Raw genomic sequence first — 72,089 nt, forward strand, 5'->3', positions numbered from 1 at the left:
AATCTTTACTCACTGAAACAGTTTCACCACATTGTTGTTCTTGCTGTACATTCTTGTCATCTAAACGTTTGATAAGAATAGTATACTTGTATGATTTATCAGTTTTCTTTGTGAAATACTTTGCGAATTCCATCTCGGCCAATTTGTGTAACAGTCTTGATAATTGTAGGGGAGAGTGGGGTGATTTGTGCCAGGGGGGAAGTTGTGCCACCCCCTGTTTCTAGGGAACCATAGAAGAAATTAGTCATGTGACAACACATTTTTGAAGGGTCAGCCATTTTACTCATCCTGCAAAGAAGAGAGCGTAATTGCATGAGAGGTAAACACATTTAAGTTCAAAAAACTGTTTTTTGCCTTTCAAAGTAAAATTTCTATGATCAAGGTTTTTTGATTGTTGCGTCTGAACAGTTATACACAAGTTTTAAAACATTTCACACATGTTTTAGTGCTTTGGTAAGCTACACTATGAGTCTATACAGCTAGCATGATGTTAGCTGAAAGCTGCTGGATGATGCATTTTTTCCAAAAGAATGGTGTTGGGGTGATTTGTGCCAAAGGGCCTGGGTTAAGTTGTGCCAACTTATGAATATTTTAAACATATTATTTTATTGTAATTGTACATTGTATTCTTACATTTTATCACTAAAACTATGTGGCATTCTTAATTTTATACCAAAAATAGAAATAGACCATCATGCCACGGAGTTATAAAAGGAAGACAGGCAGGGCTCCCACTCCTCTAGATGAGATGGACAGAGCAGTGAAAGAGGTGGAGAAGGGGAAGTAATGAGGTCTGTGGATGGAAAGCCCATCTTCACTTTCAAAGAAAACGATGAAGGACTCATCCCTATAGAAGATGTGCATAAGAAACTACCCACACCACAAAAACTTGGTGGTAAAACCAGCCAGAAGGGAGCAGAAATTTATTTTCCCCTAGTGTATAGCTTCAACAAGTGGGATATCATGTAGTAGGCCAGACCTGTGAAGAGAACTGCAGTCAATTTGGTCTTCATTTGAATTTCATTTTATTCTGAACATGTGCTCATGTGGCGCAATAGGCTTGTAGAAAATTGACCTTTGATGTTGTAAAATAACTTTAAATAAACCTTAAATGAGCAATTTTGTTTTGAATTTGTCTAGCTTTTATATAGAATTACAGTTTCTGAGATCAAAATATACTGTTTTACTTAAATAATCAATGGCACAATTTACCCCAATGTATTCTCTCCAAAGGCACAACTTACCCCACACCGGGGGCAAGTTGTGCCACGAGACCACTTTTTTTCAGAAACCTATATTTCTTAAATACTGTATTTCAGATCCAAAGTGATTGTTCCCAGGGATGCACCACACCCTGAAATATATGTACATATTTTAGTTGGAAGTATTACTGTCATGGCCTCGCTTTAAAGTCACTTTAAGTAAAAACTGGCACAACTCACCCCACTCTCCCCTACAGATGAATTCTGGGTAGATTTGGGCACGCCTCAGAATTGTAGTGTGAGCGGTATCGGAGCGAAATTGGAGCGAGACAAAGCGACCGCTCCAGCCTTAATTAGAAAACCCGCTCCGCGCTCTGACCAAATTCCGCCCGCTCCGCTCCTCGCTCACGCTCCGCTCCGCTCCGCTCACATGCTCTGGTTCAAACAATCTTATGGGCCAGATGTTTTTGCTTGCGGGCCACATGTGGCCCGGGGGCCGCTAATTGCCGACCTGTGCTTTACAGGGTAAACTTCGATATAACGTATGATTTTCAGAGGAAAATAGGCAAACTGACCTTCGTTACGACGTACAGCCTCATCTTCCGAGCGCGCGCACAATTCAGAATCGGCTGTTGCCGGCCATCTACATCGCTTAGCAACGTGTTTTGTAAAAGGAGTGTTTTGTAAAAGGGCTTCTTGTGGGCTTCTCTTCTCCCGGGCTGATGGTCTTTTCTGCGCTTGATGATCTGTTTGCCCCGGCTGATGTTCTCCTTCGGGCTGATGGTTATTCTCTGCGCACCTTTGTTCTGTGATGCCAAGTTTTTATGGTCTAAAGTTCATGAATAGGGATGACCAGGAATTCGACTCCTGGCCCAATGGCTGGCCATCCATTTGGCGGGCTTTCGGAAGGGGGTCTGTATCAGTCCTTTTGGGATTTATGGCCCGACTGATTCTCCCTTTACTGATGATTTTCATTAAGCTGTTATAACTTTTGATACATCCACTTTTATGGTAATCACTGACCAGATTTGGAATCAGGGGTGATTAACAATCAGTTTGACACCAAACATGCCATACCAGCTTCACAGGTACATACCTCATACCATCTGTATTAATTGATTAAACAACTAATTATTTTATCTATGTGACTGATTCACATCAGTATAGGATACAGGTGTTTTTGGGTTGCACCTCAACAGATGTTACACTTTGTGCAGATATTACATCAAATATTCATATTACAAATAGCACATCTTATCCATAGATAGGCGTGGTCGTTAGTTTGTGGTAATATCAATATAAGTTGCACATCTGGAAACAACATATTTTCGTTGGTGTGGCTTATTCTAATTGATCATCTCCAAAATGGATAATGTACACCTTAATTCAGTTCTTTTTAATATAGCATGCTAGAACAAAGAAACTTGGTAACGGTCCACCAAGATCAGATAAGGACCACAAAGGAATGTTGGAAGGGTTGTTAACAAAGAAGACTCTCTAAAAGTTAGGACACATTAGTTACACTCACTTTCCAGATTCTTCTGGTATACCATGAGAACATATATATAATGATAGCTATACCTATCTATTTATTTAAATTTATATGTGTTCAAGTGCAAAGGGGTAAAATAGGTGATACTCCGTGAACATGGTTATAAGGGTGGCACACAAAACACTAAGATTGTCTAAGGACACATACAAACATAACCTATCTGTATATTGAGACTAGTAGTCGTGAGTAGATCAATATACAGGGTATACAAAAGCCAAACTTAAATGAAACTTCCTTTAGGGTGTTCGTCTGTTGGGTGAATGATATGTAAGGCAGAATGTATGGGGAGGGGGTTGTGTGCCAAGTCGAGGGACCCCTGTCCATTAGGTCCACTCTGCTTGTCTGTAGGTCCCTAAATCTTTGGGCAATAAAAGTTGGAGTGCTGGCCTCCCTTGTTATCTGTGTGTGTGTGTTTATGTGTGTAACCCCCCTTTGGTGCCTCTCGTACCAGGCTCGGCCTTGTCTCAGGCCACCTGGAATTTAGGCCCTGTGATATCTGCATGTGTGCTCCTACAACTGCTTCCTTAAATCCAGTTTGAAATGTTCTCCCGCTAATTTCCACCTATGGCCATGAGTTCTTGTATTTGAACTAATGCTGAAGTAACTATTCAGTTGAACAGCATTCAAACCTATTAGAATCTTATAGACCTGGATCATGTCCCCCCTCAGTCTCCTTTGCTTGAGGCTGAACAGATTTAGCTCAACTAACCTTTCCTCGTATTACATTCCTCTAAGACCAGGAATCATCCTCGTGGCCCTACGCTGCACCTTTTCTAAGGCCGCAATGTCCTTTTTAATATATGGTGATCAAACCTGCACACAATATTCTAGGTGAGGTCTCACTAAGGAATTGTATAATCTTAGCATTACCTCCCTTGACTTAAACTCCACACACCTGGAGATATACCCCAACATCTTATTGGCCTTTTTTATTGATTCCCCGCACTGGCGAGAATGAGACATGGAAGCATCAACATACACCAAGGTCTTTCTCATAATCAGCTACTTTTATTTCAGTAGGTCCCATAAAATACCTGTACGTTATATTTCTGCTCCCTACATGGAGTACCTTACATTTATCTATGTTAAATTTCATCTGCCATGTATCGGCCCAGTCACTAATTAAATCAAGATCCCGCTGTAGCTGCTGAGCCGCTAGTTCAGTATCTGCTACACCACCCACCTTGGTGTCATCTGCAAATTTCACCAGTTTACTGTATATATTGGTGTCTATATCATTTATGTAAATTAGGACCAATAGTGGTCCTAAAATTGAACCCTGCAGTACCCTCACTATGAACGCAGGCCCACTGTGACATTGTGCCTCTTATAACTACTCGCTGCTTCCTATCTGTTAACCAGTTATCAATCCAGGTCGCTACAGTTCCTAAAATACCTGTCGCTTTGAGTTTAAGTAAGAGCCTCTTGTGGGGGACAACATCAAAAGCCTTTTGGAAATCTAAGTAGATGACATCATAGGCCTTCTTATCATCAACTTCCTGAGTAGCTTCCTCAAAAAACTCCAACAGATTTGTTAAACAGGATCGACCTCTCCTAAATCCATGCTGGCTATCCCTCAAAATGTTATTTGAGTCCAGGTAATCTACCTTTTCTCTTTGATTATAGCCTCCATAACTTTACCAGTTATACAAGTTAGACTGATTGGCCTATAGTTTGACAAATTACTTCTATCCCCATTTTTGAAAATGGGTGTTATGTTGGCATGCTTCCAATCAGAAGGTTCCACACCTTCAATTAAGGATTTTTGAAACAGTAAAGTTAAGGGCCGGCAAATAATATCCCTCATCTCTTTTAACACTATAGGTAAGATGCCATCAGGGCCCTGTGATTTATTTATTTTGAGTTTAGCTAGGCTTTGCAAAACATCAGCTTCAGTTATATATATTTTAGTTATAGACGATGCTGGACTAGTAATAAGAACTGGTAAAGCTAGTGTCCTGAACAGTGAATACCCGTGCAAAACTATCATTGAACTCATTTACTATATCAATGTCGTTTTCAATTATAAGACCCTTACTATCCTGCAGATTAGTAATTTCATCTTTTAGAGCTCTTTTCGAGTTAAAATACTGGAAGAAACTTTTAACTTTTAGCTCGTCTAATGTCATTTTTTAACTCAGCCTGTAGATTTAGATACTCTTGCTTTATTCTGTCATCCTCAGTTATTTTCCATTTCTGGAACAAAGCCCTTTTCCTCCTTACTTTATACTTTATTTCCCTAGTAAACCACCTAGGTTGCAATTTCCTAGATTTATTCTTGCTGGAAACAGGTATGAAGTCCTCTTGCACTTGCAATAATGTGCTTTTAAAAAATTCCCATGCCTCTTCAACAGTTTTGTTATTTAACTCCATCCAGTTCACAGTTTCTAGTTTTAATCTCATACAATTGAAGTTAGCCTTCCTAACATTATACAGTATATTTTTCATTTGGACTTTGCTCTTCGGGCACTAAACTTAACCTCAAATTTAACCATGTTATGATCACTACTGTCAAGTGGTTCTAAAACGTCTAATTTACCAATCCTGTCCTGGTTATCAGAGAAAACAAGATCAAGAATGGCATCTCCCCTGGTAGGGGTGTTAACAAACTGAGTAAAAAAACAATCCTGTACTAATTCCACCATCTCCAGTTCATTTTCAGAAGAGCCAGCGACAATGTCCCACTGCATCCCTGGTAGATTAAAATCACCCATAACTACCACATCATTTTTATTGCTCATAATCCTAATATCACTGTATAACAATCTGCTTTCCTCGGCAGCTACATTAGGTGCTCTGTAACAAACACCGACAATTAGGCTATTTGAGTTTTTAGCATCTAATTTTACCCATATAGCTTCCATAGTTTTACTTATATAAGTAAGCTCCCTTGCCTGCAAGTTTTCCTTTACATATACTGCAACACCACCTCCCATCTTACCTAAACGGTCCTTACGGAACAACGTGTAACCATCCATATATATATTCTTGTCCATCCTTTTCTCTCAACCACGTTTCCATTATTCCTATATCATAAGAGTCCGATGAGATAAAAGCCTCTAAATCATGAATTTTATTCCTAATACTCCTGCCGTTTAAATACAGACAACAAAGGGTAGGCCTATTACGGTGCCCACTTATAATATGATTTTTTGGGGCTTTCCATTTCCCCCCACTTACATACTTAACTAACCTCCCTGCCCTCCCAGTCCCTAGTTTAAACATTCCTCAACCACTCTACAAATACGCCTTCCCAGTACACTGGTTCCCCTCCGGTTCAGATGCAACCCATCCGGCTTGAACAGGTCCCATCTGTTCCAGAAGGTCCTCCAGTGCCCCATAAACCTAAACCCCTCTTTCCTACACCATCCTTTTAGCCACGCATTTAATCTCCTTATCTCAGTTAACTTAGCCTGACTTGCGCGTAGCACAGGGAGTATTTCAGAGAATACCACCATGGACATTCTGCTTCTAAGCTTATTGGCGACTTCTATAAATTTATCCTGCAGAACAGCCCTCCTACCCTTGCCTATGTCGTTGGTGCCAACATGCACCATGACAACTGGAACCACCCCAGCTGGGGCCAAAAGCTTGTCCACACGATCTGGAAGGTCTCCTACCTGGGCACCAGGCAGGCAAGACACTGTACGGGAGCCTCTATCACGCGTGCACACATAACTGTCTACTCCCCTAATAATTGAACCTCCCTCTTCCTGGGGGGAGGGGGCTTCTCAGTGCCCAAGGGCCCACCTGCCTCCCCAGTCCCTTCCGGCTCTAAAGCTGGAAGCACCTGAAACCTGTTAGACACAAGTATATACGTTTGCTTAACTACATTACTGGCAAAAGCCCGAGCACACAGCACTCTCGCTTTGCCAGCACTCTCAACCCAGAGAGGGTCATTTTGCCCTGCTTGGCTCCAGACATCCTAGTTCTGCCTTGCCCACCTCTGGATGTGCCAGTTCCACCCAGCCCATCTCCAGATGTCCTGGTTCCGCCCCACCCCCCTGAGAATGGGGAACAGGCCGGGGCTAGAGGAGCTTGGTAACTACAAGGTGCAGGCAGAACCAAAGGGCCCATGAGTGCATGTGGAGCCAGAGGGTTCAGACATGCTGTCCAGACCAGTGGGCCCTAAAGCTGCCGCAGGGGTCTCTGGGATATTTGGGACAAAAAAGCTACGGAAGTTGCCAACTCTCACTATTGTAGTGGAGGTATACATTTTACTGATGTTCATATTATTCTACTTAATGTCACGGTGGAATGGTGCAAGCTTGTCAATAATATAATAAATGATACATTTTATTTATAGGCGCCTTTCTAGACACTCAAGGACACCGTACAGTGAATGCAAAAGAACAATATACATAATAATACCATAATAGTACAAAAAAATACAGGAATATAAAACATAGGTTAAATTAGACTGAATTCACAGAGAGAAAGCCAGCTTGAACAGATGGGTTTTAAGTTTCAATTTGAAGAGTGGAAGTGAGTCAATGTTTCTAAGCTCAAATGATAATGAGTTCCAGAGCCGAGGAGCTGAGCGACTGAAAGCTCTGCTCCCCATGGTGGCAAGACGGGCACCATCGGGCATTATCAATTGCCATAATCATTCTCACGACAGGCGTGGAAAATGTATCGTGACTGGAGTGCGATTTTTCAGCTTTCCAGCTTGGAAGCAACATAATGGAACGGAGTTAACAAAGAGACATCACATGGCATGAGTGCCAGCTGTAAGATGAACAAACATCACTTTTGGCACCATTTCCTGATACAGGTTTGTGTGTTCACAGCATATGTAAGTTATAATCATACAGGTAAGTTATAATCAAAACACATTTAAATGTTATATGATTACCACAAGTTGTACATACATAGCCTAGGGCTAATGAGTTGTTGCCACACTACACTATAACTTAGCAGTCAAGCACCAGTCCTAATTGAGAAGAGGAAATGCATTGGATAGGTTTGTGAGGGAAGATTGTCATGATAACGATGAACAACACATGAGCAGTTGGGAGGGGAGAACCATGCTTTTATTCTGTTTATGGTAATTTGAGCTAGTAATATGAAGTATTTACTGTCATTATAGGATATCATAGCTATACTTATATAACCACTGTCTGTACAAGCAATATGTGATATGAAAGTATATAATGAAGCACTTTTTTTCTGAGGGGTGTGCAAGCACCTGGGCTATGTGGAGCACTTTGTCACACTAATTTGGATCATCTTACTAATAAAGAAGACTTTACCTTACCAATCCTGAGTTATTTTTCTGTCTAGAGGTAAGATATAGGAGGGTCGTTCAGAGATAATTTTTTCACTTCCACATTAGGACCTGCTGCTTTCCTCATGTTGATGTTGTTCAGTGTGTGCCACACCTCATGTATGTGTAGCATTAAAGGCAGTAAGTCGCCTGTCAGTTTGAAGCTGATCAGAGGCTGGTTATTGTCTTTGTCAAACTCTGCACATATACAGTATTTCTTACGTTCTTATGATTTGACAAAGCACTTCTTTACACAGTGTGTAGTTATAGAGTATGGAATAGTCTTACTGTTAGTGTAGTGCAAGCTAAAACCCTGGGTTCCTTTAAATCAGAGCTAGATAAGATTTTAACAACTCTGAGCTATTGGTTGAGTTCTCCCCAAACAAACTTGAGCTTGTATGGGCGTTGCAGTCATTGTTTGGGAGTCTATTTGTGTGTTTGTCTCCCAGTACAGTGTATGTGGGTGGCTTTTTTTTGGTCTGCGTGAGTGCTTGTCTGTCCTTGTTAATAAACAACACAAGTGTTACTAAAAGCAAGTTGCAGCTGCAAGTGTCACGTGAGCAGTGTTTTCTATCCAAGTAAGAAACACCTGTGGGGGAAAATGTTTTTTTCTATCTGATAATTAAAAAGTTCCATTTTAACTCAAGTGTTAAATTAATGTTTTATTATATTCAGCACTTTATTGTTTTAACTACAAGTTAAATACTGGGTATTATACTGTAAATATACTGGGCTGGAAGTAAGAGACAGGGTCATAGTGAGTTAATTATGTATTAGAAACAAAATTCATGATTTAGAGGCTTCATCAGACCTTTGCAATGTTATAGGAATAAAAGAAACATGGTTGAGTGACAATGATGGAGAAGAATATAATATGGATGGTTACACGTTGTTCCATAGGGGCCAAACAGGCAAGAAGGGAGGTGGTGTTGCAGTATATGTAAAAGAAAACTTGCAGGCAAGGGAGCTCACTGATAAAAATAAAGCTACAGAAGCTATATGGGTAAAACTAGTCAAATAACAAAACTGTTGAAGTGACATGGGAATTTTAAAAGCACATTATTGCAAGAGAACGTCATATCTGTTTCCAAGCAAAACTAAATCTAGGAAACTGCAACCAAGCTGGTTTAGTACTGAAATTAAGAATAAAGTCAGGAGGAAAGGGGGTCTGTTCCACAAATGAGTTAAAAAATAATATCAGACTCGCTAAGAGGAATGTCGAAATGAAGATTGCATTAGAGACTAAGGATAACATTAAAAGCTTTTTCCAATATTTTAACTTCAAAAGCTCTAAAAGCTGAAATCACTAATCTGCAGGATGGTAAAGGTCTTATAATTGACAATGAAATCAATATAGTTAATGAGTTAAATGATTGTTTTGCAAGGGTATTGACTGTAGAGGACACGAGTAACATACTGACTCTTATTCCTAATCCAACTACTCCAGAGAATCTGTTTGCCTCTGATTTACAGGCTATTTCAGTCTCAGCAACCGTGGAGTCAAAAGAGCTGCATTTCAGGAGCAACTTCTCGAACTGCAGCACAATATTCTTAAGGAGAACTTTTACACATTCTGAAACAGGAGTTCCTAAAATGAGGGCTGCAAGATCATTCAGAACATGCTACTAAAATTTGAAAACAAAATGTATGGAAGGGGACATCAAAGTGGTGGTTGCATGTCTCTTACACTGTTATTTTGGGAGTCGTATGCTGAAAGGTTTGGGAACCCGTATTCTGAAGGATACACACCTTGCAGTAATCCAACATGATCAGAAAATTCAAATCAGCCTTGCATCCTCTTATGTGTGTGAAAGCTTCTTCTCTGCCATGGAAATAATAAAGTCAAAACAACATTCCCATGTAACTGACAAACATTTGGCAGAGCAGCTACAAATGAGCAACAACCAAATCTGAATGTTCTTGTGAAAAGAATGAAGATAGCCCTACAGATGCACACACTACAGCAGCCATTTCACTCAGTCAAACTAGTGACTAAACATAACAAAGTGATGCATATTCTCTTATTGGCAAGGAAGAAAAAGTGAACCCTGACCCCTAGTTCTCACTGTAGGAAACACATTGCTTTGGCCAGTATGATCTGCAACACTATTTAACAAACGATCACTTATTTACTTTACACACACTATCAGAATTATATATCAAACAAAAGCAAAACCAGACAATCCTTTTATATAAATCATCAGTGATGGCAGTTTAATTTTGATAATATTCATACTCACAAAAAACCAAAACAAGTACAGCATAGGACAAGTGTGTGCACACAATGCAGTTATACAGTACTAAAACCCTAGACATTCAGCATTCCCTCATCTGTGTTACTGTAACAAATATTCATCCCACTTCTAATCACTTATCTTGGTAAGGCCATGTAGAAGGCCAGAGCCTATTACAAACTGTACAAAGCACAAGACTTGGTGTATTCATATTCAAGTTAAAGTGTTTAATTATTCAGAAATGTTTCTTGTATTTCTGTAACACAAATGATTTGGCTAAATGACTTGTTAACCAAATGAAATATTAAAAAAAATGGGTACTGGATTCTTCCTAGAGCAGAAACACACACTTGGGAAATGAGTTTATTAGTAAGTATAAGCTGAAAACTTGTGTTCAGACCTTACCATCAACCCATACTTTAGCGTCATATTGTTCATGAAACTAGAAAAAGCAAAACATCTGCAGCACAAACCACTTTAGACCCAGTGAAGCCTTCCTAAAAGACCCTCATATTTCAGCATGGTACCTCAGTGGGCCGCACCTCTGCTGTCTGTGTGTGAAGTTTGCATGCGCTCCCTGTTTTTCTCAGGGTTCCCCCTACAGTGCAAAGTCAGGCTAGCTGGTGTCTAAATTGGCCATGATCACGTGTATGTGCTCTGCGATAGACCAGCATCTGGTCCAAAGGGTGCTCCAGCCTCATGGCCTGTTCTGCTTGGGACAGACTCTACCCAGGATTGTATTACCACTGCTACTGCTTTGATTATTGAGGAATGCTGAGATATTGAGACATTTGATGAGATTACATTTACATATAATGTGAAAATATATAGCTTTTCTGAGGTTCTACGGTAGGGCTATCTAACTTTAATGCAAGAACAAAAAGCCAGAACAGCAGAGCGAAGTTAACAGGATGTTAACAAAGAAATGTTTTACATCTTATAAAAAAAGGTACACATGTCCCTGAGCATCTGAATTTTATATTCAGCAAGAAAATTGCAATATTCTTTTTTAGGGCTGGATGATATAAAAATATATAATATTCAACATTTTAATTTAAAAACATTTGGATAAATGATAATAATACAGTAGCCCAACCCCCAACCACAGAAGCACACAAAGTCAAGTCACTTTTGATAAATAGTCACAATAATTTTGGCACTCTCTTAAATGTGAACAGAACACACAAACCATTGTAACACTGATTCCCCAAAAATGAAACTTTCCAAGTGTGGAGTAGGGGGTCACCCAAGATAAAGTTTGTCAAGATGGGGTCTCATAGGAGGTCTTTAAAGCTGGGCCAACCAATTAAAATTATTAAATATTTTCTTTTCTAGTTATTATATAATAAAATTGTATCAACTAAGTTTTAGTGAGGGACTCTCAAAACATACTGGGCTATGCAGAATACAATGTCCCTGACCTTAACTTGAGACAACAGAGAAGTTGTACAAAAATAATCAGCTGATGAGCAAAATGGCCACTTCCACTTCATTTCTCAGTGAATGCAGTTATCACCCCACTGTAATTTTTCCAAACTCTGTAAGCAGTGCCACCAACAGGAAGACAGCATAGAAGAGCAGAAGAAAGGCTCCATATGGACGGCCTAGGTGAAAGCACTGCAGTGGCACTAGAATGAAGGAGAATGCCAGGCTGCAGCCCAGGGCCACTGCTAGTACCCAGACCAGTAACCCTTCTGGCTGGAGCTGTAAAGGCAAGTGGAAGAACTGGGTCAGCTTGGAACTACTTCTGGCCACTCACACACTGTAAGCCTTTCTCTCTGATACTCGTAGACATGCACGCATATACACACAACGCTCAACCTTTTACCAAGCCAATTAACAGTCACTTTGCTCTCTTGATGCAAAGTTATAGTTTACTAGCTCTGCCTTTCACACTACGCGAGTCGTGACCAATACTGTTACTTACTTTTACCATGTTATCGTGTGCGATCATCTGCAGCAGGCAGCCAAGCCCAACACCAAAAACCATGTCTGCAAGGAATGGTAGTTAAGAACTGACACCAATACTTTACCATACAGGTTTTGTAGCATGGGAAGAGTGCACCCCTAAAGGTGCAATTTAGACACTATATATGAAATTTCAATCAGCTCTAAGAATTCACTCAGCTAATGATTCAAACTTGCACAATCACATAACATTCATATGGTGTACAAATAACAAGCAAAAGCCTACATATGCATGGGTTGGATAAATCAAAAATCTAGCTAATTAACAAATAGTAGGGATGCATCATTACCATTTTTTCAGCCTTATGGAACTCACCGATACCAATTTGGGTTAGGTGATGTAAAACAAATTACTGTGATATTTTAATTTTGATGCATTTAAGTAAATCACATCGGGTGTATGTGAATGCCTGTGTGAAGAGAAGTATGATTCAGCCTTTAGATGTTTAATTACATTAGTTGTGTTTAGGGCTGTAATGGTACACATATCTATCAGGTTCCATTCAGTATATAATTTTTAATTCAGAATGCACAATGAAATGAACGAATACACATTGATTTGGATGGAACCTATAATCATAATTAGATGAATAGGAAAAACATTATGGTAGTTGTAGCTGTCTGTCAGTTCTGACTAATGTAGGTTAGTGTCAGTCATAATCAGCGGTTTGGGAACATTTTAATATTTCAATAAAATACACCTACAACAGAGAGTGAGTAGTCGATAAGACCAAGACTGTCTGTCGGCTGCGTAATGCCAAATTCTGATATGTTGCTGGAAACACATCCAACATGCTAAATCATTTGGGACAACACCATCCGAGTGTGTGTATCACAGGAGCAAGACAGAAACAGTGCAATTATTTTGCTTGTTAACGATACTGTAGATATCTCATCATGTGGTACCGAGTACATGCTTTGTACAGATTTGTCATGAGAATGAGTGTGAATACTAGAGTACTGTATTGAACCTGATTCTAATAACAATATTGATGCACCCCTAACAAACTGTACCTTACCCATGATACATGAGCACCTAAATACACTGCTCAAAAAAATGAAAGAAACACTTCAGAATATAGCATCAAATCAATTAAACTTCTGGGATATTGATCTGGTCAGTTAAGTAGAAGGGGATGTTAATCAGTTTCAGCTGCTTTGGTGTTAATGAAATTAACAATAGGTGCACTAGAGGGGCAACAATGAGACAACCCCCAAAACAGGAATGGCTTAACAGGTGGACAGCACTGACATTTTTCCTTCCTCATCTTTTGACTATTTTTTCACTAGTTTTGCATTTGGCTATGGACAGTGTCACTACTGGTAGCATGAGGCAATACCTGGACCCTACAGAGGTTGCACAGGTAGTCCAACTCCTCCAGGATGGGGCATCAATACATGCCATTGCCAGAAGATTTGATGCGTCTCCCAGCACAGGCATAAGGGCATGAAGGAGATTCCAGGAGACAGGCAGTTACTCTAGGAGAGCTAGACAGGGCCGTAGAAGGTCCTTAACCCATCAGCAAGACCAGTATCTGCTCCTTTGTGCAAGGAAGAACCGGATGAGCACTGCCAGAGACCTACAAAATTACCTCCAGCAGGCCACTGGTTTGCATGTGTCTGACCAAATAATCAGAAACAAACTTCATGAGGGTGGCCTGAGGGCCCAACATCCTCTAGTGGGCCTTGTGCTTACAGCCCTGCACCGTGGAGCTGAATTGGCATTTGCCATAGAATACCAGAATTGGCAGATCTGCCACTGGGGCCCTGTGCTTTTCACAGATGGGTGTAGGTTCACCCTGAGCACATGTGACAGACGTGAATGGGTCTGGAGAAGTCACAGAGAGTGTTATGCTGCTTGTAACATTGGTGAGTCAGTGATGGTCTGGGGAGGTATATCCATGGAGGGACGCACAGACCTCTACCTGCTAGACAACAGCACCTTGAGTGTCATTAGGTATCAGGATGAAATCCTTGGACCCATTGTCAGATCCTACGCTGATGCAGTGGGTCCTGGGTTCCTCCTGGTGCATGACAATGCCCGGCCTCATGTGGTGAGAGTATGCAGGTAGGTCCTGGAGGATGAAGGAATTGATGCCATTGACTGATCCCCACGCTTGCCTGACCTAATTCCAATTGAACACCTCTGGGACATTATGTTTTGGTCTGCCAGGTTGCACCTCAGACTGTTCAGGAGCTCAGTGATGCCCTGGTCCAGATCTGGGAGGATATCCTCCAGGACACCATCCGTTATCTCATTAGGAACATGCCCCGACATTGTCAGGCATGCATACAAGTACATGAGGGCCAAATAAACTACGGAGTACGATTTTGAGCTGCTGCAATGAAATTTCGGGTAAATGGACTAGCCTACTGCATCTTTTTTCAGTTTGATTTTCGGGGTGTCTTTGAATTCAGCCCTCTGTAGACTGATATTTTTCATTTCCATTAATGTGCCATCCTTTCATTCCCCAGTCTATATCAGTATAGATATCCAGCATGATTTTTTCCCCATTAAGATCTGATGTGTTTTCAAAGTTTTTCTTTAAATTTTTGGGGCAGGGTATGTTAGAGTGAAACCACAGAATGACATGCAAGCTCAAGCCTGAAAAAAGATACTAAAGATAATTCCCCCAAAACAGGCAGAGATGGCCATACGTGGATACCCCTGGCGTGCAATTGTGATGTCTGAGAAGCAATCTGCAAAAACAAGACCAAACACTACTAAATATCTGTTCTGGGACACAGATTCAAAAGGTGATTCAATAAACTGCACTGTACATAGAACTCCATTCAACTTACTTAATCCTAACAAATTAAAAGGTAGTGAGTTCTTATACACCTTAGATCATGGGTTCCCAAACTTTTTAGCCACAACCCCCTTGGTAGGTCAACAACAGGGGGTTCGAATGGGAACCCCTCCCTTAGATATCCCTCAAAACCCATTCAACTGACAAACCTTCCCTGATATTAAGACTAGCAAAGTAGTTAAAATGCAGGAGGCTGCATTACCTCCAATGCTATTGCCCCAGGCCAGCAGGGTGAGGCCCAGTACTGTGTTGCTAAGGCTGAAAACCACACCCAATGTCCTTAATAGGCTCACGACCTCTGTTGCGGCTGTGTTCATCCACATCGCACTGACCAGGAAACCCAGCAGAGAGAAAAGCTGCAGCACAAAGAAAAACATTATGAGAGCAAAGCTCGGGGACAGTGTGTAGGGTCAGTCATTTACCCAGCACCCCTGGGGCATTTTGGGGGTTCAGAGGTTTAAAAGAGACGTGATTATTCTGCCAAGGATTCAAACGGGCAACTTTCCAATCACAGACCACTTCCACCTGTATGGACTTGTAATACATTACCATATGAGCGTGCTATCATTGGTCCCCAATGTGCTAACTGGCCAAAAAGTCTGTCACATGTTGTTGCTTTGAATTTTTTTGATTTGCCTCAGTACGGACACATAGGGAATCCCTCTATAAAATTACCCTTAATTGGAATCAGTTGTTTTTTACCATTACTATGACATTACTACATAGGTATGTAACAATGAATCGCGAATCGGATAAAAATTGATGTAGATGTATGACGATTTAAACCGGCTCATGTGGAAAATGAATCGCTAGTTTAGGAGTACTTCACGGTACTTTACTTAACACAAAAACTGGTGTAATATTACATTTGATTTCACAACGTCAGTTCGACGTCATATGTCACTGCATATAAACGTCGACGTTGTACGTTAGTTTTTGGTTTTGACCGAACGCGAGATGGCGAGTGAATTTCAAATTGAGGACACCCCCCCGATCTTAAATCAACAGTGTGGCAGAATTTTAGCTTTCCAGTAATCACAAACAAAAACGGTGAGAAAAGCACAGACAAGACAAAAACTGCGTGCAAACATTATAAAAGACTGATAACATACACATATAGCACAACAAACATGCTTCAGCATGTCCACCGGCACCACAGTGAGCTCAATTCACCAACGCCAGAGCAAAGATTATTAAAAGGGCAAACCACGCTAAAAAGCTGGACATGCAAGCCTTAGTTTATTTGGTAACACTTTATATTAAGCGCACCTTCATAATGCATTCATTATGCATTTATAGAACATTCTGTGCACTTTCATAATGCATTCATAGAATATTCATAAGCAGCATGCAATTACACTTTAACATCCTAACATCCCTTAACAGCTTTAATACACATTAATAACAAACATTACATGAGTATACAATTATAATGTTTGTTATTATTATATAATGTTTGTTATTAATGTATATTATAGCTGTTAAGGGATGTTAGGATATTAAGGTATACATGCATGATGTTTATGAATGATTTCTGAATACTTAATGAATACATTATCAAGGTGTACTGAACATTTTATGAATGCAGAATAAAAAACATTATGAAGGTGCAGTTAATGTAAAGCACTACTGTGTATTCATTTGAAGATTTTTTATTTATTTTGATTTGGGATTTTTTTTAAGCAGTATTTTATTCAATTTCAGTTGCACTGTTAAGAAGAGGACATGTTTTGCACTGTTCAGAAAGATAGATAAAGGAATATTTTTGAATAAATTTGTCTGCAGCTCATTCTGTTAAAAAATCATATCGTGAATCGTATCGAATCGTGAGTTAAGTGTATCGTTACATCCCTACTACACAATGAATAAAAAGCAAGGTCTTACAAAGTGGAATCTGGGGGGCTGGTAATTGGTTGTGCTCCAGAAGATGATGGCACACAAGAAGAGGCCGATGAGAAGAGTCAATGCCCAGACTGGGAAGCCCCCTTGAATATACAACAACCCATCTGTAGAGAAGTGAAAAGCAATTTACTAGTCTAAGAAACATCCAAGAAGGCCATCATACTGTTATCTAACAGTTACCATCATCTACTCTAACATGATATTCCTTCTAGAAAGCAGCACACATTGCCTGGAGCATTTGTTTTCTGAAACATAGATCCTGTCCACACACAGACAGAGGGAGCTTTGGTTCCCAAGAAAGTAAGGATTTACACTCCCCTCCAGGAAAGACACAAATGCCCTAATACAGCAAAGGGGAAGCTTTCTGACATACTGTGGTTATTTAATATGGCATTAAACTGAAGGGTCAAAGTAGTTATAGTGTAATATCCATCCATCCATTTTCCTAACTGCTTATCCTTCTGGGTCATGGGGGGTCCGGAGCCTATCCCGGAAGCTACGGGCACAAGGCGGGGAACAACCCAGGATGGGAGGCCAACCCATAAAGTGTAATATTCAGGGTTAAATAGTCAAGACAAATCAGGAATCTTTTTAAATAAGGACATGCAAATACTTATGTTAAAAATATGAAACACTATCAGGCATGAAATTGTTTGCTAAATGAAAACATTTCTCACATCAGTCATATGTTAGCTGGAACATAAAGGCTATATGATCATATACCCCAGTATATACACGGTCTACATATTTCCTCACTTCATTCAAAAACAGAAAAGTGGTGCTGTTTGTGTGGAGTTAACACCCACAATAAAAAATTAACATGCATCTCAATAGTGCTTATTTATTTTAACAGATGTTAACTCCACATAAAGTACTCTGCATAATGAGAAAAGCTACTGCCACTATGGCGCCATGTTGCTGTAATACACGCAGAATGCAGTTTGGCATTGTCTTGCTGAAATATACAAGACTGTCTCTGAGAAAGACATTGTCTGGATGACAGCATATGTTGCTCCAAAAACCATATTAAAAAAAAATATAAATATACATATATATATATATATATATTATATACATATATACACACATACACACACACACACACACACACACACACACACACACCTAAAGGATTATTAGGAACACCTGTTCAATTTCTCATTAATGCAATTATCTAATCAACCAATCACATGGCAGTTGCTTCAATGCATTTAGGGGTGTGGTCCTGTTCAAGACAATCTCCTGAACTCCACACTGAATGTCAGAATGGGAAAGAAAGGTGATTTAAGCAATTTTGAGCGTGGCATGGTTGTTGGTGCCAGACGGGCCGGTCTGAGTATTTCACAATCTGCTCAGTTACTGGGATTTTCACGCACAACCATTTCTAGGGTTTACAAAGAATGGTGTGCAAAGGGAAAAACATCCAGTATGCGGCAGTCCTGTGGGCAAAAATGCCTTGTTGATGCTAGAGGTCAGAGGAGAATGGGCCGACTGATTCAAGCTGATAGAAGAGCAACTTTGACTGAAATAACCACTCGTTACAACCGAGGTATGCAGCAAAGCATTTGTGAAGCCACAACACGCACAACCTTGAGGCGGATGGGCTACAACAGCAGAAGACCCCACCGGGTACCACTCATCTCCACTACAAATAGGAAAAAGAGGCTACAATTTGCACAAGCTCGCCAAAATTGGACAGTTGAAGACTGGAAAAATGTTGCCTGGTCTGATGAGTCTCGATTTCTGTTGAGACATTCAAATGGTAGAGTCAGAATTTGGCGTAAACAGAATGAGAACATGGATCCATCATGCCTTGTTACCACTGTGCAGGCTGGTGGTGGTGGTGTAATGGTGTGGGGGATGTTTTCTTGGCACACTTTAGGCCCCTTAGTGCCAATTGGGCATCGTTTAAATGCCACGGCCTACCTGAGCATTGTTTCTGACCATGTCCATCCCTTTATGACCACCATGTACCCATCCTCTGATGGCTACTTCCAGCAGGATAATGCACCATGTCACAAAGCTCGAATCATTTCAAATTGGTTTCTTGAACATGACAATGAGTTCACTGTACTACAATGGCCCCCACAGTCACCAGATCTCAACCCAATAGAGCATCTTTGGGATGTGGTGGAACGGGAGCTTCGTGCCCTGGATGTGCATCCCACAAATCTCCATCAACTGCAAGATGCTATCCTATCAATATGGGCCAACATTTCTAAAGAATGCTTTCAGCACCTTGTTGAATCAATGCCACGTAGAATTAAGGCAGTTCTGAAGGCAAAAGGGGATCAAACACCGTATTAGTATGGTGTGCCTAATAATCCTTTAGGTGTGTCTGTGTTTTTTTTTTTTATATATATATATATATATATATATATATATATATATATATATATATATATATATATATATATATATATATATATATATATATATATATATATATATATATATATATATATATATATATATATATATACACACACACACACACACACACACACACACACACACACACACACACACACACATATCAGGGTTCTTCTAATCTGTACCTCAATTCCAAAACCAGGCCTTGTTTTTAGTTCTCCTAGGTACTTAGTTTAATAATTACTGATTCTGATTGGTCAGAGGCTTCACACCTGACTGACAGGTAAAGGAAGGCTGGAAAACCTGCAATGCTCAGACCTCGAGGACCGTGATTTGAATAACCCTGATATATGTCATTCAGCTCAGGCCCAACGAGCTCAGGCCTAGAGAAGTCAGCGGCATTTCTGGATCATGTTCTGATATGGTTTCTTCTTTGCATGCTAGAGATTTATCCTGAATTTGGGATGTGTTCACAAACAATGGTTTTCAGAAGTGTTCCTGAGCACATGCAGTGATTTTTACTATAGAAACTTTACTGTTTTTAATGTAGCGCTGCCTGAGGACCCAAATATCATGGCTATCCAATACTTGGTGTCGGCCTTGTCCCTTGCTTAAAGAGATTTCTCTGGATTCTCAGAATCTTTTAATATTGTGTACAATAGATGATGAAATACCCAAATTCTTTGCAATATTAAATTGAGAAACATTATTCTTAAACTGCTGCTCTATTTGCCATGAGTGGTGAACCTCTCATCTACATGCACAGAGACTCTGCATCTCTGGGGGGCTCTTTTTATACCCAATCATCTTACTGACCCTGCTGCCAACTAACCCAAGTTGTGAGAAATTTAACCAGGTATTTCATTTTAGAATTACTCAACTTTTTCAGTCTTTTGTTGCCCCTTTCCCAACCTTCTTAAAATGTATTCCTGGCACTGAATTCGATTTGAACATACATTTGTCATAAAATAATACATTTTCTCAGTTTCAACATTTGATATGTTGTCTGTTAAATATGGGCTTAAATGATTTACAAAATACTGCATTCTGTTATTTACACATTAGACAGCATCGCAATAAATGGGGTTGTATTAGTGAAAATAATTGATCAAGTTTTAAGAAATCTGCAAAATGTTTACTGAGCTGTATGCCTCTCAGAACTGTGAACTTTGAAAACACCCCAGTACCCTAAAAGTCCCAAAGGAACAGACGTGTCCTAATATTATTGGAGACAAAAGGGCTACACTAAGGAAAAGACACATACACTCTCCCGACTGGAAGGTGAGCACACAAATCAGAGGGCCCGTAATAAGATGCAAGCAGTTAAGGGGTCGTTTCCAGTTGCGGTCTTCCTTGTCTGGGTCCACAACAGGCACAGACAGCAACAGAATCACTTCTATTGGCACCTAGTGGAGGGAATGGTAAATGGTAAATGGATTGCATTTATATAGCACTTTTGTACTCCTACACACACTCAAAGCTCTTCACAATTCATGCCTCACATTCACCCATCCACACACACATTCATACACCAGTGGTGGAGGCTGCCGTGTAAGGTGTCAACCTGCTCACTGGGAGCAAATTGGGGTTCAGTGTCTTGCTCAAGGACACTTTGATGGGGTCAGGAGGCTTGAACCTGCAACCCTCCAGTTGCCAAACGATAGCACTACCTCCTGCGCCACCATCGCCCCATGGAAGGGAAGAGAGGTGTTGTTAATCACCATTAGAACACAGTGTCATTTAATTCTCGAATCTCAACATAAAGCACCATAATCACTTAATGTAACTACCCACCTTTATCACCTTAAAGGCTCTCCAGTACCAGGGCTTTCTCCTCCACTTTCTGATGTCTACTGGGTTAAGGGATTTGAGGAAAATTTGGCTAGTGGATTCCGTGCAAGTAAGCAGGGGCTGGTACTCTGAAATTTAAAGTCTCCAATAAGTTCCATCAGGCCAATAAGTGTTCCCGTGCAAGGAGTTAAAATAACGGTCAATTCTATAGCACAAAGTACATGTACACACACATAGTAGCAGAGTGTGGCTTAGTGGGTTACACCTCTGTGTCTGTGATAAGGTTGACGTTTTGAGCCCTGGCCTTGGCAGAATAGTCACATTTCCATTTGGCCTTTCAGCAAGGCCCTTAACCAAACCCCAAAATGCTCCAGGGGCTCTGGATAAGTGGCCTGACCCTGCACTCAGACTCTGAGCTTCGCTCTCACCTGTATAGGCCTGTGTGTGAATGCGTGTCCCTCAAAAAAAAGCAGGATGGGATATGTGAAGAGAAGCATTCCAATGTACTTGTACTTGTGCAAATGGCAAATAAAGGATTTTTCCATTTTTTTTCCATTTCAATCTGTGCCACACAGTTCACTACTGTGTGATATTACAAAGTAACTCAAGGTGAGTGGTTCAAGCCCATTTCACATTCCACACACTGACACACATCAAAAACTGCAGCACACATATTACACATGGATTCATGCAGTAACACTATCAAAAACTAGCAAAACCACCATGCGTACCATAGTCCTGAATACCAGAGTTTGGCAGGGATGAGCTCTCATCAGTGTCAGACTGCAGATCTGCAGAAATAAAAACCACACCAATAACAGTATTAACCTATAGCTATCAGCAAGCAAACCTTCAGAGTAAAAGGCAAAAACCCATTGTGCTATGCATTATGACAAACAAAACTGCTGTTATTTTGAAGAAAAGGCGTTTCCACTAAATTCAGAGGTGTATATCATTAGATAGCTAATAAAAATCTATTTCAGCTTAAATGTCAGCAAAATCAAAGTTTCGAACGATCACAATTACTTGATTAAACTGGATTACTCGATTAATAAAAAGCATCTATTAAAATGTTCCTTTTCGATATACTCTGCAATATGGCAGAAGGAAGACTATGCATAGAGGGTAAGGGTACAATTTGTGTGGAAGAACTTCCCACTAAAAGTGAATGAAAATGCAGTCGTCTGTCAGTATTGCAAAGCAGAACTTCAATATCAGCACAGCATGATTGCAAATGGTAAATGGACTGCATTTATATAGCACTTCTCTACTCCTACGAGTACTCAAAGCGCTTTACAATTTATGCCTCACATTCACCCATCCACACACCAGTGGTGGAGGCTGCCATGCAAGGCACCAACCTGCACACCAGGGGCAATTTGGGGTTCATTGTCTTGCTCAAGGACACTTTGATGGGGTCAGGAAGAACTAGGGCTTGAACCTGCAACCCTCCAGTTGCCGAATGATAGCACTACCTCCTGTACCACCATCTTCCCCAAAGTAAAAATACATCTTAAAAAGGTTTGATGGACTAATCCGATAATGCCAGTCTAAGGAAAAGTAGTAAAGATGCCCCAATTTTCTAGGTTGATCATTTGGATACAGACAGTGTTAGCAATTTATGATCATGGGGGAAGCCAGAGAGAATGGGGGTTCCAGTCGGCACCACTAGGGTGATAAGGAAGATAACTGAATTACAATGATCATAAAAGTCTCCACCCTGTCCTGCCCCATCCCTGCTCCAGGCTCCCCACCGGCCAGGGGGGCACTCTTTATATGTAAATTCATTCACAACACCTAAACACAGCACCTTGGCGGGGAGGGTCTTTTGGGGTATAAAGGGGGGTGAAGAACTGCCCTTAATTTGTATTTGAGCTGCCTTTCAATACCCGGTGTATGTCTACACTGTATTACATTATATTATTTTTTACTGTTCAATAAACCACCGTTTTGCTGAAACTGCGGAGACTCTGCAAGTGGATTCCTTACACCAGGTTAGCCATAAATGTGTGCCATTTAGCCAAAATAAGTTAAATTATTTTGCTTAATTTATTTTCTATGACTTCTGTACGATTTAGAAAATATTTTTCTGACAAAGGTTAACTCCATCACTTAGTTGCATTCTTATGTGTAATATAATACAGTACATAATAATCATACAATATATATCTTTAAAAAACATAGACGCTCCATTACTTACAAACTTTCAACTTACGAACTTTCAGACATACGAACGAAGAGGACTAAGTCCAAATTGTGTTCATTGGGCTCCCATTTCCTGTCTGCAACACCAATTTTTTTTTTCTGTGCGCCAATTCCGACTAGTACGACTTCTGGCTACTACTCCCGCTGCACAGCAGCTTGCATACTCCCAGCATCGTAGTTCTTTGTACTTGCGTATACCGTTAAAATTATGTTGAATAATGACTTACGAACGGCCATTCAGAATGCATTTCATTCGTAAGTAGAGGAGCATCTGTATTGAGTGTTTTCAGTAGGGCTGAACATTACTGGAAAGAAATTCACATTGTGATGTTTAAAATTATTGCAATAATTAGATAAAAAGCAGTGTTCACAGAGTACTTGCTTTTGCTCAATATCGTCTCTATGAAATACAAAATATTCCCATACATCTCAAGATTAGTGTCTTTTTATGACCAGTTCTTGTTTGCTTTTCTCCTGTTCACTTATTTTTGATTACTCACAAACGCACCACATGATCTACCTGTATGAGTAAACGAAACAGTAAGGACAAAAATGATTATGATTGTCTTGGAGAGCGCATGCAGATCTCATGCAAAGGCAGCAGCAGTAAACTTAAGACTTGTTTTTTATACACATAATAGATAATGTTAAAAAGGAACTATCAAAGTTGCAGAACTTGGTAAGCAAGTCCTCCTGCATCTGAGTAAAAATGTTTGAGCGCAACTTATTGATGGTTTGAACTCAGCAGACCATCACAGTCTTTGCGATGTGACAATTGCGGGTTCATGAGATGCCATGTCGATATTAACATCACACATTATGCTAGCTTGTCAGGGTGGCACAGTGACACAGTGGTTAGTGGTGGTGCCACACACCACCACTTTGTATGCGTGGAGTTTGCATGTCCACAGAGTTGGCGGAGATCCATCGCGGGAGCCGTCGGAATGTTAACTATGAGAACACAGAGCCTGTACTTTCCTTCTGGTCCTCTGCTCCTTGCCAGGCTAAGAAGCATCATTTGAGTTGTTGACCATAGCATCTTAGCTGAACTAGCCAAGTCGGCTAATGACAGTCAAGGCAAAAGCAAGGTTGCTATTGGATTATTTAACATCCGATCCCCTTACGAACAAAGGTCCAGTAGTCTGTGATCTACTGCATTATTGTATGAATGACTTTTTGTGTTTGTTCAAGACTTGGCAGCAGCCCGATGACTTCTTCCATCTAAACCAGACCGTACCTGAAGGCTATGTTTATGTGTGCCAGCCCTGTGCTTCCGGTTGAGGGGGCGGGCTCACAATTCTCTACAACGAGCGGCGGAGAGCATCTTTGGTGACTGTGCCGGTACACACATAATTTGAATCCATTGCCCTGAAAATCAATGGACCTACTCCAACTATTCTTGTTACTGTTTACTGACCACCCAGACCCAATAAGGACTTTTTAAATTAATTTTCTGACTTTGTAACGTCAGTGATTTTAATATACAAATGGACAATGTCAATGACTGACTTGCGAGGGATTTTACATCTTGTTTGGACAGTTGTGGGCTACTGGTGTAACACCAATCAACTGCACTGTGTCCGATCTGGCTGTATCTGATCATAAACTAGTGCCTTTTAGTATGACATCTAGATCTAAATTCATACCGTACTATTTCTTTTTGAAACATAAAACATTCATTTATCCAATCTTTCTAGGAGCATTAATAATATAGCGTCTAAACATAATTTATTCACCACTGATCGACTTGTTTTGTACAATAATGTTGAATTACACAGGCTCTTGGAATATCTTGCTCCGCTAAAGACTTGGAATATTTCTTTCACTCATTCTGCCCCTTGGTTCACTCCTGAGCTTCGCCATCTTAAAGCTAAAGGTTGGAGACTGGATCGCATGTTTTCAAGGACCGGTCTTACTATGCATAAAAATATGTACAATGACCATTTGCACATCTCTGTCTACGGCCAAATCTGTTTACTATAGTAATCAAATCAGGTTAAGTGAAGGAAATATTAGAACTCTTTTTCTACTGTGAATAACATTCTCCGGCCACCTGATGTTCTTCCTCCTCACCTATATTCCACAGAACAATGCAACATTCTCATGATGTTCTATAATGCCAAAATTGACAACATCTACCAGACACTGAACACTCCAGCAAATACTCTTCATGGTGCATTAAGCCATGAGTCTAGTCAGCCCTTTTTCTTTTAACTGTCTTCTTTCAAACTTCCAGCTGCTTCAGAAATTTTGGGTCTGATTCAAAAATCAAAATCTTCCACTTGTCAACTTGATCCTTTTCCTACTCCCTCAGTAAAAGCATGTCTGCCCTATCTTATTTCATTAATTACTGATATTGTGCATTCATCCCTTTCTTCTGGCCATGTTCCCTCATCTCTCAAAACAGCTGCTATAACCCCAGTTTAAAAAACTGGTGCAGACCCCAGCAATTTAAATAATTTTCAACCAATTTCAAATTTACCGTTTATATCAAAAATTCTTGAGAAAGTTGTTGTTTCGCAGTTACATGCACATCTTACCGACAACAATTTGTTTGAACAGCTCCAGTCTGCATATCATTCTTTTCACAGCACAGACAGCACTGAATAAATCACAAATGATTTATTAATGGTTGCAGATTCTGGTATGTTAACCATGTTAACTGGTGCTACTTGATTTGAGTGCAGCCTTTGATACAGTCGCACACAGCATCCTGTTAGACAGACTGGAATTTATTGGGACTACGGACACCACCGTTACCTGGTTTAAGTCATACCTCTCTGGTCAGACTCAGTTTGTGCAGCTTAAAAGTTTTAAATCCAAGACTGTCCCCGTCATAAGGAGTGTTCCACAGGGTTCTGTCTTGGGGTCTCATTTATTATTTACCTTTTACCTCTTGGGAACATTTTTAGGAGATTCGGCATACAATTTCATTGTTATGCGGATGACACCCAGCTCTACTTAACCACCAAGCCTAACTTTGCCATTCCTCCCACTTCACTCTTAGATTGTCTGTCAGATATAAAAATTTCCGTCTGCTTCTGGCAAGCTACCTGAGGCTAATGCTGTGTGCACAGAAAACATGATAAGGAAAAAAAAAAAGTTATTCACTTTGTCTCAAAAGCTTATAATAAACTGCCAAAAACAAGCCAACAAGATGCAGCAGCAAAACTACACATAAGTACAATGTCACAGTGGCCCTGCATTCATAGTAGGGTACCGCAGGGTTAAATTTTAGGACCACTATTGTTCCTAATTTACAATAATGATATTGACTCCAATACATACAGTAAACTGGTTACATTTGCAGACAACACCAAAGTGGGTGGTGTAACAGATACTGAACTAGCAGCAGAGAGGCTACAATGGGATCTTTATTTAACTAGCGACTGGGCTTATACCTGGCAGATGAAATTTTATGTAGGTAATCGATGCAGGGAGCAGAAATATAAAAGTGCAGTGAGGGTTCCACTGAAATAAAGGTAGCTGATTATGAGAAAGACCTCGGTGTGTATGTTGATGTTTCCATGTGCCACTCTCATCAGTGTGGGGAAGCAATTAAAATGGCCAATGGGATGTTGGGTTACATCTCTAGGTGTGTGAAGTTTATGTCAAGTGAGGTGATACTAAGATTATACAATTTCGTGAATATTATGTGCAGGTTTGGTCACCATACCTTAAAAGGACATTCCTGCCTTGGAAAGGGTGCGACATAGGGCTACAAGAATGATTCCTGGTCTTAGAGGAATGTCTTATGAGGAGAGGTTAGCTGAGCTGAATCTGTTTAGCCTCAAGCAAAGGAGACTAAGGGGGAACATGATCCAGGTATATACGATTTAACAGGTGTGGATGCTGTTCAGCCAACTGGTTATTTCAATATTAGTTTAAATACTAGAACTCATGGCCATAAGTGGAAATTAGCGGGAAAACATTTTAAAACGAATCTGAGGAAGCACTTCTTTACACAGTGTGTAGTTAGAGTATGGAATAGTCTTCCTGCTAGCGTAGCGGAAGCTAAAACCCTGGGTTTCTTTAAATCAGAGCTAGATAAGATTTTAACAACTCTGAGCTATTAGTTAAGTTCTCCACAAACGAGCTTGATGGGCCGAATGGCCTCCTCTCCTTTGTAAACTTCTTACGTTCTTATGTACAATAAGCTATATTTTAGATATAGTACTGCACTGTTTTTGTATTTGAATTATACACAGTTCAGTTATTTGTACAGTACTGTAATTTGAAAACCATTTTGAAACAGCTGTACTGTATTTTGAAAGTCAAAAAATTCAGTAAATAGTGATATCCTCTTATATTCACGCAATAAATATACACGTCAGTTAGAAGGTAATCTGCCAGAGACAAAGAATGAGAAAAAAAAATCTGTTATAATGGTTATACTGATCAATTTCACTCAGACAGATGTGATCACTACAAGTGGTTTTCACTGTATAATATAAGGCAGTCCCCAAGTTATTAATGCTTGACTTACGGGTAATTCGTACTCATGAACAGACGACAATAAAGCTTGCTATATTAAAAATTCGAGTTAAATGAAATGGTTCATAATAATGAATGCACACAGTACTTTGTGAAGCTCTGGAAAACATTGCATGGCTTGAAGTACAGTATGGTATTTACTATATTGTTATATATATTTATATGACATATGACGGCCCCAATAAAATTTTCATCTTTGGATGTTTTTTTTTTTAAATTTTCTAATTTTTCTAATTTTTTAATCTTTTGAAAAGGCATGTGAAACAGCAAACCGACATTAATAGTTTTACAGACTATTCCATATTTAAAACACATCCTACTTCCTGTAGTACAAAGAGCATGTTAAATGTTTTGGTAGCTAAATATTAACTAGTGCACATGATAAATGACAGCACATCAATCCAGTGAATTTGTACAAGTCAGACTTAACACATCTAAAGAAACTTATTTTACATGCCTAACAGTGTACATACGCATACCTGGGACATGGTTAGAGCCATTCTGTAATGGTCCGTTGATGAAGTGTTTCTGTCGGTTATAGATGTAAGCACTGATGATAACTGTCAGAACGTATCCCACATACAAGCACAAGTAACCTGCAGGAAAGAAGCAGCTCATTACTTAACTGTGTTTGGTAAAGAGAAAAATTTGAAAAGTTAAAACTACACTACCAGTTCAAAGTTTGAGTACAGCTACTTAAAACCATAACTATGTATGCTTTAAACTGGATATCTACTAACAATAGTGGATGTTGTGCAGATTGTGGCTGATGTGGTAATCTTTCTTTCTTCAGCAAGATAACCCAAAATGCATCTCAAAATTGTGCAAGGTCTGGTAAACCAGTAACGTAAAAGACACATTGTCTTTCACGTGGCCTGCCCAGTCACCAGTTCTCAATTACAAAAATTTGTATTGGACCAACTATGAAGGTGTTTAGAGTGCAAAGCAACCCACAAGCAGCCAAAATGTCTGGGATCTGCAGCAGAAGTGCTGGGAAGGCATCAGGCAATTTCTGGCTGAAACTGAACCAAATGCATTATGCTTGTGAAGCTGTTATGGGGGCAAATGGGTCTTCGAAGTAATCCAAAATACCAAGAAACATTCTTGAACTCCTACATGCAATAACATTTAAAGGTGTATTTCCTGTAAAGACAAACAATCTGACCAGAAACACATACATAAATGTGTGAAATATTGCACTCATCTTTAGTGAATTTGAGCTAAGCATTTCTAAATTTAAGAGTACCTAGCACTTCCCCCAGATGAATCTGACCCTTGTAGAGGATAAGGAAAGTCCAGAAGACAGCGGCCATGTAAAAGATGATGTCCCGCAGAAAGGGACGGGAAGCTACCGTAAAGGGCTTGACAAGGGACACGCTACCAGCAACGATGGTGGTGACGAAGATCCCTGCTCCTGGGAGAAGGATGTCCCAAGGGAACAGATGAGACAAGGTGACAGGACGGCAAGGGAGAGAGAAAGGCTCATGGTGAAGAAAACAAAGACATTCCTTGTAATCCATTAAAGAAAGAAGAGCTGAGTGACTGCTGATTTATATCAGAAATTGGCTGGTTCACTACAGGCTATCTATATTCATGCTCCTCTTTCAACATAAGGTTACCTAACTGCGGAAGTGAAGTTGGATAAAAAGAGAAATGAGATTGCATAAATTCAGTTCAGTTAAAGAGAACAGATGAACAATCTCATTCTTTTAGTTATGCATAGGGAACTTTCACATTACACAAACTCCAGTGGCTTTCTGTCCACCCCAAAATTAGCAAGTTCAAACTCACCAAACAATGCCCCAATGGCCAATCCAGCAGTTTGGGGGCGAGAAAAGGCTGCCATAGCACTGAATACATCCGGAGCCCCATTGCCCAAAGCCAAAAACGTCACACCCTGGCCAGACAAAGGTCAAGAAACACTCAGCTTGTGTGAAACTAAACCTGTTACTAATAACATTCAAAAATCATGTGCAAGTTAATCAATTCAAAAAGTTTCGCAGACTGGAAATTTAAAACATCCATCAGCAAAATGTAATCTTATGTCAGTATGACTAAAACAGTATCCTTAGTGTTTGAATAAACACGGGGTCATTATGAATTATAACTGGACCATTAAAGAGATATACTGGTTGGTAAAATGTCCAGTATCATTTCTGTTATTGAGAGGTGGTGTATATGAAAACGGCATTTTATGAAAAGGATACAGCGACATTATGGGTCAGCTTCAAGGTAGCAGATATGGCAGATAGGTTGGGGCAGAAGCTACAGGAGGCAGAGTGAAGAAATGCCAGTCTGTCATGTTTCACTGAATATAGCACAAACCACTCAGAAATGCATGCCAATCAAGCTACATCTAACTGGACATATATTAAAGCAAAACCTCCCTCATATGAACTAAAAACGCTACAGCTCTGCTAACATACCATCTACACAGGAAATCTCAAATGAGCAACACCAGGTCTCCAATTTGAAAAGAACAAAATTAACAAGCAGACTTTAATAATGCAATTAAAACAATACACAGAGCTAATTTTGCACTGGACCATACTGTTGCAAACAAGTATGGCACATGACTGATTCTATACTTTGGCTAGAGATGAGTATTATGTGTTCACTGTGGTCCTTCACAGTTATTAGACTAAACCAAAAATACAGCAATAAAAAAAAACATCAAAATATCAACAAGTAAGTATAACTGCAAAAGATAAAACAGAAAAACAGGAGCTCCTTACAACTTAGATGCTGTGAGCCCAAGGACAATAAACAAGAAGAGAAGCCATAGAACCTGTGGAAAAAAGTACAGTATGTTTGACACACGAGACAGATAGACCAAAATGTGCAATGTGCCAAAATATACAATACAAATAGTTTCCGTTCTGGTAAATGACATCAGAAGACAGACTAGATACAGAGTCTGATAATCGCCTCAGGTGGCACACTTTAGTTTGGTCTGGGAATTGTGCTGTGGATATGATTCATTGTTAATTGTACTTTCCTGTATAACTATGGGTTGATATTTTTGCCACTAGAAACTGAATATGAATAGTGTATATTTGAATCTGCAGTTACCCCAACCTGCAGAACTGTCGTAAACGTGGAAATGAGTTGCGTTGTGAACCTGCGGTTGATTACTTTTCCTCAAGGACCCGGATTGTGCGTCTCAATAAATTGAAATTGAATTTGCGAACTAAAATTGAATTGGGAGAAGTGAATTTGTAAGTAAAGAGCATCACAATTTCCAGGTAGGATAAATGCAGTTTCAAGTTATTAGAATTCATATTCAAACTAATAAATTCAGATTCAGTTTTTTAATGCAACAACTGAAGATTCAAATATACACTATTCATATTCAGTTTCTATTGGCACAAATATCAGCCCATATATAACAGCCTCTCGGTGGGGGGGCTAAGTATACTAACTTTTGTTACAACTACTTTATGTATAGTGATTTGTTTTGGCAAATTCACTTAAAATAGCGTAATTAGACAGTTAATATTAGCAAACTGGTAGTATTATCATACACTGAAAGGACTTAAACATTGTTTTTTAGCATACCACAAGGACATCTTTAGGAATCATGTTAACATTAAGTATATCTTGTAAACAATCCTGGAGAGATACTTACATAGAAGAAGATCGCTAATGGAAGGAGGTTGGTTGGAAAGAGGCAGAATGCTGTCTCCAAATAGTTTAAAAAACCACCATCCTGGTTGCAGTCAGGAGTATTCCGGATGAAAAAACACCGCTGGCTCTCATTCAAGCGCATAACCAGGTGGCACTGTGGACACAGCGGCAATCACACAGTGCTATGAAAGCAAATCCCGAAGCTATCAACAGGGGAAACAGGAATTCATCTCATGAAACCATTTTGTCTGCATGAACGGTGGTGAACCATTTGAGCGCAATAAAAGTACTAAGCATATGGAGTAGGTAAATCTTAAGAAGTACAAACTCCACAAAAAGCCAAACAGCAATAAACACAGCATAGGATCCACTGTGCCATAAGATTGGCACTTACTTCCTCAGTGAGTCCTTTGAGATGCATCGTGAATATTTGCGCCTGAGACAATCAGGCCATTGGGGTCACTGATCGTATTTAGGAAGTAAGTTGTCAAGAGTAGCACGCTGGACTGGAGCTGGACATACTGAAAAAAAAATCACAGTCGTTACTATCATATAAACAATTTTATTGTTATTTATCAGCAAGCCCATTTCTATTCTGAATTAAGTGCAGGGTGACCATATTTTTCATAGTAAAAAGAGGACACTGGTGCAGGAAGCAAAGAATGGCGTCAAAGTAACGCAAATATGTACATAGAACGTATTGCAACAGTAGAAAACGAATGTAACACGCAACAAAGCGAAATCCCCTACATTTCAGGTATTAAGTCTCAAAAAAGTGGAAGAAAAAGATGACGTATGGTCTTCTGTTTTTATTCTCATAAAAAGGAAATTTTGTGAGTTATACAAGTTATACTGCACCAAAATTTCGTATATTGCAGTACCCTCCGTGGCAAGCTTCTTGAGATACAAGAAGCAGTCTGCATTACAAATCGTCAAAATAAATTTGTAGAGTTTACATGCTCACCAAACAAGCCCTCGAAAACGGAGAAAACCAGCTAACTTCAAAAAGATTTAACACTCCTCAGGCTTTAAAACTCCCTGTTGCTAAATCCACGCGAATACAAGGGTATGTTATCCAGAACCTTTAGGCCTGCATTTTTTTTCAACTAACCAGAAATATGTCGCGACAAAATAAAACTGTACCTTCGGCGTATTTAAATGCACCAAATTTTTGCCAACGATATTTCTTTCACGTTCCGTAAGTGGCTAAATAAAGTAGCAGTAACTAGGGACAAACATCGGACTTGATTTGGCCACTTCCTAACAAGTCACGTTGACGGGCTGCGTACCTCCTTCTTAAAGGGGACGGTCACTATTCGGGCTTCCCGTGAGGGGGGAGGAATGTCGGCGATGCGCAAATAAATAGGGAGTGGTATACTTATTAAAACATGGTTTTCTAGTCTGGGCGCTCCGAACATTTTAAGTTTTTCACATCTTAGGGTGAAGATGGAGTAGCAATGCAACAATGTAAACAGCTTGCTTGTAAACCAAATGCAAAAGTATCACACAGCACATATACAAAAACAGACACACATTATGGTAAAATCATTTAAATTTTAAAAGATCGGTCTTCATTCAGATTTTCCATGGGGACTCAATGGGTAACTCACATCTCCAGGGTTGGAATATTTGTCTAGCAGTTAACCAACCTCAGTCACAGAGTATGGCTGTGTGTGATTCCTGACTGAGTGGAAACCAGTAGTTAGAAAATGGTTGGATAAACTTCTCAGACACTCTAAGGGAGTAATCTATTTTTCAGTGTGACTAAAGCAGTTTGTGTAGTCCTCCCTGAATAATAAAATATTAATATAATATTAATATTGAAAAAATCTTTTTAAAATATTAGAAATTCAAAAATAATCACATACCGGTCTTTAACATCTTTAATAAGCAGCATTAAAACAATTTAATACCAGCCCTAATTAACTATAAAATATCCGTACAGGGCTGATTTAGGCGTATAAGGACCCTTCATTTGTCCACCTACATTTGTTAACAGCTTTATTAGAAGTCATTATGTGTTAAGAGGAATAAGGAATAAGGGACCAAAAAATCAATGACTTACGTCATATTCATCTTTTTTACCTACCAAAGAAATTCACCAGCATTTATAACAGGAAAACAAAAAAAGCATTTGGATTTAATTTTACAATTTTTTTTCTTCCATTTTTGGTGCAATGCTATATGAATATCTCATGAATACAGAACTTTGGTAGTATAGGGACCCCACATTCATGTGATCACAGGTTCAGCCAAGTGCTGTTCAGGGTCCTGGCATCCCTTCATACACCAAAGCTGTGTCTGCAGCTGGGCTCTCTGAGTCATAGCAGCCGTTCTGTTCCTTGGTGGCCACGCAGCAGAGGTCCTGTTCACACCACCTGTGGTAGTAATGAGAGATTGCTGTGACCATTTCCTTTAACACAAAGGGGCAACACAGTATCAATAATGCTCTGCTGATGAAAAACAGTAATCGAACCAGGTGCATCAATTCAAGTCTAACTCAAGAAGGTCTTCAATATATCAGGTCATGTCCATCTCCACGATGGGCAGTTCCAAATATCTAATTCTGATATCAAGCAAAACATTTTACTATACACTAACTGTATACTTAAAAATCCATCCATCCACCCACCAGACACTTATGTTGGGCAGGGTAACAGTGGGACCTGAAACATAACCCAGGAAGCCTAGTCCTGCCTTAAAGATATAATATGTAATAATTAATGAATCGTTAGATGAAGCAGGTAAGTAGTTACATGGGGATTACCTGAGAGTAGCGTAAATGTCTGTTTGGCTTGCTCCCTCCCATGCAGCTTGATCCACCATTAGGGCCCCTAGGCAGGTAAAAACAAGAAAGGTTAGGTGGCTGAAATCGGTTCAGCAGTTAATTTTTCAGGACTTACCCATATAGATGCGTGCTATGCTGAAAGCGAGATCTCGAGCTGCTAGTTCAGTGTAGCTGGGGAGCCTCTGAGTAGAGGTCTGCACAAAACTCCCCAGCCTAATAAGGGCACCATCTATGGCTGTCACTGCAGGACGCAAAGCACTTTTTCCTTTGGCTGTCCTTAGCTTTTCCTGAACAAAACATAAGATGGATAGAGGACAAAAGTCAACATCTTACAGTCAACCACTTCAGTTAATGTTCCAAATTGCAATGGAAAGGACTACATCATAAAGCATTTAGTACTTATGCATAGTTTTCTGATATTACTATTGCAGCATCCAAATAAACAGTCAAGAAAGTGACCACAAAAAATAATCAATATCATGTTTTTGTAACGCAAAGTATACTTCCTTCCTCTCACCTTGACATCAGTAAAGAAGGCCTCCAGCACCTGCCCATGACTCTTGATCATACATCGAAGTACATCCAGTGACAGGATATTGGTGGTTCCCTCCCAGATAGTCAGCACCTCAGGGGAAAGGAGAGACAACAGACAGGATAACACTATGCACAGCAGACAAAACAACAGCTGTTTCCTTTGTTGTTCACCAAAATCCCATGTAAACTTTCAAATGACAGAACATACTTGTGCATCCCGTAGCATTGTGGGTAATCCAGTGTCCTCCATGTATCCCTGGCCCCCAAAACACTCCAATCCCTCAGACACCACAGACACAGCCTAAGGAGCAAAGAAATATGCTGGCATAATGCAGGTAAAGTGAAATAATAATAAAAGAAATAGTAACAAATACTTTCCCAAGAAGCTAATTATTTTGCTATAAGTTGAAAGAATCCCATGAAGTGCTGGGAGGGACCTGCTGCCATGCTCACCTGTTTTCCTGTGTACAGTTTGGCCACCGGTGTGAGAAGGCGAAGCAGGTGAAGCTCAAGAGGTGAAGCTAAGCCGTTCTCTTCTCTGCCCAGCAGCCGACACACTTCCATCATCAGCAGAAAGGCAGCGCGGGTCTCCACCTACAAATTCAAAACAAGGCAAAGATAGTGACCAGAATGCAAGGCAGACTTCCCCTAAAAACAAACCAAAAGTATATATTGAAAACTAAGACTTGAAAACTGAGCTGTGGTAAATGAGACTGGCTTTTAGAGTATCATTAAAATAAAAGTTGAATTACAGAAGGGTCAGATATTGTGATGTGGTCATTCTGTCAAAGTCAATTTATAGGAAAGTCAAAAGTCTTATGACAGAAGGGGAATGCCTGTAGCAGGTTTAGGAGCAGGTACGACAGCTGCCACCTCCATCCTCGCCATGGTCTGTACATGCAAGGAGTGCTCCTTAAGGAACTTCCCAAAGACAAAGCGTTTTTTGGCATATTCCCTGCCCAGCTGGATGATCCTGAGGGGAATGGAAAAACACCTGGAATTCACAGTGGATCCCCGCCCTACTGGGCATTGGAGGGCTGTGTGCAGTTCAAACATTTACTGGAAGTCATTCCAGGGCTAACATAGTAAATCTGCAATTGTGCCTCTCATTAACAACTAACAATTGCAGTTTATACTTCAATATTTGAATTATGCATTACTTGTGTAGTTGCTACCAGTGAATCATGGGTGTTATAGCTAAAGGATGTAGCAGAATGTGAAACAGTACCTCCTCATGGCAGCTACAGCAGAAACAGTGTTATGGATGCGGGTGATCGTGAGCATGCTGGCTATCGATGCCACTCCTCTGCCCTCAGCTGAGATCTGGTACAGAGGTTGAGGTCAAAGCATTGATGGAGACAATAGGAGTTTACTACTGTGAGATCAAGCTTAAAAACATTACTTAGTCCAGATCATTAAGGCCTGTATAGCAGAGAAAAGGAAATGGCATTGCAACAGCAGGATACTGTGTTTAAATGGTCAGATTCCTAAAGGTAATAACAATACCATATTTTCTCAAATAAAAACCAGGATTCAATTAAAAGCTGTGTCGCAGATAATAGCCAGGGGTGTAAATAAAGGCCAGTCCCCAAATACAGGTCGGGAACAAATACCAAAGGTGGATAACTGCTGGGGCCTCATTTATAAAGATTTCACAAGAATGAATTACAGAAGAAATACTGCACACACATTTATGTAAAGATTTTGAAATTTATAAAGTAACAAAATAAATACAATCGACCCTTCTGCATCACAACTTTCCCCATTGTGGTACCGATATATTAACAGGTCGACATAGGAAATTAAATGGGAATATTTTAAAGTTTTGTGAAAGCTGCAAACGACACACAAAAAAGTTTAGTAACTTATAAATGCATAGAATATATATACAGTGGTACCTCAGAACTCGAACTTAATCCGTTCAGAACTCGGGTTAGAATCCTAAAAAGTTCGAGTTATGATCGAATTTTCCCCATAAGAAATAATGGAAAACCAATTAATTGGTTCCCAGCCCCATTTAAACACAAAATGAACAGGATAAAACAAGAAGAGCACATATTGTACATTTATCAAAACAGTCATTTGTTAAGTAAGAAAACAAATGTATCTAAATAACGTGTAAAGTAAAAAAATTTTTTAAAAACATGTCCTGTCCCGATCATCCGCCCCTTCCGTGTGCCACACCCCCTCGTTACCTGGTGTGGAATCCTTGTGTGATCAGCTGTTTCTGGTTGTTGTCATTAGTCCTCTGTATTTAATCCGCATTTCAGTTCGTTTCCCCAGTCCGGTCATTGTATTGTCCGTCTACGTTTTGTCTGCCTTACCTGTAATTAAACCCCATATTCCCCGATACCCTGACGTCTGCGCCTTTGTCTCCATTCCGTCCCTGCTCGGCATGACAATATTATTATACTTAAATGTATTAATAAGAAATCTTAATTTTTAAATGCATTTTATTATATAATAATTACTGTTACTGTCTATCATTGTCTAAATCTATTTTTACTGACTAAATACATGTATTCAGCTAGTGTAAACATGCACGATGCTATCACAGCGAATGCGAGGCTGAGACTGAAGCGTTACCCTTTGTTTCCGCTGAGAGACGTGGTGTGTAACTCATTTCCCATGCATACAAGTTATCTTGGGTTGCCGTTCACGGTTCGACTTCTGAGATTCAGATCGCGTTCTAGGTCATTTTTTTTCGAACTGGTTGGTTCAACTTTTAAGAAATTCGAGTTCTAATGAGTTTGACTACTGAGGTACCACTGTATATAGTGCTGGTTTGGAGGACACAAATCATGTTTATGGCAGCCTCTCACATGATAACTACCAGAAAACTTTGTATCTTGCATTTCTTTGCTCTGCTGACATGCTTGCTTTGCTCACCAAGGGGACCAAAATTTTTATTTGGTTTTTCCAGATTGTGGGGAGCCTGCACCCCTAACCCCTGTGATGTGGAAGGGTCAACTGTAAAACATACCCTGAATAGGTTTGCACATGTACGAATGGTCCACAGCAGTTGTACAAATGTTTCAGAGGAAGCAAAAAAGCGACATCTAGAGTTCAGATTGTTACGTGCCGCTGTTTTTACTCCGCCTACACATCCGAACTCCGCCCACAACCATGCCCACTCGGCCTGCCCTAGCTCCACCTCCACCTCCGGGCCCCGCCTTCGATTCCCGCACGTCATCGTCACTTCCGTCCGGCGAAGGATAACAGCCGGACAGAAACACACTTCGGGAGCTTAGCTCATTTTCTTGGTTTATTGTTGGATTGCTTTCTTTGGTTTGGATTACTCGTGTATGACATTTTGATTTCTTGGTTTACGATTCTTTGCCTTACCCCTTTTCTGTACTTTTGCCCGGTCTGCTTGATTTTCTGGTTATCGATCTTTTGCTTGTTTTTGGTTTACGTCTTAGCGCGCCCCTCAAACTTTGACGCTTTGCTGTATGTATGTTCTGTGTGATTGTTTGGTGCATAGGGAGTGATTGCCGGTTTTGGTTTGGAACTTTTTGTGAATGCTTTTGGATAGGGAGTGAGGAGTAGCACTTGTTAGTTGGTTTTGCACTTAGTTAAGTTACAATTGGGTTGTGTTTGGTAGTTGGGTTTTTGTTTCTTATTTTGGCGATAATCACTCCTGAGTCTTTCTGCACCTAGACCATTTGTTCTGTGTCTGTCTTGCGTGAATAAAATATAAAAACTATAAAAATATCCCCTTTGTCCACGTGTGTTCCCTTGTGCACCACACCTTGTGTTTCCCTTGTTCCCCATTCCCCGTTCCCTTCCTCTGTTATGCCCTAACCCTAGACTAGGGTCGTAACAAGATAGAAATGTGCATCTAAGTTGCATTTACTCAATTTACATCAACTAACATTCAATATTTGTTTTATTGCTTTAAATGAATGGCTTAATATGTTTAATTTATGAAGGTAAGTTGCGATGTTGTTTATATGTAGGTAATATCCTGTTTTTCATTTCAGATTTTGTTTGCAACTAAATCTGATAGTTATTAGATATTAAACTGTGCTGTAAAACCAGAAATGTTTGTAGTAACTCATGAAATGTTTTGTTTTTATGTTGTGACACCTGGGTGTATTTACGGCAAACTCTGGTATGTGGTCATACTACACACAAGTTAAGTTGATTGTATGAATAATTTACATGCCAATGATGAAAAGTTAACTTTTATGAATATACATTTATAAGGCAATTACTGGTACTGTTAACCAGCTCTTATGATTCTGATAGCCTTGCAATATTGTAATCTGCCATTATACAGCTTGTTTTAAGACACTTTTCCAATAAATGTACCCAGGACGTCTTGTAGAGTTTAATGTGACGCAATGGTGGTGTTTGATTCAATCATATATAGGATTTGTATTAGCAGTGTAATGCAGTAACAGAGGGAATTAAATATAATGTCCTGCCTCTAATACAAGCCTGCCTCAAATAAAAGCATGTTACTTCTGCAGCTTAGGTAAATAAAGGCTCCAGCAACTATTTGAGGAAACATAGTATACATGGACAAGCAATTTAACCCAGACATATTATGCTACAACACAGTCTACTCGTCATGGATTAAAGATTTATTTTGAATCCTACCTTCTCTTGGTTTTCAGAATAACTTTTGATATTATGCAATTACGGGCAAGTGTGTGTGAGAGACAGACAGCAAACACTGGGATTACTGACCCTGTGAGCTGGGAAGCCATCCAGCAGCAACTCAGCTGTGGGCACCTGTCGTGTCCCCAACTTATCTTTCAGCCGCTGCACCTCAATGCCCTTCAGTTCCCCCTTCTCATCCCGCAGTGTTGCAAAAAACAGAGAAAGCCCTCTGCTGCCCTGGAAGAGAAGCATTTCATAGCCTCAAATAACCATTTTTATTCATGTGTAATAATAATAAAGAATAACCAGGGTTGGGAAAGTTACTTTTAAAATGTACTGCATTACAGATTACTGAATACATGCTCTAAAGTGTCATTTGGAACATATTCTGTAAGATTACTACAAGTTAGGTACCGTGATCTAAATGTTTAGGATTACTTTCCAAACTTGAACATAAATATAATGGATATGGAAGAGAAATAAATTCATTCAATTTCTTGGTTAATTTCAAATTTATGTTACATTCAAATGCTTGTACTTTATTTCAACTGAAAACTGAAAAACAGTTAACATGTAACTGCACAATAATTTGAAGGGCATCAATCATTTAAATTAGGGATGGGCCAATCCACATTTCCTGAGTTCCAAATCCGATTCCCATACACAACTACCAATACCGATAGATTCCAATACAACAGCTCTTTTTACATTAATATTTTAAGATGGTAAATACACTATATTGCTGAAAGTATTGAGTCACCTGCCTTTACACACACATGAACTTTAATGACATCCCATTCTTAATATATAGCCTTTAATATGGAGTTGGCCCACCCTTTGCAGCTATAACAGCTTCAACTCTTCTGGGAAGGCTGTCCACAAGGTTTAGGAGTATGTTTATGGAAATTTGTGACCATTCTGCCAGGAGAGCATTTATGAGGTTGGAGGAGAAGGCCTGGCTTGCAGTATCCCCTCTAATTCATCGCAAAGGTGTTCTATCGGGCTTAGGTCAGGGCTCTCTGCAGGCCAGTCAAGTTCCTCCACATCAAACTCGCTTATCCATGTCCTTATTGACCTTGCTTTGTGCACTGGTGCGCAGTCATGTTGGAACAGGAAGGGGCCATCGCCAAACTGTTCCCACAAAGTTGGGAGCATGAAATTGTCCAAAATGGCTTCACATGCTGCAGCATTAAGAGGTCCTTTCACTGGAACTAAGGGGCCAAGCACAACCCCTGAAAAACAACCCCACACCATAATCACCCCTCCAACAAACTTTACACTTGGCACAATGCAGTCAGGCAAGTACCGTTCTCTTAGCAACCACCAAACCCAGACTTGTCCATCGGATTGCCAGACAGAGAAGTGTGCGAGACAGAGTCCAGTGGCGGTGTGCTTTACACCACTGCTAGCAGCACAGAGGCTATATCGGGTCCCATGTCCCACTCTTACTAGTGTGAGGAAGTAATTAAAAGGCCAATTAGGATGTTGGGTTACATCTCTAGGTGTGTGGAGTTTAAGTCAAGGGAGGTGATGCTAAGATTATACAATTCCTTGGTAAGACCCCACCTAGAATATTGTGTGCAGGTTTGGTCACCATACCTTAAAAAGTACATTTCTACCTTGGAAAGGGTTCAAAGTAGGGCTACAAGAATGATTCCTGGTCTCCCAGGTTAGAGGACCAGAATCTGTTCAGCCTCAAGCAAAGGAGACTAAGGGGGAACATGATCCAAGTATAATAGATCTGGATACTGTTCAGCCAAATGGCTACTTCAATAGTAGTTTAAAGTTTGGAGGTCTGTAGCTAATGACTCTGCATACAGTTGGCAACTTCTGCACACTGTGCGCCTCAGCATGTGTTGTCCCCGCTCTGTGATTTTACGTGGTCTACCACTGAGTTGCTGTTGTTCCCAAATACTTCCACTATGTTATAATACCACTAACAGTTGACCGTGGAATATTTAGTAGCAAGGAAATTTCACAAATGGACTTATTGCACAGGTGGCATCCTATCACGGTAGAACAACTGAATTCCCTGAGTTCCTGAGAGTGACCCATTCTTTCAAAAATGTTTGTAGAAGTAGTCTGCATGCCTAGGTGCTTGATTTTATAAACCTATGGCTATGGTAGCAATTGACACACCTGATTTGGAGGGTTGTCCCAATACTTTTGCCAATATAGTGTCTGTGTGTGTGTATGTGTGTATATGGAACTCACATAGCATTGTAATGTTCCTATTTGTTTGAATGTGAAATATTAATGGAATTTCCACAAATTAACAGCATTATGTTGTGCAGGATTGGTCACTTCCGTTATTTAATCTCTTTGGTAAGTTAGTGCTTTTTTTCCCAACACTAGGGGCATGGATGACATCCCTAAATAAACTATGTGATACATACTGAATATCACAAATTTAGTGTTAAAAAATGTACCAAGTGAAACAAACTAATCTCTTGAGTGATCTACATATTTTTGAAAGGTAACTGTATATTGACTTTGTCAGTCTATATGTTAACTGCAATGGAATACAATTACTCATATTTTGTGACACCATCACATGTATTTTGTTACTTCAAAACACTGCAAATAACATTAGTTTTAATAGCAACAGGGTGACATATCTTAATATGATATGCTTTACACAATAAAATATATAACTTGATATTTTTATGAATTTTACTATATTTATAACAATACTATATGTTCCTAGGCCTTACTTTATGGTACAATCACATGACTCTAGCTATGACAGAACTATGTAATTTGGATTTTGCTCATTTCTGGAACTGCAAAACTTAAACTGCAAATATTTAATTGCTCCTGATACTCAGTTAATTTAGAATTTTAAAATATATTATTATTACGATTATTGGTGCTTTTTAGAAGAAAGCATCGCTAAGTAATATCTCGCATTTTAGCTCTATATAAAAAGTTATGTTTGAGTTTTGTGGAGTATAGAATTAGAGATTTTATAAAAAAAAACTAGAAAAATGCATGCAGTTTGCAACCTTATGTATTCAAACAGCATGAACCAGTTGCTTAAAAACTATGCATACTGTTGCCATATGAGTGTTATGTGGCGATGAATGACATGTGATGCACACTGACCTGTAGTGTGTGTCCCTCTGGGTCCGCCACTCTTGCGAGAGTGAGTGTCATGTTGGCATCAGTCGCTGAGGTGAACCATTTGTACCCATAAAGCTTGTAGGTCCCATCTGCTTGTTTATGAGCAATAGTCTCTGTCCCGCTACCTAAGGAAGGAAACATAAGTACTGCAGCTATAGCAAATCTGCAATTAGTTCCACCAAACACAGTTTAAAACTTGTGTTTGTCCCATCAGAATTTCAGCACTGAAAACTAACATGACACCCAATTCGTATTTAACAGCACTGGAAAAAAAACAGATTGCTGGATGATCGTACCCACATCCGAGCCACCCTTCCGCTCCGTCATCCACTGGCCGGACGTCCAGAACTGCTGAGGGTCACGAGAGGTCAAACGCTGAAATGCATTCTCTGTGATTTCAGTCATCCCTAGGGACTACAGAACAAAATATACAGTAAGACCCAGTGACATAGAAGTCATAACACCAGAAAAGTCAATGGACAAGCACCGTTACAGACGGTCACCTCAATCACTTTGGCTGCACCATCCGTCATCGCCAGTGGACAGGTATACAGTCCCGCCGAAGGAGAGTATAGGTATATTTTGGACATTTGATAAACACGACTGTAAAATACACCACATAATCATTTTATAACAAAATACAAAGTATTAACAGAATTACAAGCTACATGAAAGCAGAACTTTATTATGAAGTTGGTTTTACTACATTAATCGGATTGATTTGGTTGATCCATGATAATACCTCCACTCTCCATGTACCCTCTCATATCCTGCAGCTATAAGGCCCTCCTGGGCAGAGATCTCCTTCATGCGGTTCCAGGCGGGGCAGGTGAAAATCCGGTCCACTCGATGGCCCCATGCATCATACTGCTGAAGATGGGGTGGATTCTTTTCACATTGACGGCCAAGAGCATCAACTTCACTCACCAGCCTTTCTCCAAACCTAGCCAAGTCAGCTTTGATTGCATCCTTTACCTGAAGTGCACAAAGGTAAAGTGGTTTGAAATCATTGTTCCTGCTCCTTCAGCTCAGATAAATTCCCACAGCCTACAAAAATTAATCTCAGTTCAACTTTAGTTTGCCAACTCCTTGAGGTTTTCTCTTATTGTTACGCTGACTCAAAATAGTGCTGGCACATCTCCTTGGTGCTGTGTATATTTACAGTAGGTTATTGGGAAATGATAATCACATTTTAAATCCTGGTTACTGATTCGGGACAGACCTCAAATGGCAGGTTTCTTTTTAGGTACTTTTGCAGCAAAGCGTCTTCATAAAAAGGGTTACTGATCTGCGGTCTCTCCTGGAAGAAGCTGCCGATGGAGGACCTGAAGAAGATTGGCTGTTCTGCCGCTTCCCTATGCACTTCGAATGTCCTTGGCCGTCCCCGGACGCTGAACGCTGTGCTGCTACCAGAAAGGAGACGGCCACGTCCCGGGGAAGGTCGCAAACTGCGACCGACCCGCGGCAAGCTCGCAACGTAGGCTGCCATCAGGAGAGGTTACGATCAATTTAACCAGCTCACAAATTCTGCTCTGTAAAATTGAGAGGATAAATAAATAATAAACACACATGTTCTTCCGCCGCACCTTGGAATGAAAATATATGAAGTAGGTCAAAAGTCATCACGGAATGAAACACCATAATAGGTCTCTCGAGTCACACAACAGTCAACACACTGCAGGAAGCTTGTGGAAAATTCAGTATGAAATTAAAATTCATATTTTTAAATATAAGGAGTACTTTAAAAATCCTTAACTTGTTTTTATAACCTCACGCTATTCTTCCAGTATGTTTGGATTTCTAATTGCATTGCGTGAGACATATATTAAAATGCTACAACAACGCATAATCGCATGCATTTAGTAAATCGTTTTTACGATTTACTAAATGCATGCGATTATGCGTCGTTGTAATTACATTATTATTTTACAACTTTATACGCTTTACCTCCCTACCGTTAAAACCTCTCTTTTGCCACCTTCCTGCAACAAGGCATAGAGAGCAAAAACAAGGGTTAGGAAAGCGGTATTTCCGGTAATGCACATGGGAAGGTTTCAAAATAAAAGCGTCTCAGTAGGCAACAACATTTTTATGAACTAAGCATTTCATGAAAGCGGACCCCATGGATTGACAACCATGTCGCAACTACGTTTGATCTAAATCATTACAGGTGTCATAGAATGAAAACTGACTTTATCTCGACGCTGTTGAAGCGTGGTAAATTTGGTTTTATATTCGATATTCGTTTGATATTCGGATTTGCCTCCCCTATATCTTTGAAACAACACCACCAAAAATCACAAAAGTCACACTCTCTGTTTCAGGAGAAAATGCAGATTGTACTACAACATTGTATAGTGAGTGATATGTTCATTAATTATTGTAGTGACGAGGCATTTTCTGCGAAACTAATAAGCCAGCGTTGGAAGCGCAGCTTTTTGCTAGGGACCGTCTACAAAGTCTAAAGTGCATTCTGGAGAACCAAGCATTGCTGCTGGAGCTTTTCTGCTAAGATTTTTTAATACAAACATCTGTGAAATTTCAATAATTTCACATTCATACTAAACCAATTTCTCCCACTTCAGAGGTTGTAGTGGTTGTCAGAGGTGTTCCCTGACTTATTACAGGTGGAATTTTTCAGAAATATCTAACCATGAGTGTACAGTAATTCAATAAGTTTTTTGGAAAATTACTGTAAACCACACGAATGGATTTCTCTCACTTCAAAGGTTGTAGTGGATGGCAAAGGTGATCACTGACTTACTACAAGTGGAATTTCTCTGAAATATCCAACCATGAGTGTACAGTAATTCATTACTGAAATGATCTTGCAAATTAGGCCATGAAGTGTATATGTGACCAGAAAATGAACTCTGCAAATGAAGTAGGACAGGATAAAATATCTAACCAGTTGTCTTAACTGTAACAGAGAATGGAAAAATTACTGAGTTGGGGAGACTTCAAATGGTTGGTCAAGGTGAGAATAGTGGGCCTGAAAGCAAAACAATAAGGGCGAAGACTGGTGGCAAATAAAATCAATATCCAAAATGGATAAATTAGAAAAAAGTAGTGTGTCACAGAAATGACCTGGAGACAGAAATGTGGTTCAGAATCCCAGATCATCAAGGAAGTTTAATTTAAGAATGCAAATAATAATTATTATTATATAATATCAAGAATGATATGTTGTTTGTTGTTTGTTGTCTGTATTTAAACGGCAGGAGTATTAGGAATAAAATTCATGATTTAGAGGCTTTTATCTCATCGGACTCATGATATTATAGGAATAATGGAAACGTGGTTGAGAGAAAAGGATGGACAAGAATATAATATGGATGGTTACACATTGTTCCGTAAAGACCGTATAGGTAAGAAGGCAGGTGGTGTTGCAGTATATGTAAAAGAAAACTTGCAGGCAAGGGAGCTTACTGATATAAGTAAAACTACGGAAGCTATATGGGTAATTAGATGCTAAAAACTCAAATAGCCTAATTGTCGGTGTTTGTTACAGAGCACCTAATGTAGCTGCCAAGGAAAGCAGGTTGTTATACAGTGATATTAGGATTATGAGCAATAAAAATGATGTGGTAGTTATGGGTGATTTTAATCTACCGGGGATGCAGTGTGTCAGCGTCCGGGTAGCGAGCTGGCGGTCAAGCAGGCAAGCAGAGCCGTGGATCGGGATTGACGGGGTTTATTCGACGAACAGGCAGGGAAATCGAGGCTGGACATCGAACAGGACATTACATCACAATGACAAATCTAGGGTACACTGACTGAGACTAGGACTAAATACATGAGACTAGGCAAACGTAACAGGCAACAGGTGAGATACATCAGGTTTCGACAGGAGGTATTGAGGGGGCGTGGCACACACGAGGAGCGTTCGGAGCTGAACGTGACAGAACCCCCCCCCAAAGGCGCGCACACCGGGCGCGCCCGAGGGGAGGCGACGGACGAGACGAGGGGCAGGAACTGAAAAACAAAAAGCAAGACATCAACGAGGAAGAGGGAACAAGACAGAAGCACAAAACAGGTATAGGGGCAAAACCCACGACAAAACCCCACACAAGACCGGAAACGCGGACAGACAGACAGAGAAGGGAGACACGGAGGAAGCACCCACAGGCGACACGAAGGGGCCAGGAGTGCACGGAGGAGGAACACAGGGACGAGCAGGAGAAACAGGCAGGACGAAGAAAGGAGGAGCAGACAGGGGAGACCAGACAGGCACGGAAGGGGGACAAAGGGGAGCCCGAGGGAGCCCAGGCGGGCGACGGGTGGTGGCCGGAGGGGCCGCAGGCGACAGGAAGGAGGGAGCAGGAGGGAGCAGGAGGGGACCACGAAGGGAACAAGGAGACAGGGTGAGGGACAGACGGAGGAGACAAGGAGGGAGTCGGAGGGGCCAACAGCAAAGGGAAGGAGGAGGGGGAAGCAGCAGCCAGCGAAGGCGCCGCCACAGCGGGCGAAGGCGCCGTCCGCCGACGCGCCGGCGCAGGGGGACCCGCAGGCGACCGACGCGGAGTCGGAGGCGGGACCGAGGCCGGGGGACGAGGCCACAGAGGGGGACCCGCAGGCGACCGCCGGGCTGGAGCAGGAGGAACCACAGGCGGGCCCCGAGCCCCAGCCAAAGCGAGCGAGGGCGAGTCAGGGGGCAGGGCGGGCGGGACCACGGCCCGACGTCTATGTCCCCTCCCCTTGCGGGACACAGATAGGCGGGGTCCTGGGGAATGTCGGCCTTGCCGGGGCAAGGGCGTGGGAGTCTCAAGGGAGGTCCATAGGGCAATCCCAGAGGGATCCCATTCAAGGCCTTCCTCCTCCCCGGAGGAAGGAGCGGCAGCCAAACAGTTTGGGACCTCCTCGGGGACAGTGAGCAGGGCTGGGGGAATTCGAGGCAGGGCCTCAGGTGAGGATGCAGGTGAGGATGCAGGCGTGGCTGCAGGCGGTGCAGCTGGAGCCGCGGGCGTGGCCGCAGGCTGGACGGGCTGGACAGGAGAGCCGGGCTGGACGGAAGAGCCGGGCTGGATGAGCAGAGCGGCGACCTCAGACGGTGCCGCGGGCAGAGCGAATGTGCGGCCATCAGGGGGCGCTGCAGGAGGAGCGGCGGCAGCAGGCCGCAGACGGAGCAGCTGCCTCAGGGTTTCTTCCACCCGGGCTAGCTGTTGGAGTGAGGAATCAGGGGCTGCCCTGGCAAACTCCCTGCGGAGTTGCTCCAAGAGCGGAGCTGCCTCCAGGGAGTCTTTTATGGCGGGTTCGCCAACCACCCGCCAGTACTGTTCCTGCAGGAGGTGAAACCTGCTGCCATCCTCCAGACAGGGCTGTGGCTCAGGAACCCTGTGGGATGCTGCAGCAGGCACCTTGGCCGTGTGGCCAGCAGGGGGCGCCTCGGCGGACGCCGCCAATACGTGGCCAGCAGGGGGCGCCTCTGGCGTGCGGCCAGCAGGGGGCGCCTCAGCGGGCGCCACCGTCACACGGCCAGCAGGGGGCGCCGCCTTCACGCGGCCAGCCGGGGGCACCTCGGCAGGCACCTCAGACACATGGCCAGCAGGGGGCGCCACCGTGGCCACCACAGGCAGTTCAGGAGCCGGCAGGACAGGCGAGACAGGCAGTTCAAGAGCCGGCAGGACAGGCGAGACAGGCAGGTCAAGAGCCGGCAGGACAGGCGAGACAGGCAGGTCAAGAGCCGGCAGGACAGGCGAGACAGGCAGGTCAAGAGCCGGCAGGACAGGCGAGACAGGCAGTTCAGGTGCCGGCAGGACGGGCGCCGCCACCACGCGGCCAGCAGGGGGCACCGCGGCGGGTGCTGCCATCACGCGGCCAGCAGGGGGCACCGCGACGGGTGCCGCCATCACGTGGCCAGCAGGGGGCACCGCGGCGGGTGCCGCAGCCAGAGTGGTGGCAGCTGCAGGGAATGCAGGCAGAGCAGGCAGGACAGGCGGGTCAGGTGGGACAGGCAGGACAGGCGGGTCTGCCGGCAAAGCGGCGGAAGCTGCAGCAGGCGGTGCCGCGGGCAGAGCGGCGGCAGCTGCAGCAGGCAGGACAAGCGGATCAGGCAGAGCTGCTGGCAGGAAGGCAGCAGGCAGCGCAGCCGTGGGCAGATCGGCGGCGGCAGCAGGCAGCGCAGCCGCGGGCAGATCAGCGGCAGCAGCAGGCAGCGCAGCCGCGGGCAGGTCGGCGGCAGCTGCAGGAGGTGGTGCCGCGGGCAGATCCGGATCAGCCAGGTCCGGAGCAGGCAGGAGGGGTGCCGAGCGCGTTGGCGCTGTCCCTTTAAGGGCTTTGGGCACCCGGGGAATTGCGTCTCTCACGGCGCTGATCCCTCTTCCGGGTAGGCGTTCTGGCCGGTAAGCACAAGCCTCCCAGGCGGGGAGCAGAGAGCAAGCTCCCAGGAAGAGCATTGGGGCTTCTTCCGCGGGTTCTCTGCTCCGCTTCTCCCGGCTGCTTGTCAGGCGCTGGCTCAAGCGGCGAAGGCATTTGCGTGCCCTTCGGAGGGGATAGTCCTGTCCAGGCGGGCGCTCCTCCTCAAGGAGATCCGCGCCCCGGTTAGCCAGAGCCAGGGCTATGGAATCCTCCCGGACCTCGGGCTGGGACCGCCAGTGCACAAACTCTTGCAGCAGACCGAGCCGTTGGTGCTCGGTCTGCCGCTTTGTGCTTTCTTGGAGATTTGTCATTCTGTCAGCGTCCGGGTAGCGAGCTGGCGGTCAAGCAGGCAAGCGGAGCCGTGGATCGGGATTGACGGGGTTTTTTCGACGAACAGGCAGGGAAATCGAGGCTGGACATCGAACAGGACATTACATCACAATGACAAATCTAGGGTACACTGACTAAGACTAGGACTAAATACATGAGACTAGGCAAACGTAACAGGCAACAGGTGAGATACATCAGGTTTCGACAGGAGGTAATGAGGGGGCGTGGCACACACGAGGAGCGTTCGGAGCTGAACGTGACACAGTGGGACATTGCGTCCCATTTTCATCTTCTGAAAATGAACTGGAGATGGTGGAATTAGTACAGGATTGTTTTTTTACTCAGTTTGTTAACACCCCTACCAGGGGAGATGCCATTCTTGATCTTGTTTTCTCTAATAACCAGGGCCCGGTATCTCGATAACGAACACTCTTAGCGCGCTGAGAAGATTCTTAAGATATATCTTATCAAAGTTGTTTACTTTTCTAAGTGTGTTCCCCGAACTGTCCCTTAGGAGGCTTCTTAAGACGTTGCCTCTTACGTGCGACGTTACGAGGAGCTGGCCACAGACACAGTGCTGAATTAGTTGACATCGATTGCTCGGGAATCGATTTTTCAGTTCATTTGCATGACAGCGTTAAGAAAGACAGCACATTCTATGCAAATTCTTCCAATAACATTTATTTCAATATGGGTTAACTTATCAGTAGCATGTCATAATGGAAAAATATATAAATTTAATCACCAAACTGTAGTTAATATTTTCATGTAACCTAGTGGCGGAGAAACGAACCAGGTATACAACAGGGTGCGAACTAGGGGGAGCAATCATAGTTGATTATTAGTTGATTGACAAACAGCTGCGGTTACTTATGTGCAACGCACTCTTAATTGGCCATTGGATTTTCTATAAAAGCAACCTACCTACACTAAACAAAGAGAGAGAGAGAAAGAAAGAAAGAAAAAAGAAAGAAAGAAAGAAACAGAGAGAGAAAAAAGATAGAGAAGATGGCAGAGAAGACGCCACGTAAAAAAAGGGCACCAAGCTTCTCATCTGAAGAACTAGAAATTTTGCTGGACGAAGTGAATGTCAATAAGACAACACTCTTCGCCAGCTTTAGAAACAATATTCATAACAGCACTAAGAAAAAAATATGGAGCGACATAGCCAAAAAGATGTCTGCCTCCAGTTCAGGTGCGCGCAGAGGCTGGCAGGATGTACGCAAAAAATGGCATGATTTTTCCAGCCATGCCAAAGCCAGAGCTGCTGCAGTCCGCAGAGACCGGGCAAGGACAGGTGCTGGGTCCAGTTCGGTGCCACCACTAACACCACTGGAGGAGAAGGCACTAGCAGTTATGGGAAAGGCAGCCTCTCATGGAGTCCCTGGGGGAATTGATGTGAGAAGAGGTGATGCTGAGCATGCCTCATGCTCACAGGCCAGACCATCACCTCCTCCCAGTACAGCATGCTCCCCAGGTACACAGACACCTGCAGCACCCTCCTCTCCTGGCAGCACCGAGTCTGAAGACCTCAGTACTCCACCGCGTCCAGAACGCACGTCCTTGCCAGCCCGACGTCGCTACAGCACAACACACAGACTGTCACCATGCCGTTGTAGCGAGAAACTGGTACATATTGAACAAGAGAAGTTGGTGGTTTTACGTGATATTCAGCGACAGTTGAGTGAAGCAAACGACCTTGCTCGACAGTCACTAGACCTGAAGACGGCCAATCTGGAGCTGGCCTCTTTCTGCTTGCTCACCCACGGCAGAATTAGCCCAGACAATACTGTCATGGGTGCTGCCAGGCCACTTCGCCACCAGGTCAGAGATAACACCCCTGTGGTCCACCACTACCTGGATGTTTACTGCCGCATATCCCTTTCGCGAGATGTACACCTGATCAAGCACTGATGGATTCGCGAGTGGGATAAGTGTTCCATCCACCAGGCCTAGAACTCTTGGAATGCCAGCAATGGTATGGCAGCCCTGGTGCACCTCCTGGACCTCCTGGCGTGTTGCTTTATACTCATTGGGCGTCTACGATCCCACCTGTGATGTCTCGTTGGTTGCCTGCAGTTCCCCCCAGCTCAGCCTCGTCAGTCGCTTAAGCCATTGTCGGCTGTGGCAGTCTCTTCAACTCCCTCCTCGCCCCCTCTGATGTCACCTCCACCTCCTATCTCGCGGTTGCTGAGGGTCCCTCCAGCTCCGGCCTCACGGTTGCCTGTGGCTCCGGCTGCTCCTGCCTTCCCTTCAGCTCCCGGTTTTTTCCCTCCCTTTGTGCCCCCATCCCCTGGTTTGGTTCCCCTTGTTCCCATTTGGTTCTTCTCCCCCTTTGGTCAGTGTGCCCTCCAGTACTGTCCCTTCGTTGTCCCCTTCCTTGATTTCTTTATGTCTCCTGTTCCTGTCCTTGGTGTCCCTGTTTGTGTCTACGTTTGTTCAGTTGGTGTCCTGGATGTTGCTGTCCTGCTTGTTCTTGGTTCCTGTACAGTTTCCATTTGCTTGTTAATGTCTTTTGGTTTTTGTTTCCCCCAGGTGGTGCTGTGCTCTGAGTTCCATTGTGTCCCCTGTTTGGTCCCTTTGGTCCCTTTAGGGGTACTTGTAGTAAGTCATTCATCAGCTCTGGCAACTACTACAACCTTTGAAGTGGGAGTAATTCATTTGTGTGGTTTACAGTAATTTTCCAAAAAACATATTGAATTACTGTACACTCGTGGTTGGATATTTCTGAGAAATTCCACCTGTAGTAAGTCAGGGGGCACCTCTGGCAACTACTACAACCTTTGAAGTGGGAGAAATTCATTTGTGTGGTTTACAGTAATTTTCCAAAAAACATATTGAATTACTGTAAACTCATGGTTGGATATTTCTGAGAAATTTCACCTGTAGTAAGTCAGGGAGCACCTCTGGAAACTACTACAACCTTTGAAATGGGAGAAATCCATTCGTGTGGTTTACAGTAATTTTCCAAAAAAAAAAAAAAACATTGAATTACTGTACACTCATGCTTGGATATTTCTGAGAAATTCCACCTGTAGTAAGTCAGGGAGCACCTCTGACAAGTGACAACCACTACAACCTCTGAAGTGGGAGAAATTGGTTTAGTATGAATGTGAAATTATTGCAATTTCACAGATGCTCACTATACAATGTTGTAGTACAATCTGCATTTTCTCCTGAAACAGAGAGTGTGACTTTTGTGATTTTTGGTGGTGTCGTTTCAAAGATATAGGGGAGGCAAATCCGAATATCGAATATAAAACCAACTTTACCACGCTCATAGAGCCCCACGCTCATAATTGAATGTGGAAAGTTGGGTACATACATACCGTGAATCTCAAACGCTCTTGTTCACTGTTTCAATATATAAATCCCGCATGAGTAAAAGAAAGCGGCAAAACGGGCCGAATCAAAAATCCCAGAGTGTTAAGCAACACTATTAACTCTAACCCCTGGCAAAAACTATGGAATCACCATCAAAGCACACTACGACTCTGAGGCGTGCCCAAATCTACCCAGAATTCATCAGTACAATTATCAAGACTGTTACACAAATTGGCCGAGATAGAATTCGCAAAGTTTTTCACAAAGGAAACTGATAGATCATGAAAGTATCAAACGTATAGATGACAATAATGTAGCGCAAGAACAACAATGTGGTGAAACTGTTTCAGTGAGTAAAGATTCACTTTGCAATCACTTTTCTCAGAAACATGAGAGTGTGCTACGCGAACAGGCGGAAGCCAGAGCAAAACGTGAGCAAGTTTTATACGGTTGTAGCATATCAAGTCTAGTAAATAAAAGTATAAAAGCCTATAAAGTAAATTTTGGTAATCAAATTAATTAGTTTAATCATTCAAAGTAGGTCTAATCGGATTTTTTAATTTTACGTGACGCTGTCAGTGAAATTTTATTTTATAGAGAGACGCAGCAGCAGCATCAATAGAAAAAATTGAGGAATTTAAAACGTGGATGCTTAGCCTGTATATTCTTTAAGCTATTAAGCCCACTGATTCCTTAATTTTAAGCCTATTTTTGTGTGGAACGCATTTCCCAAACCTGTCCGTTGTTGCCTATATGCTGTTTAAAAATAAATATTTTCTGTTCTGAGTGGCATTTATGCCGTTGGTCATATTTCTTTATGACATAAGGTTTCGGTTTAAGGTGACATTTGTTAGGCATGCAGATTATTTGTCCCTTTTTTAAATTAGAGCGAGCGTGGATCGATTTGACTGGAGCGGGAGGAAATTTTAGTGATCGAGTGAGGAGCGGTGTTGAGCGGAGCGGCTTAGTGCGAATTAGAGCGGAGGAGCGGGCGGAGCCAACAGCCTCGTGAGCGAGGAGCGGAAATTCTCACCGTTCCACCCCGCTCACATGCTCTGATCACCATACTTATAGGAACTTCTGACTACAAATAAACAAATCACAGGTAGGACACAAAACATTTTTGTTTACAGTTTTTCTCAGTCGCTTTGGTACATTTCTCTGATCAGAAATGAAATTCTCATAACTACTTGTTCAGCTTCAACATCATCGAGTCACTTGTACACATCATAAATGCAAAGTCTCATTCATTTGGTCAAATTGCAAATTTAAATGATTATGTACAATCATCTACTATAATTCCTACATTATCAATTGCTTTTGTCACGTTGGTCAACATATATTATACTTGTTGAACAGTTTTACCCCACCAAACATCTAGGCATTAGTTCATTGTATAAGTCATTTCATGCATAAATGTGTCCTGAACTGATACATTTCTCTGGGAAGGTCTGAAATGTTAGATTGACCAATGATCAACCAGATTTTAAGAATATATAGCTCAGAAGTGCATCTCATGAACCTTCAGTTGGCAAGCATATACAGTATCAACAGACCACAACATAGTGTTAATTTGACAATGGAAGAACAACAAGGAAATCAATAGCCGGTAAGAAGAAGCGGAATAAGGCTGCACTGTGGAAGGTATAGGGAGGCAAAACAGAGGAAGAAGTAGAAGACGCCAAGAACATGCACGTACATTCCTGATTATACAGTTGTGGACCATGTCCTCAATTATGGCCTTAAAATGGCCGAAGCTGGTCAAAAGATACAGCTGAATATTAGGAGAACAATTGATCGAGATTGTCACGGGAAGAGTCGCGTAAATAAGGAGGCACTGCTAAAGATAAGGTAGGTGAAAGGGCTTTAACATCCTTCGTAAAATCCAGACAGAAAGAACCAAAACGTAATCCAGGAATCGTGGTCTAGTTCAGGGCAGCGGTCGGACGATCTTCGTCGGCAATCAAGACACAGGGCAGGGCTCAGGATCTGGGGACAGACGGGGGTTCAGGCGATCTTCATCAATACTCAGTGGGTTATGCTAGATTCGTCGTCGGAAAGGCAGGTCAGGGACTGCGGTCAAGCTATCCGCGCTTTGCCGAAACATGGTCAAATCATCCGCGCTTAAAATGTGAGGTGCACGCATAAACATGACATTACGGTATCAGCCGTACGGTTTAGGAAAATAGACTGCAAGCGATCGCGCATAGGAAAATGGTGAGTACTCGTATGTACAAAGTATAGGATATGCTTAAATGTAATTAATGTCTTATTTACATTTCCTAAACAAATCTGGTCAGATTTTATATGCCACTTAAAAGAATGCACTTTGAAATCCATATAATTTTGTGTTATGAGCCAGGTTTGACAACTCATTTCTCAGGATTATCCCATAAGGTACAAACATATCTGGTACCTCCTGAAAGGCAAGGCCCTACACTATACCCCCACCTAATTTTGTCAACTTTTACTGTACCATTTTTAAGAAAATGCATTTTGAGATCCATGGTTTTACAGTATATGCGTTGGCATATATGAGCCAAGTTTGACAGGTCATTTCTCAGGATTTCGCCCTAAGGTACAAACATCTCTGCTACCACATGAAAGGGAAGGCCCTACCCTATACCTTCACCAAATTTGGGCAACTTTTACTGTAGCATTTTTAAGAAAATGTATTTTGAGATCCATGGTTTTACAGTATTTGTGTTGCAGTATATGAGCCAAGTTTGACAGGTCATTTCTCAGGATTTCGCCTTAAGGTACAAACATCTCTGCAACCACATGAAAGGGAAGGCCCTACACTATACCTTCAACAAATTTGGGCAACTTTTACTGTACGATTTTAAAGAAAATCCACTTTGAAATCCATGGGTTTACAGTATATGCATTTACATATATGAGCCAGGTTTGACAACTCATTTCTCAGGATTTCCCCCTAAGGTATAAACATCTTTGCTACCACCTGAAAGGCAAGGGCCTTGGCTATACCCCCACTTAATTTGGTCAACTTTTACTCTACCATTTTTAAGAAAATCCACTTTGAAAGTCTTGGGTTTACAGTATATGCATTGGCATACACTCACCTAAAGGATTATTAGGACCACCATACTAATACGGTGTTTGACCCACTTTCGCCTTCAGAACTGCCTTAATTCTACGTGGCATTGATTCAACAAGGTGCTGAAAGCATTCTTTAGAAATGTTGGCCCATATTGATAGGATAGCATCTTGCAGTTGATAGAGATTTGTGGGATGCACATCCAGGGCACGAAGCTCCCGTTCCACCACATCCCAAAGATGCTCTATTGGGTTGAGATCTGGTGACTGTGGGGGCCATTTTAGTACAGTGAACTCATTGTCATGTTCAAGAAACCAATTTGAAATGATTCGAGCTTTGTGACGTGGTGCATTATCCTGCTGGAAGTAGCCATCAGAGGATGGGTACATGGTGGTCATAAAGGGATGGACATGGTCAGAAACAATGCTCAGGTAGGCCGTGGCATTTAAACGATGCCCAATTGGCACTAAGGGGCCTAAAGTGTGCCAAGAAAACATCCCCCACACCATTACACCACCACCACCAGCCTGCACAGTGGTAATAAGGCATGATGGATCCATGTTCTCATTCTGTTTACGCCAAATTCTGACTCTACCATTTGAATGTCTCAACAGAAATCGAGACTCATCAGACCAGGCAACATTTTTCCAGTCTTCAACTGTCCAATTTTGGTGAGCTCGTGCAAATTGTAGCCTCTTTTTCCTATTTGTAGTGGAGATGAGTGGTACCCAGTGGGGTCTTCTGCTGTTGTAGCCCATCCGCCTCAAGGTTGTGCGTGTTGTGGCTTCACAAATGCTTTGCTGCATACCTCGGTTGTAACGAGTGGTTATTTCAGTCAAAGTTGCTCTTCTATCAGCTTGAATCAGTCGGCCCATTCTCCTCTGACCTCTAGCATCAACAAGGCATTTTCGCCCACAGGACTGCCGCATACTGGATGTTTTTCCCTTTGCACACCATTCTTTGTAAACCCTAGAAATGGTTGTGCGTGAAAATCCCAGTAACTGAGCAGATTGTGAAATACTCAGACCGGCCCGTCTGGCACCAACAACCATGCCACGCTCAAAATTGCTTAAATCACCTTTCTTTCCCATTCTGACATTCAGTTTGGAGTTCAGGAGATTGTCTTGACCAGGACCACACCCCTAAATGCATTGAAGCAACTGCCATGTGATTGGTTGATAATTGCATTAATGAGAAATTGAACAGGTGTTCCTAATAATCCTTTAGGTGAGTGTATATGAGCCAGGTTTGACAGGTCATTTCTCAGGATTATCCCAAAAGGTACAAACTATCTGGTACCCCAGAAAGGCAAGGCCCTACACTATACCTCCACCAAATTTGGGCAACTTACTGCACCATTTTTATGTAATTTTACACTCAATCTCTATGGCATTACAATGGCTGTATTGACAAATATGGTGTGTTTGAGGTCATATTTCTCTGCAATTCTAAATAATCCCTAAACCACACTTGTCTCACATGAAACAGATGTCTGACTAATAAACTCATTGACTTTGAGGGATTGTTGCTGTTCTGTTGTGAAATGATTTAGTGATGAATACCTTTGTTTAAAAAAATATATATTCTTATTATTTGCTATATATTTGTTTCTCTGAAATTGTCCATTTTCCTAGTAAAGCCTGAAAAGTCATGACAGACTCATAATTTCTCATAATGACTGAAAAATTTTGATACCACAGTTATAAAAAAGTGAGCCTTCCTTAATTAAATGTCATATTTCACAAAATATGACATTTAATCTCATATCATTAAATAGGCAAACAAAAAAATACTGTCTCTAAATTTCTGAAATTTAGAAAGTCTATTTATGATGTTGCCTTTAAGACTAATATTTTTATGATACACTTACTGTCACGTCCAGCTCCGTCCGATCCTCGTGTGTGCCACGCCCACCTCATTACCACGTGTTAACTCCTGATTGTACTCACCTGTTACCTATTCCTTTTGCCTTGTCTTGAGTATTTAGTCCGTGTCTCAGTCAGTATTCCCCAGTTCTGTCATTGTACCTGTTAGTCGTCGTGCTTCCCCGGTCCTGCCTGTTTCTTAAATAAACCTCATTGTCTGTCCATCCAGCTGATCTGCCTGCTTTTCTGCTCGCCCGCTCCACCGACACAACACTTACCATCCTTTGTTTATCATAAAAATTTCAAAGTGGATTTCAAAGTAGATTTTCTTTAAAATACCAAGTTTGGTGGAGGTATAGTGTAGGGCCTTGCCTTTTATGTGCTTGCAGATATGTCTGTACCTTATGGGATAATCCTGAGAAATGAGTTATCAAACCTGGCTCATATATGCCAATGCATATACTGTAAACCCATGGATTTCAAAGTTTATTTTCTTTAAAATGCTACAGTAAAAGTTGACCAGATTTGGTGGAGGTATAGCCAAGGCCCTTGCCTTTCAGATGGTAGTGGAGATGTTTATACCTTATGGGATAATCCTGAGAAATGAGTTGTTAAACTTGGCTCATATATGCAAATACAATTTTAACAGAAAATGGTGCTCCAATAGAAAGGGTATCCTCCTACAAATATCTAGGTATTTCGTTAGATGATAAATTATTCTTTGGGGTTTATATCAAGAGCCTTTTAAAAAAACTTAGACCCAAATTAGGTTTTTATTTTAGACTGAGGAAGTGCTTTCCATACTTAGCAAGAAAGAGATTGGTAGAGAGCACATTTTTATCAGTATTAGACTATGGTGACATAATTTATATGCACTCCTCTTACTCTTTACTAAAAAAGTTAGATGTTTTATATCATTCAGCATTGCGTTTCATTACAGGTGCAACTGCTAGGACTCACCACTGCATCCTGTATGAAATGGGGGGTATTCCAGAAAGCAGGTTATGTGACATACCCGGGTAAGTTTATTAAGGGTAAGTTAGTGGATAACCTCAACTTTCGGTTCCAAAAACGGAGGTTAACTTTCTGGGTATGTACGTAACCATAGCAGCTTACTCTCTGAAGATAACCTGCTACTGAGCAGGTTATGTTCCAGGGTAAGTTTGTTGCAGAAGGTTACTGAGCATGGCGTGCCCTTTTGATGACGATCCTGTGAACGTGGAGGCATAAATTATACAAGGTTTTTTTAGCCGGGAGAGAGTTATAAGACCGCGTATTGATGTCTTGTCATTTCCTAATGATTATTTGAAAAAGCGTTATCAGTTTTCAAAAGAATCGTTCATTTACTTAACATCTCTTGAAACCGCATATTGCAAATGTCACAAACCCAAACCGCGGGTCTGCGCTTAGCACAGAAAACATTCTGTGCATAGCACTTTGGTTTTTTGCGTCAGGGCATTTTTTGTACAATATGGGCGACGCAGAGCATATAGGAAAGGCAACTGTGTGTAGAGCCGTTCGCACAGTATGTCTGGTACGTAATGCTTCTTACACACGTTTATACAGTTCCCTGTCCATAAAGCTCTGCGTGTTATTAAAGAGGAATTCGACAGTGGTAGGTTTGTCCTTTGTAGTAAAATCTATGATGCATATTTAATATATAGTCATACTATTTATATCTATAACCTACATGTATTCATCCTGCACGCAAACACACTTGATACTTCCCTATATGACTTTCTATTTCAGGGTTTCCAAATGTAATTTGGAATACATGTAATACATGTATAGTGACAATAAAAGGCATTCATTCATTCATTCATAATTGGGTGCATTGATGGCACCTACATTCCTATTAAAGCTCCTTCAATAAATGAGGGAGACTATGTTAATAGATAGATAGATAGATGTCTTTATTGTCACTATACAAGTACAGCAAGATAGCGGAGGAAATCTATTCATAGTATCTGTCAGGGCTTGCGGGGCAAGCGAGCCGTGGAAGCAGGCGAGAGCAGGCAGATGGACGAATATTCAGGGGTTTATTAAACAACAGACGAACAAGCAGAGACATCCACTGACACTACACTAACAATACAATGACGGATCTGGGGAAGACTGACTCAGACGAGGACTAAATACAAAAGACAAGCTAGACATAACAGGACTCAGGTGATCACAATCAGGGCTGAACACGAGGTAACGAGGTGGGCGTGGCACACATCAGGAGCGGACGGAGCGGATCATGACAGAACCCCCCCCCAAAGGCGCGCACACCGGGCGTGCCCGAGAGGAGGCGACGGACGGGAAGAGACCGGGGAACAGGACCTGGAAGACAAAAGCAAAAACATCAACGAGACACCGGAAACAGGACAGAGACACAGAACAGGAACAAGGACCAACAGAAAGACAGGACCTGACAAAGAACAGGAAACGCAGACAGGCAGACAGAGAAAGGAGACACAGAGGGGACAGAAAATGGAGGAACAACAGGGCGAGGAGTGAACACAGGAGACACCGAGGGACGAGGAGCAAAGACAGGAGGGAAAAAGGGACCAGAAGGGAACGAAGGAGACACAGAGGGACGAGGAGCAGAAACAGGCGGGACGGAGGGAAAGGGAGGAGGAACCAGGGGAGCCCGAAGGAACCCAGGCGGGCGACGGGCAGCGGCCGGAGGGGCCGCAGGCGAGAGGGAGGAGGGAGCAGGAGGGGACCACCCAGGGGCCAAGGGAACGGGACGAGGGAGTGACGGAGGGGACACGGAGGGAGCAGGAGGGAACACCGGTGCAGGCAGGCAGGAGGGGGAAGCCGCGGCAGGCGGAGGCGCAGGCGGAGGCGCAGGAGGGGGAAGCCGCGGCAGGCGGAGGCGCAGGCGGAGGCGCAGCCGGAGCCGGCGAAGGCGCCGTCCGACGCCAAGCCGGAGCAGGGGGGCCCGGAGGCGGCCGACACGGAGGCGGGACCGAGGACCGGCACCAAGGAACCAGGGGGGGACCCGGAGGCGACCGCCGACCCCGAGCCGGAGGACCCGCAGGCATCCACCGAGCCACAGCCAGGGGCCGAACGGGCGAGCCAGGGGGCAGGGCGGGCGGGACCCGCGCCCGACGCCTATGTCCCCGTCCCTTACGGGACACCGAAAGGCGGGGTCCTGGGGGGCGTCGGCCTTGCCGGGGTAAGGGCAAGGGAGTCAGGAGGGAGGCAACAAGCGGGGCAGCCGGAGCCTCGGGCGTGGCCGCAGGCGGGGCAGCCGGAGCCTCGGGCGTGGCCGCAGGCGGGGCAGCCAGAGCCGCGGGCGTGGCCGCAGGCGGGGCAGCCAGGGCCGCGGGCGTGGTCGCAGGCAGGGCAGCCAGGGCTGCGGGCAGGACGGGAGAGACGGCCTCAGGCAGGGCCGCGGGCAGGACGGGAGAGACGGCCTCAGGCAGGGCCGCGGGCAGGACGGGAGAGACGGCCTCAGGCAGAGCGGAGGCAGCTGCAGGCGTGCGACCAGCTGGGGCCGCCTGGGCAGGCGCCTCGGGCGTACGGTCAGCAGGGGGCGCCTCGGCGGGCGCCGCCAGCACGCGACCAGCAGGGAGCGCCACCGCGGGCGCCGCCATCACACGGCCAGCAGGGGGCGCAACCGCAGCCACCTCAGACAGTTCAGGAGCCGGCAGGACAGGCGAGACAGGCAGCTCAGGAGCCGGCAGGACAGGCGAGACAGGCAGTTCAGGAGGGGGCGCCTCTGCAGGCACCTCGGGCGCCGCAGTCACTCGGCCAGCAGGGGGCGCCGCAGTCACTCGGCCAGCAGGGGGCGCCGCAGTCACTCGGCCAGCAGGGGGCGCCGCCATCCAGATTTCAAAGTGGATTTTCTTAAAAATGCTACAGTAAAAGTTGACCAAATTTGGTGGAGGTATAAGGGTAGGCCCTTGCCTTTCATGGGTTACCAGATATATTTATACCTTATGGAATAATCCTGAGAAATGAGTTGTCAAACCTGGGTCATTTATCCATCCATCCATCCATTAGCTTCCGCTTATCCGAGGTCGGGTTGTGGGGGCAGCAGTCTCAGTAGGGAAACCCAGACTTCCCTCTCCCCGGCCACTTCTTCCAGCTCCTCTGGGGGAATCCCGAGGCGTTCCCAGGCCAGCCGAGAGACAGTCCCTCCAGCGTGTCCTGGGTCTTCCCTGGGGCCTCCTCCCAGTGGGACATGCCCGGAACACCTCACCAGGGAGGTGTCCAGGAGGCATCCTAAGCAGATGCCCGAGCCACCTCATCTGGCTCCTCTCAATGCGGAGGAGCAGCGGCTAAACTCTGAGTCCCTCCCAAATGACCGAGCTCCTCACCCTCTCTAAAAAGGGAGAGCCCAGCCACCCTACGGAGAAAACTCATTTCGGCCGCTTGCACTCGCGATCTCATTCTTTCGGTCACTACCCACAGCTCGTGACCATAGGTGAGGGTAGGAACGTAGATCGACTGGTAAATCGAGAGCTTTGTCTTTTGGCTCAGCTCCTTCTTCACCACGACAGACCGATGCAGCGCCCGCATCACTGCTGACGCCGCACCGATCCGCCTGTCGATCTCCCGTTCCATCCTTCCCTCACTCGTGAACAAGACCCCAAGATACTTAAACTCCTCCACTTGGGGAAGGACCTCCTCCCTGACCTGGAGAGAGCACTCCACCCTTTTCCGGCTGAGGACCATGGTCTCGGATTTGGAGGTGCTGATTTTCATTCCAGCCGCTTCACACTCGGCTGTGAACTGCTCCAGTGAGAGCCGAAGGTCATGGTCTGATGAGGCCAACAGAACCACATCATCTGCAAAAAGCAGAGACCTAATCCTGAGGTCACCAAACCGGACACCCTCAACACCCTGGCTGCGCCTAGAAATTCTGTCCATAAAAGTTATGAACAGAATCGGTGACAAAGGACAGCCCTGATGGAGTCCAACCCTCACCGGAAACAAGTCCGACTTATTGCCGCTCATGCGGCCCAGACTCTGGCACCGGTCATACAGGGACCGAACAGCCCTTAAAAGGAAGCCCGGCACCCCATACTCCCGGAGCACTCCCCACAGGACTCCCCGAGGGACGCGGTCGAATGCCTTCTCCAAGTCCACAAAGCACATGTAGACTGGTTGGGCAAACTCCCACGCACCCTCAAGGACCCTGCCGAGAGTATAGAGCTGGTCCACTGTTCCACGACCAGGGCGAAAACCACACTGCTCCTCCTGAATCCGAGGTTCGACTATCCGACGGACCCTCCTCTCCAGCACCCCCGAATAGACCTTACCAGGGAGGCTGAGGAGTGTGATCCCCCTATAGTTGGAACTCCGGTCCGCCTTCTTGAAGAGGGGGACCACCACCCCGGTCTGCCAATCCAGAGGCACCGCCCCCGATGTCCACGCGATGCCGCAGATGTGTGTCAACCAAGACATCCAGAGCCTTGAGGAACTCCGGGCGGATCTCATCCACCCCCGGGGCCCGGCCACCGAGGAGATTTTTAACCAGCTCAGCGACCTCTGCCCCAGAGATAGGCGAGTCCACCCCCAAGTCCCCAGACTCTGCTTCCTCATTGGAAGGCATGCCGGTGGGATTGAGGAGGTCTTCGAAGTATTCCCTCCACCGACACACAACATCCTGAGCTGAGGTCAGCAGTACACCATCCCCACCATGATACTGCACCGCTTTTCCCGCTCCGAGATGCTGGATGGTGGACCAGAATCTCCTCGAAGCCGTCCGGAAGTCGTTCTCCATGGCCTCGCCAAACTCCTCCCATACCCGAGTTTTTGCCTCAGCAACCACCGAAGCCGCGCTCCGCTTGGCCCGCCGGTACTCAGCTGCTTCCGGAGTCCCACAGGCCAAAAAGGCCCGATAGGACTCCTTCTTCAGCTTGACGGCATCCCTCACCGCTAGTGTCCACCAGCGGGTTTGGGGATTGCCGCCGCGACAAGCACCAACCACCTTACGGCCACAGCTCCGGTCAGCCGCCTCGACAATGGAGGCGCGGAACATGTCCCATTTGGACTCAATGTCCCCCGCCTCCCCTGGGACATGGGCAAAGTTCTGCCGGAGGTAGGAGTTGAAACTCCCCCTGACAGGGGATTCCGCCAGACATTCCCAGCAGACCCGCACTATACGCTTGGGTCTACCAGGTCTGACCGGCTTCCTCCCCCACCAGCGGAGCCAACCCACCACCAGGTGGTGATCGGTTGACAGCTCCGCCCCTCTCCTCACCCAAGTGTCCAATACATGTGGCCGCAAGTCCGATGACACGACCACAAAGTCGATCATCGAACTGCGGCCTAGGGTGTCCTAGTGCCAAGTGCACATATGGCCACCCTTATGCCTGAACATGGTGTTCATCATAGACAATCCGTGACGGGCACAGAAGTCCAATAATAAAACACCACTCGGGTTCAGATCGGGGGGGCAGTTCCTCCCAATCACGCCCCTCCAGGTCTCACTGTCATTGCCCACGTGAGCATTGAAGTCCCCCAGCAGAACAAGAGAGTCCCCAAAAGGAATGCTCTCCAACACCCCTTCCAAGGACTCCAAAAAGGGTGGGTATTCTGAACTGCCGTCTGGCGCATAAGCGCAAACAACAGTCAGGACCCATCCCCCCACCCGAAGGCGAAGGGAGGCTACCCTCTCGTCCACCGCGGTAAACCCCAATGTACAGACGCCCAGCCAGGGGGCAATATGTATGCCCACCCCAGTTCGGCGCCTCTCCCCGTGAGCAACTCCAGAGTGGAAGAGGGTCCAACCCCCTTCGAGGAGACTGGTTCCAGAGCCCAGGCCATGCGTCGAGGTGAGCCCGACTACATCTAGTCGGAACCTCACAGCCTCGCGCACCAACTCAGGCTCCTACATTTACATTTATAGCATTTGGCAGACGCCCTTAGCCAGAGGGACTTACACAAGTGCTTTAAGACTCTACAATGAATTTTTCCCGATACTAGCTCAATAAAACCCAGGCTATGAATACCATCGATCTAATACTCTGTTGGGAAAGTGCATTTTTTTTTTTTTATAAAGGGAAAAAACTGAGTATAATGCCAGAAGTTCTAATCGAGGTAGGATACAAGCCATCGCCATGCCAAACCACCAATGCCAAGACTCCTAAGGATGGACAGGAGAGTCTTGCGGTAAACCGTGTCAAATGCTGCTGATAGGTCAAGAAGGATGAGGACAGATGACAGTTTGGCTGACCTAGCAGCATGCAGCTTCTCAGTGACTGCTTAGAGGGCAGTCTCTGTGGAGTGAGCTGCTTTGAAGCCAGACTGATTAGGATCCTGGAGGTTGTTCTGAGAGAGGTAAAGAAAGACTGTGGTTGTAGACTGTGCGTTCGAGGATTTTTGAAAGGAAGGAAAGAAGCGATACTGGTCGGTAGTTGCAAGTGTCCGAGGGATTTAGAGTGGGTTTTTTTAAGATGGGAATGACCCTGGTTATTTTGAATGCTGTTGGTACATGACCGGAAGTTATGGAGCCATTAATGATAGTGGTGATGAAGAGGAGAAGGTCCAGAGAGATTGTCTGGAGCAATGTGGAAGGGATTGGATCCAGTGGGCAGGTGGTAGGGTTGGAAGATGAGATGACTTTCATGATCTCATCAGCCGTAAGACTGGAAAACTGGGTCAGTGAGGGGGAAGGGAAATCCTGGGTGTGTAGTGTAGTGGATGGGGAGGGAGAGAATGTCTGGCAGATTTCACCAATCCTTTCGTCAAAGAAGGTGGCAAAGTCTTCAGCAGTCAGGGAGGATGGAGCAGGAGGAGTTGGAGGGTTGAGTAGTGATGAAAAGATATTATGGAGTTTACGGGGATCATGTGAGGATAGCTCTAGTTTTTCTTTATAAAAGGCAGTTTTAGCTGCAGTCACATCCGAAGAGAATTTGGATAGCAGAGTACGGTAGGAAGACAAATCTGCATCAAGTTTAGATTTCCTCCATGTCCTCTCTGCTACCCGCAATTCTCTTCGGTTGCTGCGTAATGCAGCTGAAAGCCAAGGAGCAGGGCGAGTTTTCCTGGGGTTAAAAGACAGTGGGCAGAGGTGATCCATGGATGTGGAAAGTGAGGAGAGAAGAGTATCAGTTGCATGCTCCAGTGCAAGGGAGGAAAAGGAGTTAAGGTCAGGAAGGTAGGACAGGGTGCAGGAAGCAACACATGATGGGGAGACAGAGTGGAGGTTTGGTCTAGTGGGTGAGAAATGTTGAAAGCCAGGATTGGGCAAGACAGGTAGGGTGATGGTAAAGGATACTAAGTGGTGATCAGAAATGTGAAGTGGGGTAGTGGTGATGTCGGTGGCTGGAGAGGGGCGGCTGAAAACCAGGTCGAGAACATTACCTCCTTTGTGTGTGGGAGAGCAGTTGTTGGATGTCAGACAAAAGGAATAGAGAAAAGGGAGGAGACCAGAAGAAAGGAGCTTGTCATGGGGGAGATTGAAGTCACCAAGGAGAAAGAGAGAGGAGCTGTCAGTGGGGAAGAGACTGAGGAGAGTATCCAGCTCCTCTAGAAAGTGGCCTAGGGGGCCAGGTGGGCGATAGACAACAATGATAAAAATATTGAATGGAGAGGAAACTGCAACTCCATGGAATTCAAAGGATGAAATGTTGAGCTGGGGGAGAGAGAGGGGTGTGAAGCACCAGTTCCGAGGTAGTAACAGACCTGTGCCACCGCCCCTGTACACCTTCAGCGAGACCGAAACTACACTTGATTGGCTACCTGAAACTACTGATTAACAGAAACTAGCAGACACTACAACAGTTTCAACTGAGTCCAAGACAGAAAGTAAACAAAGATAGAGTCCTACCTTACTAGCAGAGAAGAAATCCAAATCAGAGCTTGAAGCACTCATAAGGGGTCTTGTGAGCCGCACTTCATCTGGTTCCTCACCCAGGACCTCACCCAGACATTTGCTTTGGTATTCCCCTATATCCTATATACTGCCGTGACAATGCATCTGCATTCCTATTTTTAGAGCCTGGGCGATAACGAAACTGCAGATTAAAAGATGCAAGCTGAGATGCCCAGCGCTGTTCTACTGCTCCCAATTTAGCTGTTCCTAAATGGCAAAGAGGATTGTTATCTGTGTACACGACACACTGAGCTCCTATCAAGTACTCCCTAAATTTCTCGGTTACAGCCCACTTCAAAGCTAAAAATTCCAATTTCATTGAGAAGGTGAAAGTAACAAACCCTCCGGCAAGGCTCCCACCTCAGGCTCTAGAGGCTCAACTAAAAACACTGCTGAACATCCCATCAGAACCTGAGCACATGTAACTGGAACAAACGTTCCATCAACGTGTCTTAAATGAATCCCCGCTGAATTACCATGGTACTTTAGGCCTGCGAACAAGCCTGGTCCGGACTAGGCTAACTGTCTGGCTTAGTTTAGCATTGTCTCAAAGAACGTCCGACATGTGGGATCAGATTCCCAAAAGATCGTTCCGTCGGACGAAATTCCATGATTTATACTATTCATGTTATGTAATCTGTTGAATTGTATGTCCTCATCTGATACATGTTACATTATCTGATTAACAAAAAAATTCAATCTGTAAGGTGTACCAAAATTACATGATTTTGTTTGAGTTAGTGGGAGAATGAGTCTTGTATATGCATCTGGTACTTTTCTCAGTTCAGTCCTATGAACTTGCCACACTGGGCCCTCTTCATTAACCGGGACAATAGAATAAACCACACCCCTTTCAGGGGGCTGCCGCACCACCTGATACACCATGGGGTCCCAAACATCCTGAATCTTATTACGACCTCGAACCGTGTGATTCCGAGAATAAACCAACTCACCCTCATTTAATCCTAAATCACGCACTTGTGTCATATAATTTTGCTCTCTCTTTTCCCGCTGAGCAGCTAAACGTTTCCTCACCAGCTCATATGCTTCCTCCAGGGATTCATGATGCACCTGTACCCATTCTTCTACGTCCCCATTCCCCAGTTCACCGTTATTTGTTCCTAAAAGGAAATCCAGGGGCAACCGGGGCTCTCCCAAACATTAAATAATAAGGGCTCATTCCAGTTGACTGATGTACAGTTGTATTATACGCATATGTAACCTGGGAAAGGTGATGAGGCCACCATCTCTTCTGATCTGGTGGTAAGGTACGCAACAGGTCATGGAGAGTGCGGTTAAAGCGCTCACACTGCCCATTCCCTTGGGGATGGTAAGGGGTTGTCCGACTCTTTTGAATATTATACATTTTACAGAGCTGCTTTATCAAACTGCTTTCAAAATTTCATCCCTGATCAGAATGTAAACGGTCAGGAGGACCAAACCGATGGAACCAATGCTTAACCAGGACATCTGCCACTGTACTTGCTCGCTGATCCTTGGTGGGTATAGCCTGTGTATACTTTGAGAATACATCAGTTAAAACCAACACATTCTCTCTCCCATCACTAGAGGGTTCTAAAACTGTAAAATCAATGGTCAAAATTTCATGCGGTCTAGATGCTTGCAGACTACCCATAAAAGGTTTAACTGTGGGGTAAAGAGACTTGGCCAACACACATCATTCACATTCACTGCAATATTTCTCCACATCCTTATCCATATATGGCCAATAACAACGTGATCTCACCAACTGCAATGTACGTTCCACCCCTTGATGTCCATGGGCATCATGCATGCTTGACAACACATTAGTCTGCAAACATTTTGGCACTAAAATTTGATATTTAATTGTACCTCCTTCGACCGAACCAATCCTTCTATAAAGCACTGCATCCTTCTCTTCCACCTTTGACCACTGACGAAACAGTTCCTGCAAATCTTTGGACAACTGAGCTTTCTCTCTTGCACCAAGAGGCATCCCCTCCTTCCATTGACACCAAAAAGGTCCAATCACCGGGTCAAGCCGCTGTAATGATGACAAATCAGCTGAACCCAAACCTGGAAAAGCAGCCACTTCTGACTGAAGACCAGAAAACATTCCCACCGGATCTTCATCCTCACCAGACATTTGCTTTGGTACTGTATTCCCCTATATCCTATATACTGCCGTGACAATGCATCTGCATTCCTATTTTTAGAGCCTGGGCGATAACGAAACTGCAGATTAAAAGATGCAAGCTGAGATGCCCAGCGCTGTTCTACTGCTCCTAATTTAGCTGTTCCTAAATGGCAAAGAGGATTGTTATCTGTGTACACGACACACTGAGCTCCTATCAAGTACTCCCTAAATTTCTCGGTTACAGCCCACTTCAAAGCTAAAAATTCCAATTTCATTGAGCTGTAATTACTCATATTTTTCTCCGTTGGTTTCCTCGCATCAATCTCCAGAATAAATGGTTTTTGAAAGTCAGCATAAACCAAAACAGGTGCTGCAACAAGCTGTTCCTTAAGTTTTTTAAAACTATTTTCACAATTATTGTCCCATGCCAACAACAACGGTATTTTAGGAGTCTTACCTTTTCTTCTTGCACCAGATAAACGTGTCACTAACTGATGTAAAGGAGCAGCCATCTCTGCAAATCCTCTCACAAATTTTCTATAATAACTAGCAAAGCCTAAAAAAAGAACGAAGCTCTGCCAGATTAGTAGGAGATGCCCAATTTTTTGCAACTGCCACTTTATCAGGATCTGTAGCAACACCTTCTGCTGAAACCACATGCCCCAAATATTTGACTTGCTTCTGGAAAAAATGACATTTTGACAACTTGATCTTCAAACCTTGCTGATGTAGTCGGGAGAATACTACCTCCAATCTCTCAAGGTGCTGCTGCACTGAAGATGAAAAAATGACCACATCGTCTAGGTACAAAAGAAGAGACTGATACCGACAATCGCCAAATATCCGCTCCATAAGTCTCTGAAAAGTACTTGGTGCATTACATAATCCAAACGGCATACGGTTAAATTCATACAAGCCAAATGGAGTACAAAAAAGCAGTCTTGGCTTTATCCTTTTCAGCTACCTCTACCTGACTATACCCACTTGCCAGATCCAACGTGGAAAACCACTGGGCACCTGTAAGGGCATCAAGGGATTCCTCAATTCTTGGCAAGGGAAAAGCATCTTTCCGCGTCTTTGCATTTAAGTAAGGAATAATTGACGACGGGCCGTTGAATTATTAGAAAAATAATGCACACCCGAGGTGGTAATGCGGCCACGACGCGAAGCGGACTGGCCGTTACACCTCGGGTGTGCATTATTTTTCTAATAATTCAACGGTCCAGAGTCAATTATTCCGCTTATACTACGGTTGCCACACCTCAAGACATCGATCAGATGATATATTTCAAGGGATTCGTCCGGTTTTTCTACTTAAATCGCTATTGTGAGTAGGATCATTTCTTCCGCATCTCATCCAACGACTCTTTTGCTAGTTCCAAAACGTCATTAGCTGTTGTTTTTTTGGTGTTTTCTTCGTGTTTTTCTCCCTCGAGTATGTCTAGCTGTTCTTCGCTGATCGTTTTATGTCTTTTGTTGTTGCTGGCTGCCTTTGATGTCCGCTTCCGTTTATGTTGTTTTTCATCTGGACTGTCTAATACTGCTGCAGCCCAGTTGTTGAAAGTTTCATATTCACCGTAAATATTAAAATTTACTTTCGGAAAATCGTCTGTCATGTTGTTGTTTTTGTTAGTCCTGTGTGCTGTATAGGTACTGTATGCTAATTTCCGTTATTAAAGTTAACTATGCGAAGTGATATGGAACTGTAATACGGTCAAGAGAGCTGCCTGGAACTACGTTCGCCGTGCGTTTCCCTGAAAATAATTGCACAGAACGTTCGTCAGCCAATCAGATTCAAGCATTCAACGGTCCCGTAGTATAACTGCCGATAATCAACACACATCCTAATCCCACCATCTTTCTTCTGCACTAATACAATGGGGGATGAATAGGGACTACAACTTTCCCTAATAATTTGTCCTTCTAACAATTGTTTAATGTGAGATTTAACCAACTGATACTGTGAAAATGGAATACACCTATATGGTTGTCGTACTGGGTTCTCATCCAACAATGGAATTTCATGCCGAATCAGAGTTGTACAACCAACATCAGTGTCACTTTTAGCAAACAATGAACTATACTTTCATAATAAAGACAAAGCTTGATGCTTCTCTTCCTCATTAAGACCAGAAAATGGCGGCAACTCCATCTCTGCTATTCCCCCTACACTCACCTCAACCGAAGATGTATAAGCAGTACACTCATGAGTAACAGAATCTACAGAAAATCTAACTTCATGTTCTCCCCTTGTTAACCACTGAACTGACTGCATTGTGCCAACCACCCAACGGGGTGCCAACCATACATCAGAGTTCCCCACATTAGTAATAGGCACACTAGTTTTACCCTCATCTAAAGAAATAAGAGAAGGTGAAAGTAACAAACCCTCCGGCAAGGCTCCCACCTCAGGCTCTAGAGGCTCAAGTAAAAACACTGCTGAACATCCCATCAGAACCTGAGCACATGTAACTGGAACAAACGTTATAGTGCCTGCTGGAACACAAGTAGGAGTCTTACCCTGCACTCTAAGCTGCAAGGCCTCAAGGGCATTTACCATGGCTTCCATCACCTGACAATGCCGCAGGGCCTTCTTCCAGGATGGGACAGCCAACTGCACTGGGGGACTTTGGAACCAATCGGCACCATACTGTTCCAATAAATCACTATAAAATCCATTAATTACATTCATTCCCAAAACACCAGGAACCACTTGTTTCCTCTCACTCATTTGTGAATCTACAGGTTGTCTTACAATAAGGATTCCTCTCTTTGGTATTGACCTTCCCATCACAGTAAGATCCAGTTCTATATACCCCACATAAGGGATCTCCAATCCATTTGCTGCCTTTAAACCTAACCAGTGGCAATCATGGATATTTGTTTCTTTTAAGTGTGCAAAATAATCCAAAAAACATTGTTCTGTAATTGTGGTAATCATTGACCCAGTGTCTAATAAGCATTTAACTTCCACATCTCCCATCATAACTGAAACCACAGGACAAGAGCCTACTAGCTGATTTAAAACAGTAGCAGTAGGTACCTCCCCAACATTTGAGCCTTGAGGGCCCCACTCCAGTGTGTGGCTCTGCACACTGGTGGGCTCTAGTTTTCTGAATTAGCAGGGGGGGGCGCTCTCAAGTTATCCGGACAAGCCCGTGCCAAATGCCCAGGTTTATCACATTTAAAACAAATGGGCTTACCATCTGCTGTCCTCTTAAACTTGGGTCGTAAAGATACTGTCCTATAATTTCTAGATGACTGCAAACTCTTAACAACCAGATCTAACTAGGTCTGTTGGGCAGTCAGTAATGCTTTAAGTTCAGCAATATCCGACTCAACCGTAGTGGCTTCACAAATGGCCTCAGCATGCATTTCATTAGACACTGTAGTCCTATACTTAGACCTAATTTGGAAAGACTGATTTTCACCCTCTGTAACGCACCGCATAGCCTCCCTTCGCAACTCCAGCAATGACCAATCAGGATGTTGACTAGTCATCACTTTTAATGCCCTATTTAAAGCTGTATCTCTCACCCCATCACAAAACTGGTCACGCAACGTCACTTTAGAAATACCAGCAGCCTCCCCCTTACTCTTTTCAATTCGCTCCACAATATTCAATAATGCATGTGAATATTCTAAAAAAGATTCCCCTTCTAGTTGTCTCCTACTAAAGAAACAACGTTGTAAAGAAATGTAGGATTGTGAACATCTATACAACTCCCTCAAAACCTCAAA

The 72,089-nt window shown here is 43.2% G+C and overlaps 2 protein-coding genes across 8 annotated transcripts; both read right to left on the reverse strand.

Annotated features, from left to right (window-relative positions):
* Positions 1-10,206: 10,206 nt before the first annotated feature.
* On the reverse strand, positions 10,207-33,146 carry slc8b1 (solute carrier family 8 member B1). Of its 4 annotated transcripts, none has more exons than XM_023818252.2 (16): positions 32,568-33,146; positions 31,819-31,945; positions 31,426-31,578; positions 30,533-30,585; positions 30,005-30,062; positions 29,589-29,694; positions 29,179-29,211; positions 28,277-28,393; positions 21,830-21,889; positions 21,102-21,226; positions 20,572-20,713; positions 16,917-17,038; positions 15,235-15,388; positions 14,842-14,922; positions 12,182-12,246; positions 10,207-11,958 (listed from the first exon to the last, which is right to left on the reverse strand). In XM_023818252.2, exons 2-16 carry the CDS (start codon positions 31,843-31,845, stop codon positions 11,767-11,769), a joined length of 1,488 nt encoding a protein of 495 aa, XP_023674020.1. In that variant the 5' UTR covers positions 31,846-31,945; positions 32,568-33,146; the 3' UTR covers positions 10,207-11,766. The 4 variants fall into 4 exon arrangements, with proteins under 4 accessions (XP_023674020.1, XP_023674017.1, XP_023674018.1 ...); XM_023818249.2 differs by having other exon boundaries at positions 29,044-29,211; XM_023818250.2 differs by lacking the exon at positions 32,568-33,146 and adding an exon at positions 32,389-32,545 and having other exon boundaries at positions 29,044-29,211.
* Positions 33,147-33,291: 145 nt separating this feature from the next.
* On the reverse strand, positions 33,292-44,574 carry LOC111847236 (acyl-CoA dehydrogenase family member 11-like). Of its 4 annotated transcripts, none has more exons than XM_023818244.2 (15): positions 44,425-44,574; positions 43,700-44,009; positions 43,220-43,452; positions 42,981-43,080; positions 42,774-42,891; positions 42,460-42,602; positions 39,442-39,591; positions 35,975-36,069; positions 35,620-35,719; positions 35,200-35,340; positions 34,955-35,047; positions 34,730-34,837; positions 34,328-34,499; positions 34,192-34,258; positions 33,292-33,802 (listed from the first exon to the last, which is right to left on the reverse strand). In XM_023818244.2, the coding sequence occupies exons 2-15, from the start codon at positions 43,964-43,966 to the stop codon at positions 33,688-33,690; spliced, it is 1,902 nt and encodes a 633-aa protein (XP_023674012.1). In that variant the 5' UTR covers positions 43,967-44,009; positions 44,425-44,574; the 3' UTR covers positions 33,292-33,687. The 4 variants fall into 4 exon arrangements, with proteins under 4 accessions (XP_023674012.1, XP_023674014.1, XP_023674010.1 ...); XM_023818246.2 differs by having other exon boundaries at positions 43,220-43,347; positions 44,433-44,540; XM_023818242.2 differs by having other exon boundaries at positions 44,433-44,540.
* Positions 44,575-72,089: the final 27,515 nt, after the last annotated feature.

The sequence above is a fragment of the Paramormyrops kingsleyae genome, chromosome 2 (assembly GCF_048594095.1).
Source record: "Paramormyrops kingsleyae isolate MSU_618 chromosome 2, PKINGS_0.4, whole genome shotgun sequence".
NCBI lineage: Eukaryota > Metazoa > Chordata > Actinopteri > Osteoglossiformes > Mormyridae > Paramormyrops > Paramormyrops kingsleyae.

What these genes read in the sequence shown, in the direction of transcription:
- LOC111847236 (XM_023818244.2), bottom strand. Translation starts at nt 43,966, where the DNA reads ATGGCAGCCTACGTTGCGAGCTTGCCGCGGGTCGGTCGCAGTTTGCGA. An exon ending in AAAGAAACCTGCCATTTGAG is followed by an intron (nt 43,453 to 43,699) that starts GTCTGTCCCGAA and finishes TGTGCACTTCAG; the next exon opens with GTAAAGGATGCAATCAAAGC. An exon ending in CCTTCTTTACTGATGTCAAG is followed by an intron (nt 34,500 to 34,729) that starts GTGAGAGGAAGG and finishes TGTTTTGTTCAG; the next exon opens with GAAAAGCTAAGGACAGCCAA.
- slc8b1 (XM_023818249.2), bottom strand. Translation starts at nt 31,845, where the DNA reads ATGCATCTCAAAGGACTCACTGAGGAA. An exon ending in CATTAGCGATCTTCTTCTAT is followed by an intron (nt 30,586 to 31,425) that starts GTAAGTATCTCT and finishes TTTTTTCCACAG; the next exon opens with GTTCTATGGCTTCTCTTCTT. An exon ending in GAGCCTTTAAGGTGATAAAG is followed by an intron (nt 20,714 to 21,101) that starts GTGGGTAGTTAC and finishes TCCCTCCACTAG; the next exon opens with GTGCCAATAGAAGTGATTCT.